This window comes from Balaenoptera acutorostrata, chromosome X, assembly GCF_949987535.1.
Source record: "Balaenoptera acutorostrata chromosome X, mBalAcu1.1, whole genome shotgun sequence".
NCBI classification, from domain to species: domain Eukaryota; kingdom Metazoa; phylum Chordata; class Mammalia; order Artiodactyla; family Balaenopteridae; genus Balaenoptera; species Balaenoptera acutorostrata.
The window spans coordinates 102,209,041-102,281,129 of NC_080085.1; positions in this window are offsets into that span (position 1 = coordinate 102,209,041).

Here is a 72,089-nt window from a genome sequence, read left to right on the forward strand (position 1 = left end):
TTGACTGGGGGGAGTACACAATTCAGGCCATAACAGGTGGATAATAACAAAATAAAAATGAATGAGAGTAATGGCACAAAAAATGTCAAAGTAGGGCCATGCCCTACTACAGAGCTCTGTCCCTCCAAAGACAACAACTAAAATGCTAGTAAAAACTAACAAAATCAACTTTCGCAGAATCTGGAATCTAGTCAAAAACTTACAACCACCAAGGGAAACCTTAGTGAAGGAAGAATCTGCTGCACTGTGGCATTTTAAGTCGCCTACCTTCCATCTCCCATTCCCCAGATCTGCTATGGCTGTAAAGGGGGGAACCTGCCTGCCTGGGTCAGATTGTTAGTGCAGAGAGGCAATGCGGACCATAGTCTCAAAGAATTGTGGTTAGGCTGCTCTATCTCATGGCTCTCTGAGGAACCAGCACAAGGACTTATTTTTTTCTTTTTTCTTTTCTCTCTCTCTCTTTTTTCTTTAAACAAGTAAAGAGGATTCCCAGGACTGTGGTGACTTCCCAGGTGGTGTTTGCTGTCAGGTGGTGTTAGCTGAAAGAACTTAAAGCAAAATATTGGCCACAACAACTTGGGGCAAGGGAATAAAAGCCAGGATAAGCAACAGAGAGTCTAGAAAGCCCGAGGAGAAGAGGTCGAGAAAGGAGATACATGGGAGAATATGGTTGTTAAAAGCTCTCACATATATCGGGGAATAGAAAAGGCCAACAGCATGCTCAGGGCTGGATGCATGCACAGAAAAGGCCTGAGAAACCCTAGTTTTCACCTCCAGCTGACCTCTAGCATCCGACAAGCATAAAATGAAGGCCAAGGTGGAGTTGTAAATGGCCTGGCTAAGCATTGAAAGAGTTCCCCCAAACAGAACCAATCTGTAATACCTCAGAAAATACTTTTTTTTGGTTTTGTTTCTCTTTTATTCTTTATGTTTCTTTTCATTTTTTTTCCTTTTTATTTGCTCAAGGAATTTAAGAAAACTTTGTCAAAATGCTAGATGACCAATAGTTAATAGAACATAGACTCCAGTGGCACATAGGACAAACAATAAAGATTTTACAAAAATGGTTTAGAAAAGCCACTAAGCAAACAAACAACAAAAACCCTCAACAAACACATGGAATTGTGAGTGACCCCAAATAACCAAGACAGTCTTGAAAAAGAAAAAGTTGTAGGACTCACAGTTCCGCATTTCAAAACTTACTACAATCCTACTCTATAGTACTAGCATTCAGACATATAGAACAGTGGAATAGAACTGAGTCCACAAATAAACTCATACGTCTATGTCCAGCTAATTTTCTACAAACGTGACAAAACCAATTAATGGGGAAATCATGGACTCTTCAACAATGATGCTGGATATCCACATGCAAAAGTATGAGGCTGGACCATACCATATACCATATACAAAAATTAACAAAAAACGAACCAAAGGCCTAAACTTAAGAGCTAATCTATATAAAACTCTTAGAAAGAAACACACCAAGGAATCTTTATGCTGTTAGACTTAGCAAGTCTTAAATATGACAACAAAAGTACAAGCAGCAAAAGAAAAATATAGATAAATTGGACTTCATCAAAACTAAAAACTTCTTTGCGTCAAAAGACGCTATTGAGAGATTAACCAAGATGGCGGAGTAGAAGGACGTGCTCTCACTCCCTCTTGCGAGAGCACCAGAATCACAACTGGCTGCTGGACAATCATTGACAGGAAGATCCTGGACTTCACCAAGGAGGATACCCCACGTCCAAGGACAGAGGAGAAGCCACAGTGAGACGGTAGGAGGGGCGCAATCAGAGTAAAATCAAATCCCATAACTGCTGGGTGGGTGACTCACAGACTGGCGAACACTTATACCACAGAAGTCCACCCACTGGAGTGAAGCTTCTGAGCCCCACCTCAGGCTTCCCAACCTGGGGGTCCGGCAAAGGGAGGAGGAATTCCTAGAGAATCAGACTTTGAAGTCTAGTGGGAATTGATTGCAGGACTGTGACAGGACTGGGGGAAACAGAGACCCCACTCTTGGAGGGCACACACAAAGTAATGTGTGCATCGGGACCCAGGGGAAGGAGCAGTGACCCTGGGGGAGACTGAACCAGACGTACCTGCTGGTGTTGGGGGGTCTCCTGCAGAGGCAAGTGGTGGCTCTGTTTCACCGTGGGGATAAGGACACTGGCAGCAGAGGTCCTGGGAAGTTCTCCTTGGCGTGAGCCCTCCCAGAGTCTGCCATTAACCCCACCAAAGAGCACGGGTAGGCTCCAGTGTTGGGTTGCCTCAGGCAAAACAACCAACAGGGAGGGAACCCAGCCCCACCCATCAACAGTCAAGTGGATTAAGGTTTTACTGAGCTCTGATTGCCACAGCAACAGGGAGGGAACCCAGCCCCACCCATCAACAGTCAAGTGGATTAAGGTTTTACTGAGCTCTGACCGCCACAGCAACAGTCAGCTCTACCCACCACCAGAGCCTCCCATCAAGCCTCTTAGATAGCCTCAACCACCAGAGGGCAGACAACAGAAGCAAGAAAAACTACAATCCTGCAGCCTATGGTCCAAAAACCACAGTTACAGAAAGACAGAGAAGATGAAAAGGCAGAGGGCTATGTACCAGATGAAGGAACAAGAAAAAACCCCAGAAAAACAACTAAATGAAGTGGAGATAGGCAACCTTCCAGAAAAAGAATTCAGAATAATGATAGTGAAGATGATCCAGGACCTCGGAATAAGAATGGAGGCAAAGATTGAGAAGATGCAAGAAATGATTAACAAAGACCTAGAAGAATTAAAGAACAAACAAACAGAGATGACCAATACAATAACTGAAATGAAAACTACACTAGAAGGAATCAATAGCAGAATAACTGAGGCAGAAGAACGGATAAGTGACCTGGAAGACAGAATGGTGGAATTCACTGCTGCGGAACAGACTAAAGAAAAAAGAATGAAAAGAAATGAAGACAGCCTAAGAGACCTCTGGGACAACATTAAACGCAACAACATTCGCATTATAGGGGTTCCAGAAGGAGAAGAGAGAGAGAAAGGACCAGAGAAAATATTTGAAGAGATTATAGTCGAAAACTTCCCTAACATGGGAAAGGAAATAGCCACCCAAGTCCAGGAAGCGCAGAGAGTCCCATACAGAATAAACCCAAGGAGAAACACGCCGAGACACATAGTAATCAAAGTGGCAAAAATTAAAGACAAAGAAAAATTATTGAAAGCAGCAAGGGAAAAACCACAAATAACATACAAGGGAACTCCCATAAGGTTAACAGCTGATTTCTCAGCAGAAACTCTGCAAGCCAGGAGGGAGTGGCATGATATACTTAAAGTGATGAAAGGGAAGAACCTACAACCAAGATTACTCTACCCAGCAAGGATCTCATTTAGATTTGATGGAGAAATCAAAAGCTTTACAGACAAGCAAAAGCTAAGAGAATTCAGCACCACCAAACCAGCTCTACAACAAATGCTAAAGGAACTTCTCTAAGTGGGAAACACAAGAGAAGAAAAGGACCTACAAAAACAAACCCAAAACAATTAAGAAAATGGTCATAGGAACATACATATTGATAATTACCTTAAACGTGAATGGATTAAATGCCCCAACCAAAAGACATAGACTGGCTGAATGGATACAAAAACAAGACCCATATATATGCTGTCTACAAGAGACCCACTTCAGACCTAGGGACACATACAGACTGAAAGTGAGGGGATGGAAAAAGATATTCCATGCAAATGGAAATCAAAAGAAAGCTGGAGTAGCTATACTCATATCAGATAAAATAGACTTTAAAATAAAGAATGTTACAAGAGACAAGGAAGGACACTACATAATGATCCAGGGATCAATCCAAGAAGAAGATATAACAATTATAAATATATATGCACCCAACATAGGAGCACCTCAATACATAAGGCAACTGCTAACAGCTATAAAAGAGGAAATCGACAGTAACACAATAATAGTGGGGGACTTTAACACCTCACTTACACCAATGGACAGATCATCCAAAATGAAAATAAATAAGGAAACAGAAGCTTTAAATGACACAATAGACCAGATAGATTTAATTGATATATATAGGACATTCCATCCAAAAACGGCAGATTACACGTTCTTCTCAAGTGCACACGGAACATTCTCCAGGATAGATCACATCTTGGGTCACAAATCAAGCCTCAGTAAATTTAAGAAAATTGAAATCATATCAAGCATCTTTTCTGACCACAACGCTATGAGATTAGAAATGAATTACAGGGAAAAAAACGTAAAAAAGACAAACACATGGAGGCTAAACAATACGTTACTAAATAACCAAGAGATCACTGAAGAAATCAAACAGGAAATAAAAAAATACCTAGAGACAAATGACAATGAAAACACGACGACCCAAAACCTATGGGATGCAGCAAAAGCGGTTCTAAGAGGGAAGTTTATAGCTATACAAGCCTACCTAAAGAAACAAGAAAAATCTCAAGTAAACAATCTAACCTTACACCTAAAGAAACTAGAGAAAGAAGAACAAACAAAACCCAAAGTTAGCAGAAGGAAAGAAATAAAGATCAGAGCAGAAATAAATGAAATAGAAACAAAGAAAACAATAGCAAAGATCAATAAAACTAAAAGTTGGTTCTTTGAGAAGATAAACAAAATTGATAAGCCATTAGCCAGACTCATCAAGAAAAAGAGGGAGAGGACTCAAATCAATAAAATCAGAAATGAAAAAGGAGAAGTTACAACAGACACCGCAGAAATACAAAACATCCTAAGAGACTACTACAAGCAACTTTATGCCAATAAAATGGACAACCTGGAAGAAATGGACAAATTCTTAGAAAGGTATAACCTTCCAAGACTGAATCAGGAAGAAACAGAAAATATGAACAGACCAATCACAAGTAATGAAATTGAAACTGTGATTAAAAATCTTCCAACAAACAAAAGTCCAGGACCAGATGGCTTCACAGGTGAATTCTATCAAACATTTAGAGAAGAGCTAACACCCATCCTTCTCAAACTCTTCCAAAAAATTGCAGAGGAAGGAACTCTCCCAAACTCATTCTATGAGGCCACCATCACCCTGATACCAAAACCAGACAAAGACACTACAAAAAAAGAAAATTACAGACCAATATCACTGATGAATATAGATGCAAAAATCCTCAACAAAATACTAGCAAACAGAATCCAACAACACATTAAAAGGATCATACACCACGATCAAGTGGGATTTATCCCAGGGATGCAAGGATTCTTCAATATATGCAAATCATTCAATGTGATACACCATATTAACAAATTGAAGAATAAAAACCATATGATCATCTCAATAGATGCAGAAAAAGCTTTTGACAAAATTCAACACCCATTTATGATAAAAACTCTCCAGAAAGTGGGCATAGAGGGAACCTACCTCAACATAATAAAGGCCATATATGACAAACCCACAGCAAACATCATTCTCAATGGTGAAAAACTGAAAGCATTTCCTCTAAGATCAGGAACGAGACAAGGATGTCCACTCTCACCACTATTATTCAACATAGTTTTGGAAGTCCTAGCCACGGAAATCAGAGAAGAAAAAGAAATAAAAGGAATACAAATTGGAAAAGAAGAAGTAAAACTGTCACTGTTTGCGGATGACATGATACTATACATAGAGAATCCTAAAACTGCCACCAGAAAACTGCTAGAGCTAATTAACGAATATGGTAAAGTTGCAGGTTACAAAATTAATGCACAGAAATCTCTTGCATTCCTATACACTAATGATGAAAAATCTGAAAGAGAAATTATGGAAACACTCCCATTTACCATTGCAACAAAAAGAATAAAATACCTAGGAATAAACCTACCTAGGGAGACAAAAGACCTGTATGCAGAAAACTATAAGACACTGATGAAAGAAATTAAAGATGATACCAACAGATGGAGAGATATACCATGTTCTTGGATTGGAAGAATCAACATTGTGAAAATGAGTATACTACCCAAAGCAATCTACAGATTCAATGCAATCCCTATCAAATTACCAATGGCATTTTTTACGGAGCTAGAACAAATCATCTTAAAATTTGTATGGAGACACAAAAGACCCCGAATAGCCAAAGCAGTCTTGAGGCAAAAAAATGGAGCTGGAGGAATCAGACTCCCTGACTTCAGACTATACTACAAAGCTACAGTAATCAAGACAATATGGTACTGGCACAAAAACAGAAACATAGATCAATGGAACAAGATAGAAAGCCCAGAGATTAACCCACGCACCTATGGTCAACTAATCTATGACAAAGGAGGCAAAGATATACAATGGAGAAAAGACAGTCTCTTCAATAAGTGGTGCTGGGAAAACTGGACAGCCACATGTAAAAGAATGAAATTAGAATACTCCCTAACACCATACACAAAAATAAACTCAAAATGGATTAGAGACCTAAATATAAGACTGGCCACTATAAAACTCTTAGAGGAAAACATAGGAAGAACACTCTTTGACATAAATCACAGCAAGATCTTTTTCGATCCACCTCCTAGAGTAATGGAAATAAAAACAAAAATAAACAAGTGGGACCTAATGAAACTTCAAAGCTTTTGCACAGCAAAGGAAACCATAAACAAGACGAAAAGACAACCCTCAGAATGGGAGAAAATATTTGCAAATGAATCAACGGACAAAGGATTAATCTCCAAAATATATAAACAGCTCATTCAGCTCAATATCAAAGAAACAAACACCCCAATCCAAAAAAGGGCAGAAGACCTAAATAGACATTTCTCCAAAGAAGACATACAGACAGCCACGAAGCACATGAAAAGATGCTCAACATCACTAATTATTAGAGAAATGCAAATCAAAACTACAATGAGGTATCACCTCACTCCTGTTAGAATGGGCATCATCAGAAAATCTACAAACAACAAATGCTGGAGAGGGTGTGGAGAAAAGGGAACCCTCTTGCACTGTTGGTGGGAATGTAAATTGATACAGCCACTATGGAGAACAATATGGAGGTTCCTTAAAAAACTAAAAATAGAATTACCATATGACCCAGCAATCCCACTACTGGGCATATACCCAGAGAAAACCGTAATTCAAAAAGACACGTGCACCCGAATGTTCATTGCAACACTATTTACAATAGCCAGGTCATGGAAGCAACCTAAATGCCCATCGACAGACGAATGGATAAAGAAGTAGTGGTACATATATACAATGGAATATTACTCAGCCATAAAAAGGAACGAAATTGAGTCATTTGTTGAGAAGTGGATGGATCTAGAGACTGTCATACAGAGTGAAGTAAGTCAGAAAGAGAAAAACAAATATCGTATATTAATGCATGTATGTGGAACCTAGAAAAATGGTACAGATGAGCCAGTTTGCAGGGCAGAAGTTGAGACACAGATGTAGAGAATGGACATATGGACACCAAGGGGGGAAAACTGCGATGAGGTGGGGATGGTGGTGTGCTGAATTGGGCGATTGGGATTGACATGTATACACTGATGTGTATAAAACTGATGCCTAATAAGAACCTGCAGTATAAAAAAACAAACAAAACAACTAATACTAAACTTTCATTGGGTTATTTGTATGGAAATATGTTAATATAAATGTTTCAGACATTACATGAAATTTCTAAAAATCTTATATTTGTATTTGTATGGAAATATGTATGGAAATATGTTAATATAAATGTTTCAGACATTACATGAAATTTCTAAAAATCTTATATTTGCATTTGTATGGAAATATGTATGGAAATATGTTAATATAAATGTTTCAGACATTACATGAAATTTCTAAAAATCTTATATTTGTATTTGTATGGAAATATGTATGGAAATATGTTAATATAAATGTTTCAGACATTACAGGAAACATCTAAAAATCTTATATGTTCTGGTATAATGTTATAAGTAATAATCCTAGTTACTACTTTAAAATGTATATCTCAGAAATAACTAATTTTCTTGTCAACTGCATTATTATGAACTTTCATCAAATCTTTAACCATGGTCATTTTTAAGTCTTTTGTCATTTACAGACAGTTCTGGGTGTACTCTGATGATTTTGCAAATATGTTCCTATAAAAGGGTTTCATCTTCAAGAAATTCATGGAAAAGACTCTGACAAGTACAGGTTTCTGGTAACTGACTGTACTGCTGAACTGAATGAATAAGCATTTTCAGAACTCTAATGAAAAACTGATGAACTCATAAAAGTGCTAACAAAAGATCAAGATGAAAAAAAAGAAATTAATTACATGGGACTGAGTGAACTGATGAGGATGAGTATAATTTTTGTGACTTTCTGTCTGAATTAAAAAAAAAAAATCCCACAAGGACTCAGAGGAAAAGAATATACAAATCAATTTTCACTGCAAAGTAAAGGAGCTGTTACAGTGGAGGATTACTGGACTGAATGTCAATATTATGACATAGTATAAGTGTGTTTCATGTTTGGTAATTGCAATCATTGTTGCTTTTGTTGTGGTCATCCATGTACAATGCTTGGTGTCAGTCTATTTATCTCTTGTAAAAATAAAATACAGTGTGTGTGTGTGGAAAAAAAAAAAAAAAAGAAAGCAATGCGGGTGCAGCCATTGAGGAATCCTAAAGGTGCAATAGATGGTGTCAGTAATAATGACCCTGCCCCCTGATCTAGGTCTTTGTTATGGAACAAAAACACTGGGAGTTCATTTGGTTGAGCAACATGCTTCTGGAAACCAAAAAAAAAAAAAAAAAAAGACGCTATTGAGGAAGTGAATGTCGACTTACAGAAAGGAAGAAAGTATTTGCTAATCATGTATCTGGTAAGGACCAAGTATCCAAAATACATACCAAACTCTTACAGTTCAACAATACAAAGACAAACATCCCAATTTAAAAAATGGGCAAAAATTCTGAATATACATTTGTCCAAAGGAGATATGCAAATCCTCAAAAATACACGAAAAGTTACTCAAAACATCATTAGCCGTCAGAGACATGCAAATCAAAACCAGAAGATATTGCTTCTTACCCACTAGGATGGCTATAATAATAATATTTTTAAAAAATGGAAAACAACAAAAATTAACAAAGGAGGTGCAGATATTGGACTCCTCATATTAGTGGCAGGAATATAAAATGTACAAATTTCCATAATTAGTGGCAGAAATGTAAAACAGCACAGCAACTGTGAAAAAGAGTTTGGCAGTTCCTCACAAAGTTAGACAGAATTGTATGACCCAGAAATTCCATTCCTGGTATATACCAAAAGAATTGAAAATGTGTATTCAAAATTTGTACACAAATGTTCGTAGAAGCACTAGTCACAATAGCCAATAGGTGGATAAGACCCAAATGTTCACTAATGAATGGATAGACAAATTATGTTATATCCATGCAATAGAATATTTTTATGTTATAAAAAAGAATAAAGTACTAATACATGCTACAACATGGAGGAAACTTTAAAACCTTATGCTAAGAGAAAGAAGCCAGACACAAAATGTCACAAATTGTATAATTACACCTGCATGAAATTTCCATAATAGGCAAAACCATAGAGACAGAAAGAAGATTAGTGGTTTGCAGGGGCTGGGGGTAGGGGGAAACAGGGAATGACTGCTTCATGGGTATGAGAATTTCCCTTTGGGGTGATGAAAAAGATTTGGAACCAGCTAGAGGTGATGGTTGCTCAACATTGTGAATGTTCTGAATGTTACTAAACTGTGCCCTTTAAAATGGTTGATTTTATGTTCTGTGAATTTTTCCATAAAAGAAAAAGTTAGTTGAAAAAATGAACAAAAATTAGAGGAAAATCAAAGAAATCAAAGATAGTTATTTTAAAAGATCAGTAAAGATGATAAACCTCTAAGTTATCTGATGAGAGAGAGAGAGATAACACAAATTACCCATATGAGCAATGCAAAAGGGTACATCACAACAAATCCCACATACACAAAAGCAAATTAAAGGAACATTATGAACAACTTTATGCCAATAGTGTTGACAATCAGATTAAATTAACAAATTCCTTGAAAGACCCAAGAACAAACAGAAAATCTGAATAAGATTATATCTATTAAAAATGGCGGGCTTCCCTGGTGGCGCAGTGGTTGAGAGTCTGCCTGCTAATTCAGGGGACATGGGTTCGAGCCCTGGTCTGGGGAGACCCCATGTGCTGCAGAGCAACTGGGCCCGTGAGCCACAGCTACTGAGCCTGTGCGTCTGGAGCCTGTGCTCCGCAACAAGAGAGGCTGCGATAGTGAGAGGCCCATGCACTGCGATGAAGAGTGGCCCCCGCTTGCCACAACTGGAGAAAGCCCTTGCACAGAAATGAAGACCCAACACAGCCCCCCCCAAAAAAAAAATTAAAAAAAAAATTAAAAAACCAGTTAAAAAAAAAAAAAAAGAAGTTACCGGGTGACATCATGTGTAAATTCTTGGGCCATCTTTAAAAAAAAAAAAAAAAAAAAATGGCATCACTACTTCTCCAAAATAGTGCAACCACTTTGGAGGACCATTTAGCTGTTTGACTGTTTCTTATAAAGCTAAGCATATACCTGTCCTATGACCTAGCAATTTCACCCCTAAGTATTTACCCAAAAGAAATTAAAACATAAGTACTCCAAAAGATTTATACAATATTGTTCATTGAATGTCTAGTCATAAAAGCAAGAAATTGAAAACAATGCACACGTCTATCAACAGGAGAATGGTTTAAGAAAAGGTATTATAGGGGGCTTCCCTGGTGGCGCAGTGGTTGAGAATCTGCCTGCCAATGCAGGGGATACGGGTTCGAGCCCTGGTCTGGGAAGATCCCACATGTCGTGGAGCAACTAAGCCTGTGAGCCACAACTACTGAGCCTGCGCTCCACAACAAGAGAGGTCGTGACAGTGAGAGGCCCACGCACCACAATGAAGAGTGGCCCCTGCTCGCCACAACTAGAGAAAGCCCTTGCACAGAAACGAAGACCCAACACAGCCAAAAAAAAAAAAAAAAAGGTATAATATTCAAATAACAGAATATTACTCTGCAATCAAAAGGACCAAACTACTGATACAAACAACAACAGCATACATCTCACAGATACAATGTTGAGCAAAATAAGCCAGTCATAAAAGAGTATAGACTGTATTATTCAAAGTATATGAAATTCTATAGCAAACAAAATTATGTGGTGATGACAGAAACCAGATCAACTGTTCCCTCTGGAAAGTGCTGACTAGAAAAAGGCATGAGGAACTGTCTGGGATTCTGGAAATATTTTACATCTCATTTCAGGTGATGGCTGTATCTGTGTATACTTTTGTAAATTATACCCATCCTTATACTCTGTTTTTAACTGCTTTTAACTCCGCGTCATAACCCAACATTTTCCCATCAATATCCAGAAATAGGGAAGTTCAGGAATCTTTTCTAAAGAACTAGCTGGGAATTAAAATGTATACCTAGCCTTGGCATTTACCTAGGGAAAAATATCTCAGGCAACTAGGACAATGGTTTTTTCTCTGTCCTGCATAATTGCAAGGCTTTTATTAGATTATAAAATGTCTACCAGTTAACTGTACACTTATAGGTCCCTTTTTATGATATAATCATGCAGCCATTAATGTGAATATTTCAATTTTTTTAACTCAGAAAAGTAGTGAACTGGAAATCAAAACAACTGAAGTTAAAGAATGTGTTAATTTAAATAGATTTTTAAAAATTCTTCCAAATTAAAGAAATGCACCAAAGCTATAAAGTTAGTTTATTGGCTTAATCTAAATCTCATAAAGTAAAATTCAGGAATATAATGTAAAGTAAGCAAAATTGCCTTCTGAAATAAGAACAATGTTTCCTTTATCTCCCCATCCCTACAAAAAAAAAAAAAAGTTAAGGATATTTCATGTGTTGAAAGTATATGCATCTACATGCACTTTCCACTGAGCAGTCCCATTCCACTATTAGATTCAAAACACCAACACTGACAGTGAAGGAATAAAGAGAACTTACGTTTTATTGTTACTGAATTAGATGTGACACCCGCCTCTTGGGGCCCTATCTGAACTGAAGCCCCCTGGCTCTGTCAGTGAGTTCTTTTCTGCTCAGGTACTTGCTGCCTATAAGAAAACAATTTGGTGCAAGAGAGACAGGCTTTTATCCAGTGGCCAGAGAATGGAGAAAGGGAGCTCTTGCTCTAAAAGTATCTTCTCCCCAACCAAAGGTCAGGGGAAAGTTTTTACAGGAAAGGGGTTAAGGGTAGGAAGCCAGGTGGAATCTGACATCATCTTAATTCTCAGAAAAGGCAGGGAGTTTCAAGAATGGGGTCCACTCCTTCTTTCTATCATTACATGGTCAGGACCACCCGGCAGTGGTGTAGGAGGTGAGCAGATCTTAGCATGATAATGTGTTATAATGTGTGTATAATGAGAAAAGCGGTGAACTTTAGCCTACTTTGTCGGCCATTTTGGATCAAGCTGGTTTGGTCTGGTTTTGCTGCGGGCTTTTGTGGCTTCCTGTTTTCCTGTTGATAAAACACATCTAGCCTATAACGTTAAAGATGGTTTCTGCATCTGGGCCTGGGGCTGCCTAGTGTGGATGACATTATGAATTTGGATGCTTTAGGAAAAAATGGCAAAATCACAAATGTCAGGATGTATATTTTCAAATGGTTGTTGAAATGAAGGTGCAGTTAGGACTAGTTGATCAATCCATTCTGTCAAGCACTAGACTTGATTGATCTTTGTTCAGTTTGGGGGTGTGTGTGTGTGTGTGTATGTGTGTGCATGCTTAGATTTTTTCAAATGACTGAATGAACTGATTATCATGGTGTTATGCTAGACACACACTTATTTCTGTGATTAAAAATAAAACAAAACACTATACTTGTATTATGCAACAGCAGATAAGTTAGTCCATAAAAGCATTCACTTGAATAGGTTTTCACTTGATTAATAATGGATGTGTAAGGATCAATTGTTTTATATGTTGTCTTCTTGAAATGATTTGAAACAATAAGCAGACTATGATATATTCCCTCAGAGATTCTTTGCCCTCTAGCCAAAGACTGCCAAGGAACACACCTGTAGTTGAACCAGTTGGATTTACTACTCATTGTAGTGAGGGAGGTTGCACACCCTGGGGAACCACGGTGCCTCTTAGTAAGAGAGTGTTAGAAAGAACTTATTAAGGGATTTCAGCTTTGATTAGGTGATTTGGAAGATTGGATGTTGTCAAAAATCAGGGGCAATCCTATGATTGTGTGTTGCAATAAATCTTCTTTAAAGGGAGGCCAAGGATGAAACTATATTTGGTAAAGAAGTAACATTTTGTCTGAGAGCATATATATGATATCTTATAGGTGGCACAGTGACCTTGTTTTGGTCTGTGCTTAAACAAAATTATGAGTGGCCTTCTTTTGTCTCACTCTGTCGTGGTCTCAGAGTGACCTTGTCTGATGTTGGTGTTCTATGAGATTGTTTATGTCCAACAGAAGAACAACATGGACAAGCTGTGAGTGCCGGGCCAGCTTCCAAAATGCCCTCAGGCCTAGCTTTAAGCATCAGACCAGTACCCAGAGGTCAGGGACTACTTTTTTCTTTCTCACACTTTTACTTGACCATAAAAAATACAGAATTGAAGATACTGCTCTTAAAATAATTTTTAAGGATATATGATGAGAATAAAGACTAACAGAGAATCTAAAAAAGAATGAATATATGTATATGTATAATTGAATCACTTTCCTGTACACCTGAAACTAACACAACATTGTAAATCAACTATACTCCGATAAAATTAAAAACAGAAAAGACTCACAGAGAAAGGAGTAAACAAGCAGCATGGAAGAATTAAACATGAAGCTGCATACTGGTTGTTACAGTTTTTGATGAGTATATGAGTCTTGTGGAATCCCCATCTCCAAACATCATATGTATGTAAGAGTGGAAAAATTTTCTCTTCTTCCCTTCTAGTTTCTTTGGCTGGTCTAATAATTAAATGGATATAAAACAGATTAACAGATTTATGTATATGTATATATATAGTTATATATAATTAATAAATAGAAACCTGAATTAAATAGACTCAGGACACCAGAAGGGAGAGCTCACATGCCCTGTGATGATAGCAGATCCCAACAGGAAGAAGGAAGACTCCTCTTCTTTCCTGCCAAGGACTCAGCCAATGAAAAGCCATGGATTCTTTGTTTACTATAGCCCTCCCAACTTCCTTTTCCTCTCTATAAAGGTGTTCTTCCCTTGCTGTGCAGGGACTTGCACATGGTTCACCATGGTTGCAGACCCTGAATTGCAATTCTTTGCTGATCCCATCTTTGCTGGAGAAATATCAGGTAGTTAATTTTTTTAGGTCAAAAATATATAAAGAGATTTATTATATTTACCATAAGGAATTGGCTCATGGGATTATGGAGGCTGGTGAATACAAAATCTGCAGTGTGGGCCAGCCAACTGGAGACCCAGGAGAGCTGATAGTGCAGATGAAGTCTGAAGGCAGTCTGCTGGATAATTCACAAGTTGGAAAGATTAAGTTTATCGGTAGTTTTAGGTTCTTCTATGGTTGTATTTAGCCTGAGAGAAGGAGAAATGCTGATAAAGAGCAGACTAGGAAAAAAAGAGAAAGTAAGACTTCAAATTAAAAATAGTCATTAGTAAACTCTTATCTCTATCATTTGGAATCTATTTAAGCTTCTTTGAGCACTGTGTTTTTCCTCCTGCGATAAAATCTCACCGATAGGCGAACGGGAGCAAAATACACTACCCCAAAATATTCCTCTTGGGCATAAGGATTATCTTGAGCTGGTTATTTTTAAGAAACAGCAGACACAGGAGAAGCTCTGAAAACTGAATAGAAGTTATCTTTTTGCAAGACACATTTACATTTATAAGGGAAATCTCCATTTTAAGGGTGTCTCCCTCTGTGTACCAGGAAGAGGAGGATGACTAAATCTCTAGAAAATTTTATCAATGGAAAAGGCAAAAATTTAAATCTGTATAACAATCATACTCTTGTTTACTGTATTTTTCCTGGTAACCTCCCATAACTGATACCACACCCACCTCCAAATCTTCTTTTGTCTTTAGCTGGAAATGGTATTTAAGGTGATGCTTGGGCTATTTCACAGAGTTACTCAGTTTTCCTGAGTATCTCTCATGTATACAGGAGGTATGCATGTGTTGACTGAAAGGAAAACGAACAATGTAAGAGCTGTGTGTTGAGTTTTATTCAGGGTCTTACCGAGGACTATAGACAAGAAGACAGCCTCTCAGTTGCTCTGAGAAACTTCTCTGAGGAAATAGGGAGAGAAGCCAGTTTATATATGATTTTGGCTAGGGAATATGTGCAGTCAAGCATACATCTCAGTAAAAAGGTTAGTCACAAGGATCAGCTATCTGTGCTTTTCTATGTATGGAAAAATGCAAGAATATGGGTTAATTAAATTTTTTCCAGAGATATACCTAACTATCCAAGGGTCTGTTTTTCCAAAGCACAGAGTGCTTTATCCTGTTTTTTTCATCCTGAAATCTTTTCAGGGTGCACAGTCGGTCAGTGACTGCAGTGGCTAATAATCCTTGTAGAACCAGATGGTGAGTAACATTCTTTGTTTTACACATGTTGTTAAACTTACGTTTATTTTTCTCCTGTTAATGTCTTCAATTACAGAGGGGACCTCAGCTAAGATGGTAGAGGGAAAATTATTTTTCTGCCCCTACCTAGGGATGACGTAAAACTGCCCACGGTCTGAAGACTTGCCTTAAGGATCCTCATTGACAAACCCAAAAAGATGAATGTGAATGTGCAGTACTATGCGTTCTCTCCAAATTTCTAAATTTACACTCTCAGATTTTACCAAGTCACTTTCCTCAAGATAAACCAACAGACTCACACTTGTTTGCACACCTAATTTAGAGTCAAACAGACCTAGTTTCAAATTCCAGTCTTACACTATTAAGGGCAAATTACTCAACCACAATGAGCCTCAGCTCTCTTGTTTATAAAACTGGAATTATATTAATAATTCATAGATACATTTCAAGTTCTACATGAGATTAAAAAATGCAAAACATGTTGGACACAGCCCAAGAAAAGACAGCTGCTATTATCATTACTGTTCCTATTATTGTTAGTATTATTAAATTGTTATGCCCACAGTCTACATTCTGATTATACAATAGAGTTGGTATGCTTCATGTCCTTCAGACAATAGCAGACAGTTCCCTAAAAGCCATGTGGGCAAGGACTGTATGTTGCTAAATATAGATAGGTTTCATAAACTTTAAACACTAAAGTTGTGGCTGTATCCTTTTGCTTAAGAAGAATTCTATTCTACCTGTCTATGAAGGTGAGCCAATGAAATATTTGTGTATAGGAACAGTGTTTTCTATACAGTATCATTCTGCATAATTTTTCTTACACAAAAATAAATAAAATATTAAGACTACCAACACTTTATAATAGTTTATGGCTAAGATTTAGTCGTTGGAAAACAGACAAGTAGGCAGCCTAAATGGTGGTCCATTAAGATGATAAAAGTATCTAAATAATTCTGCAATAAACATCTGATTTTAAACAATTTGTTTTCCCAGGGAACTCATCAGTATGATATGGGTGCATAATGCATCTTTAATGATAACGTAGTAATTTGGTACAATTGATTAAAAGAAAAACTTTTTACACCAATGGCATCACCTTGTTACTGAACTCAGGTTTGGCTGTTCTCTGTTCAAAAGCCAATAACGGAGAGGCAAGTGTCAATAGAAAGGAAAGATTCTTTAATCAGAAAAGCTGGCAATCTGGGGAGACCAACTCCTAGAATTCTGCTCAGCCATGGCAGTTTTTAAAGGGAAAAAGGGGGAGGGGTAGAATCTCAGTGAATCATCAAGGCAGGAGTTTGGATTCTGCATCATTCTCCACTGCGTGCAGGCTGACCGACTCTCTCTTTAGATGTTGTCTTGCTCACGTGATCTGCCTGCAAGATTGCTAAAGGGGTTGTTGGGGGTAGAGAGCTAGTCATTCTTTACTTAATTCTTCTGAATCAACAGGTTAATTACGTTCTTTCAAGGTTAGAGGGGAACAGAAACGGGCAAACAGGAAAGAGGTAAAAGAGCTGCCTTCAATTCCCCACTGTCAAACATCATTCCATTTCTATGGGATTAGGAGTGAAGGTCTATCTTCTGTAACTTCTTCATGCTGACATAGGGTACCATATTCTTAGAGTGGAAGATGTCAACACGGGTCTGTAGCATCTTTGCTGACAGTTTTAGTTGCCTGATTATTTATATGGGCAGAGCAAGCTACAATTACTTTGATGCCCACAAAGATATAGATTATTATGAGCAATAATGTTAATCCCATTCTCTTGTGGCCAGTGCTTGGAATTGTGCTAGCCATAGATTCAGTACTGCTCAAGAAGGATCAGCTTATGTCATGTCTATAGTCTGGTCATCATGCAGTGAGCTTGTTTTCTCCTCTGGTTGCAGTTATAGTATCTATAAAACAACTCAGGAATGTGCATCAGACACTGAGTCTGTGACTCTATTTTCCTAATCATTAACTGCTCAGTTTTGTACTTGGGGGGCCCTGTAGGGTTCTGCTGCGTTCCAATTTGACCTTTTGTTTTGTTTTGAAGTATAAAAGACAGATATAGGAGTAAAGAAAATAAAAAATAATTTGGTTTTGGAAATTTTATGATACTCTCCCACACTCCTCAACCTCGGCATCCCTCCACCCACCTACCACTCCTGAGAATACCAGAGAACAAAATACTAATCTTGCATGAAATCATAGTCAGTTTGCACTTGGCATTCTATGCAAATTTCTGGTTACAACACATAAGAGTGAGCTTTCAGAAGTAGAGAAAGTTCAGGATAGGGCAATTCAATCAGGTTGGCACCAGACTTCCTCAAAGCAGCTCTGTCTGGAAGCAAGTTCTTCAATATTTTGAGGAAAAATTATTTCCAACCTTGAATTCTTTATCAACTAATTGAAAGTATAGAATTTCCAGATGTACAATATCTCAAATAATTTGCTTCCATTACATCCCTTTTAAGTAAGTGATAGATGCATTCCACCAGAATAAGGGAGGAAAGCAAGAAACAGAAATAAATGGGATCCAGAAAGAGGGAACTGATGAAAGAAATGAAGGCTTAGATAACAAATGGTCCAAATTGAAGTAGAATGATGGAGGGCTCTAGGAAAGCTATCTCCAAGAAAGAGATAAAAGTAATAGATTACCAATGGTATTTGTATGTATTGAGAGGAAATTTATACTTTTGGAGAATTAGTCATAAGTATACACATTTTTAAAAGGGAGACAAAAGGAATTTAGGGAAATAAAAATTGTAACAGGAAGGATGTGAAATTATTCTCAATTAATGGATCAGTTGTGAATCTAATTTAATTATATTTATACCCCGAATTTCGTAATTAGCCTTGTAGAAGTATTTACTTTTTAATTATGACTTAATAATTAATAAAAAAATGTAAAATGTCACCCAAAGAGTTTAGTTCAGAATTTCTAGATTTCTACCGATGAGTCAAATTCATTTACAGTAGAAGTCAAAATTGCAGAATCTTCTGGTCAGTCTGGCTTGGGTTGATTCTGCCTTTTTAACTAAATGCATTCCATATCGTTTCTAAATGATACACAGATTTATTTGTGCTTTTATTTGCTTAAGGAAGCAGAAATTAATTTTAGGGTAGTTTTTGTCTCCCATCAGGGCCGCTTGGCTTTGCCTTTGTTCTGTTCCTTTCTATATATATTTGGTACAATTTCATGTAGAGTACTCCATGTGATTTTTTTTACTTTTGAATTCTAAAAGGCATCAATGGAATTGTTAAAGCATATGTAAACAGAAAGTTCATTTGCATGTTTAAGCACCACAGAACCAGGATATACAAACACACATTCTTTTGTCAATATCAACTTGCATAAAATCAGAGACACAGATAAGCTGGTTATTTAGAAGCACAACTGGTAATACTGGGGACACTCTGAGTGCTTGCCGTTTGGTACAAGTAAAGAAATTAGTAAAAATGCCCACACTTGAGGTTTTATGATTTTTACATTGAAATATGAAAGTTTAGCCATGGATAAATTTCATATTCTAGCATTAACATAGGAGGCAAAGAACAGAGAAAAATCTTGTCATTTACACGATGGAACAAGTCACAACTCTGTTGCATGAACAGGGCTAGCCTCAAAGGTAGATATAGTCAATAATTAATTACCCACATGGTGTGATTCATACAATTCACCCAAAATAGTCTCCATCTAGCAGTGCAGAAAAAGAATCCACACTAGCAATTCAGTATTGAATGTTATCTTGTCACTTACATAAAAATCTTCTTAAAAATGAAAGGAGTTCCATAATTATTCCTAATAGTGTGTGGTTTGATAAGATTTATTTCCTCTCTGACATGAAATATGGGTTGGGCAACATGAGAGTACCAAGAAGAGGCTATGATATGTAGGGTGGAGTAAGGGGATTGGTGAAATGGGTGAAAGAAAAGTAAGACTAGGGCATTAATAATATATTTTCCCTAATTTCATAATTTTAGTTCCAGTTATGTTAAAAAATGATCCCAAAATAAGATGATAGTATAAGTCATCCCAAGATAGATCATAAGGCTGGTTGCATTATGATACAAACCTATAATCTAAAAAAAAAAAAAAAAGCCATCTAAAGTCTAGATAGTTGTAAAGTGGCTGCAAATAGTGTCAACAATTAGGAAAATTCTTAGTTGGGTTGTATTTTCTAACCATGTTCCTCTATTCTACCTCCCCTCGTAATATACACCCTACAAACATTTTCTGAGTTCTATTTCCCACACCCTGAAATTAGTACTCTGCTAGACTGTAATCCCTTAAAATACATTGTCTCTTCTTCCTTTTCTTCCTCATTCAAATCCTACACAGTCTTTGAAGTTCAGGTCAGTTTCAATTTTCTTTGAGATGCAAAATTTATTCCAGAGAATTAAGCAGTGTCTTGTATTGTACACTGCTAATTTCACTTGTGTTAATTCTGTAGAAGAGCAAAGTTTGCCTAAATTATTCAACATTCTTTTAGGCAGTTAGGAGGAAGGTCAAGGGTTCTTCCTCATCTTTTGGACTTTGATTGTTTTCAGCTCAAAATAATCCTCATGCCAAAGAAAATTTAGGGTGGCAAATTTTGCTCCCCAACACAGATAATGTAACTTGAGTTTCACACTAACCAAAGCTTTCAGATGGCCTCTGGAGTGGTGAAATTAACTTATTAACTTAACTTATTAGAATGTGGTTATTGATATAAATCAAAAAGGATAACTGCATGGTACAGAATGGGTATAATCTTCAGTTTTTCAACTAAAATATCAGATGTGTGTATAGTTTCAACTTGAAGGTACTATCCTAAATTAGGAATTATATAATTAAATAGAAGTTAGAAAGATGGTTAATTGAAATATTAATAACACAATACACTTCCCATTGCAGTTTGCAAAGTTCAAAAGAACAGTTTAATTAAAACTAAATTTAATTTATTTTCAATAAAATTACATTATGACCATTTCAGTGATGTTTAACAGATGAGACAAAATTATATTAATATATTTAAGAAACTAATTCCATTTGAATAATTATGTTTTAATAAATGAATAAGCACCATCTATGTGCCTGAAAAATTTGATCAAAACTTGTATCATTCTGAATATCCTAGAACTATGGCTCATTATCTCTCTGCAGTCCTCCTTGCAGATACATTCTATTGGAATTACTCATTTCATAAGAAAAAATGTCCCCTAAATCCTCCTGAATTTCATAGAATTTTTAAAGAAATCTCTGTCCTAGTTTGAGATCCCACAGAAGCAGTCTCATGGATTAGTATGCAGTAGTTTATTAGAGAAGTGATCCCGGGAAGTAACAGTAAAGGAGATGAGATGTGAGATGGGGGAAGGAAGAAACCCAATATATTGTTTTAATTAGCAGGTCAGGGTGTGGGTAACTGGTGCTCAGTGTTGCTAGGGACCTCTGGGAACAGCGCGTTTCAGTTGTTCCACTCAAGGGAGAGGAAGCTGGGGTGTTCATCTTCCAATTCCTGTCCCTCACTGGCTATGGCTCTATTAGTTTTCCATGGCTAATTTAACAAATCACCACTAATTTAGTGGCTTAAAACAACACAAATGTATTGTTATTGTTGTTATTATTATTGTTGTTGTTGTTATTAATCATCTTACGATTCTGTAGGTCAGAAGTCCACGGTGGCTCTCAGTGAGCTAAAAAAATAAACTGTCAGCCTGGCTGCATTTCCATCTGGAGGCTCCCGAGAACATTTCCTTTCATTTTCCAGTTCGAAAGGCTTTCCTTTGCTCAGAGTGCACTTCCTCCACCTTCAAAACCAGCAACGTTGGCTAAATCCTTTTCATGCTGCCATCTCTCTGTTTCTCTCTCTTCTGCTTCTCTCTTCCACTTATAAGAACTCTTGTGTGATTACCTTATCCAGATAATCCAGGATAATCTTCCCATCTCAAGGTTAGCTGATTAGAAGTCTTATTTTTCCTTATTTGTGTTACCTATCATATTCACAGGTTCCTAGAATTAAGACATGGGCATCTTTGGTGGGGAGGGGGTATTATCTTGCCTACCAAAAGGTTTGTTCTCCAGTCATTAAATCCCCATGCTCCTGGCCACAGAAAGTCCTAAGGAAGAGAGTTACAGCTACTTGCAGGAGAAGTCTCTTGGCATATAAGGGAATGGTGAGTACCCAATGGATATGGGTGGGGCACCAACCTTCTCTGATACAAATTCCTTGCCTTCGTTGAAACCCAGATCTTTTCGAAGAACACTATTTTACTTGCAGCCTTCTCAAGCAGATGCTATTAATCCCATGGCCACAGGCTTTATGTCTTATATTGTTAGTAACCTATTTATCCCACCCTCTCTCCCTCTTCAACCAATGTCCGGGTACCATGGTGTAGTAGTAAAGAATATGGACTCCGGAACCAAACCGTACTTCAATCCCAGTTCTTTTACCTATTTAACAGTGCAACTAGGCAAGTTACTTAATATCCCTGTGTCTCAGTTTTCTCATCTGTAAAGTATCAATAATATCTTCCTAAAAGGGAGGTTGTGAGGATTATATAGCATAATATATGTCAAGTGGTTAGAAAAGTCCCTATTTAGTAAGAGTTACATTAATGTTTGCCAGATGATGATGATATCTGTCAATCTAAAGAATATTCTTTCTCATTTACCAACTTTCTATTCCATTCCTAATCCTTTCATTTTCTTGGATGACTTTAAAATCCATAAACCAACTTGCAGACCCTTGACTCTCCAAACATTCACATGTACTGGATTTCATTCCCATGGCTACATTAACGCTTCTGATCCTACTAAGTGACCAAAACTTTTTATTTTTCCAGCTCATTCTCTTCCTTTACACCTGCTCTTTGAAGCTATTGTGATTTTCTGTCAAATGATTCTTCAACTTTCTCTTAGTTAATCAGCTCTGAACTCAGTGTATATACTCTCTCTCAGCCTGGATCCAATGGTCAATCACTGAAGTATTTTCCGGCTAGCACCCTTAGTTCCTTATCACCTTTTCCTCTTTTTTTTTTTTTTCACCTTTTCCTTTTTATTGTGCCTACATTACCGATCGCTAAATTTGGAATTTGGAACAATCTTAAAAGTAGCCCTCTTTGCTCATATATCGAAGCTTATTTGTTGATAGATGTGTGAATGTCCAGATTAGTTTTGCTGCAAAATATTATTGGCAATAATAGCTGAGATATCAGAGCTGCTTATCAATCTCCTTACGTTTTGTTAATTTCCTCTTTTAGTTAACCCCCACAATTATTATAACCTTTGTTACTTTCTTTCAGCTTCCTACCCAATATCCTTTCTCCTCACTCTCAGTAGAGGACTTTAACTCCTACTTATTACAGAAAAATATCCATTAAGAATGAATTTCAATTTCCAACAGAGAGCCATATGCCACTTTTTATACCCTGTGTATTCTATTGTCCTTTCTTCCAATTTTAGAGGAATCACTGTCTCTTCCCTAACCCAAAGCTAACCTTGTCAGTACCATGCTATATCCCATCTCCTTCCACAACTTTTTCTTGGAACATCTTTGCCTGATTATGTATTTTCCTTGACTCTCTGTGTTGGTGTCTGCACAGTAGACAAAGTAGGCTTTGCATACTGGCCTCATAGAGGAGAAGTTCCCCACCAATCAGCCCAGTCAGAGATTCTGGGGACCTCTACCAATTCTTCCCCACCCCCCACTCAGGGAGAAACAGGCAACTGCCCACTCTGGGCTGAGCTAGCGGGTGGGGGAGAGCTATGACATTTACCCGCTCTAGCTGCCACCTCTATTCTCCCCAAGTGACTAGACTGTGTTGGACCTCTCAGAGCTCCAGGACTGGCCAGACAGATGTTACTTCTTTTGGAAGCACCAGAAAAGTTAGAGCACTGATAGTGGATTTACTCTTTCCCTCCCCAGGGGGAAGCTGAGAGCTGAAATTTTTCATCCATTTGCTCTACATTGAATAGAGGGGCAAATCAATGGCACCTACCAGCCCAAGACATTGACTCCATACTCTTCCAGGTGGCTAGACTGCACTGGACCCATCAGAGCTCCAAGTCTGGCAGGACAGAAGCCAGTCCTCTGGGAAGCCTCCTTGGAAAAGTTGGGGCACAAGACCCATGAGCCAACACCTTCCCTCCCCTGGATGAAGCTGGGGGTTACATGGCACTATACGAGGGACAAGGTCTCCAGTAAGAGAGTGTCCTGCATTTCCCTACTGGCTTTGGTGAGTCTGGTTTTGTGTTCTCCAGGGTGCAGGAGCCGTTCAATTAGTTTCTGATTTCTCATATAGGGAATTTATCCATGAATTGTTGCTGAATCAGTGTGTTTGTTATGGGAAAGAGGGTCCAGGGATCCTTAGTCTGCCATCTTACTCAAAAGTTTTTAATTAGATGAAGTCCGACTTATGTATATTTTTACTTTACTTGATCTTTTTTTAACTTACTCTTTATTGTGATAAAATATAAATATCATGATATTTATCATTTTAACCCTTTGTAAGTGTACAGTTCAGTGTTATTGATTACATTCACAGTGTTATGTCCCTTAGCAGCACTGTCTATACCCAAAACTTTTTCATTGAACAATAACTCTGTGCCCATTAAACAATAACTCCCTCTTCTTTCCTTCCCCCACCCCCTGGCACCCCTTATTGTACTTTTTGTCTCTATAAATTTGCCTATTCTAGGTACCTCATATACATGGAATCATACAACATTTGTCCTCCCCACTTGGTCATGGTAAATATTCTTTTAAATATACCATTGGGTTCAATACGTTAATATTTTGTTTAGAATTTTTGCATCTATATTCATAGGAATGTTAAACTGTTATTTTATTTTCTTGTGATATTTTTATTTGGCTTTGTTATCAGGATAATGCTGACCTTATAAAATGATTTAGAAAATGTTCCTTCCTTGTCAATTTTGAGGAAGATTTTGAGAAGGATTGGTAAGCATACCTCAGCTGTAACTCTTTTCCATTCACCTACGTCTCTGGATTTTGAGGTGGCAGTATGCCCTACTACTTCAGTTCTCTGATGGTTCCAAGAAAAGTAATTGGCCTTCAGTTTCTTTAGTTGTTGTTTTCTTTTTTTATTGTAACAGCGGGAATGAATACTTCCAAGCTCTGTTCCTGTCAAAGTTGATGGATTTTTTTAAATTGTTACATTTTGAGAATTACTCTGATATTTTAGATACAAATTATTTGTCAGATAGGTTATTTGCAAATATTTTCTCCCAATCTTATTTTGCTTTTTCATTCTCTTAACAGGGTCTTTCAAAGAGCAAAAGTTTTAAATTTTGATGAGGTTCGATTTTATTAGTTTTCCTTTTTATGAACAACTTTTAAATTTCAATTCCAAGAATTATTTGTGTAGTGTTAGGTCATGAATATTTTCTTTTTTTTTTTTCTTAGAAGTTTTCTAGTGTTAGGTTTTTCTCTAGAGTAGTTCTATCAGTTACTTATAGGAAGGTGGTGATGTCTCCAACTATAATTGTGGATTTGTCTATTTCTTCTTTCAGTTCTTTCATTTTTTGCTTGATGTATTTTGAGGCTCTGTTCTTTGGTTCATACATTTTTGAGATAATTATGTCTTCCTGGTAGATTGAGCCAAATTTTCTTTATACCAAATTCTACCTTATCTGATATTAATATAGCCACTCCTACTTTTTAAATTAATGTTTGCAATATATAGTTGGAGTGTATTTTTAATCCGCTCAGCCAATCTCTGCCTTTAATTGGTATATCTAGACTATTTCCATTTTAGGTGATATGCTAAAACTTAAGTCTGCCATATTGTTATTTTTTTCTCTTTGTCATTTCTCTGTTGCTCTTTTCTTGTTTTCATGTGGAGTTTTGACCATTTTTTTTAAGGCTTCAGTCTTGATTTATTTACAGTGTTTTAGGGATGCATCGCTTTGCATAGTTTTCTTATTGGTTGTTGTTTATTTACATGTAAAATGCAAAACTATAAATCTCTGAGAAGGCAACATAGGAGAAAATCTAGACAATCTTGAGTTTGGTGATGATATTCTAGATAAACACCAAAGGCGTGACCTATAAAAGAAAATATTGATAAGCTGGACTTCCTAAACATTAAGTGTTTCTGCTCTGCAAAAGACACTGTCAAGAGAATCAAAAGATAAGCCACAGACTGGGGGAAAATATTTGCAAAAGACATGTCTGATAAAAGACTGTTATCCAAAACATACAAAGAACTATTAACACTCAACAAAAAGAAAGCAACCCAATTAAAAAATGGAACAAAGACCTTAACAGACACCTAACCCAAAAGATAGACAATGGTAAATAAGCATATGAAAACATGTTCCACGTTATCTTTTAAATTTTATTAAGTAATATTTTATCCGTAACGTTATTAGGGAATTGCAAATTAAAATAACAATGAGATACCATCGCACACCTATTAGAATGGTCAAAATCCAGAACACTGACAACACCAAATGTTGGCAAGGATGTGGAGCAACAGGAATTCTCATTCATCACTGGTGGAATTGCAAAATAGCACAACCACTTTGGAAGACAGTTTGGGAGTTTCTGAAAAAAAACTAAACATACCCTTACCATATGTATGATCCAGCAATCACACTTCTTGGTATCTATCCAAAGGAGCTGAGAACCTATGTCTGCACAAAAACCTGCTCATAAATGTTTACAGCAGCTTTATTCAAAATGTCCAAAAGTTGGAAGCACCCAAGATGTCCTTCAGTAGGTGAATGGATAAACAAACTGTGGCATATCCAGACAAAGAAATAGTATTCAGTGCTAAAAAGAAATAAGGTATCAAGCCCTGAAAAGACATGGAGGAATCTTAAATGTATATTACTAAGTGAAAGAAGCCAATCTGAAAAGGCTACATACTGTATGATTCCAATTACATGGCATTCTGGAAAAGGCAAAATTATGGAGACAGCAAAAAGATCAGTGATTACCAAGGGCTAGGGGGGAGAAAAGGATAAATAGGCAGAGCACAGAATATTTTTAAGGAAGCAAAACTACTGTGTATGATACTATAATGGTAAATACATGTCATTATACATTTGTCCAAACTCATAGAATTTAGAACACCAAGAATGACTGCTAATGTCAGTTATGGACTATGGGTGATAATGATGTGCCAGTGTAGGTTCATCAGTTGTAACAAGTGAACCACTCTGGTGTGGGATGTTGATAATGGATGAAGCTGTGCATATGCAGGGGTAAAATGTACACAGGAAATCTCTGTACATTCTGCTCAATACTTTTGTGAACCTAAAACTGTTCTAAAAAATAAAGTCTACTGAAAAATCACTGTTTGTTGAAACATTTTTATAATGGGGGCTTTGAAATTCTTGTCAGAAAATTCCTACATCTAATTCATCTCAGTGTTGGTGTCTATTTATTGGCTTTACTCATTCATATTGTTGTTCTCCTGGATCTTTGCATTACATGTGATTTTCGATTGTATCCTGGATATTTTGCAAATTATATTATGAGACTCTAGATCTTATTTATTTGATTTTATATCTATTTTAGCAGGTAGTTACTTTGTTGAGGTATAGCTGAGGGCCAAGCGAATGTGTATGTTTCAGCTTCCTACTTGGCTTCCTACTTGGGAAAAGTAGATCACTGACTCACACTTCCAGATTGAAAATAAGTAAAGTGGAAGTTTAGCTCCCCCTTAAACCCTAGTAAAGTGGGACATCAACTTGCACTGTCATATTGCCTCAGAGTGAAGGTGTAAGCTCAGCTTCCCACTGGACCTTGCTGAAAACAGGGGTTGTGGCATGGCGGGGTGGGGGGTGGAGGCAGAATTTCAACTCCCCCGGCTCGCACCACTTTGTTCTGCCTTGCTGATGTCTGGTAGGTATGGAGGCTCAGCTCCTGCCTGGGCTTAGCTGACATGGGGATGGAGGGGGGATAGGAATCCCTATTAGCCTCTACTCACACAGTCTTGTTCTGGCTTACTGATTCCAGTTGGGGGTGGAGGTTCAGCTTGCTTCTGGGCCCTGCTGATATGAGAGTGGAGGGGGTGAAGTATAGTGGTGACTACCCCACTTCGCGTTACCTTATTAAGTCTCTTTGTTGCCCATTGAGACTGTTGAAACTATGGGGCTTGGGAATTAGAGCACCGCTATCTCTGCCAGATGGGAGATGCAAGTTTAGCTCCTTGCTTGACTCTGCAGTTACCACTGGTTGGGGAATGAGAATACTGCTACCTACTTCTGTCAGGATTGGGAGTAGGGTGGAAAATCAACTGCTGCCCACCCAGCCCTGCTGAAAACACAGGGGAGTAGTATGTGAGTTTTCTGTTGATGTTTGGCTGGAATACTGTGAGCATTCCAAAAACTTTTCTGTTATTAGTCCATACGTTTTCTGGTCCTTTTGCTAAAAGGAGCAGGTGTTTCTTGGATCATTTTTTTGTCTGTGCCTGATGGCAGTTCCAGGTTGGAGGATTCTATAGGACCTTGTCCTTGATATATGGAAGGGAATAAGGAAACCCAGAGAACTAACAACCATGTCATTCTTCAAACCCCAATGTCCCTAAGCAGCCCATCTACATTTTCCACCTTTCAGAATCTCCCTATGGTTGTTTACTGTCCTATATCCAAAGTTTTTAATAGTAAGATGTGGGACATGGGAGGAATAAGGATACTCCACTTTAGCAGAAACAGAAGTTCCATTCTATATTATTTTAATTAACAAAATTATCTACTGAGTGACTACTGAATGCAAAGCAGCACACTAGGCGATATGAAGAAATTCAAGAATGCTGAGTCATGTCCAGTCCCTCTAGATGTTTACAATATATTTAGCTAGATTGAACATAGTGGCATAAAATGGAATACAAAGTTCATATAAGTGTAACTATATGGTGTAAAGTATTAAGGCTATCGAAGTAGAAAGAGTTCAGTGTGGGCTGATGTAGACAGGAGAGAAAGTGCAACTTAAGCTAAGGATCATTGTATTAAAAGCAATTCCATAACACAAAGTTACTGATGTTTTGAAAGGGAATGTTGGTTTGCCACTATCTGTTCATTGTATTCTTTGATCACTTGCCTGTTTGTTGAATGGCAAAAGTGGCAGATGTTGGAGACCAAAAAAATCTAGGAAAGTGAAATAATTTCATCTTGCACCTTCAGTTTATGCTTTTATTTGGAGGACTTCATATTATATAAAGCATTCTATCTCCATGTAGTGATACCTGCCATTTCCTTGCATAGCCTCCCTACCTACCTTCCTCCTTCTCTTTCTGCCTCCTTTTCTCTTTCCCTTCTTTCCTTTCTCCCATCTTTCTATATTCATTCAACAAACATTTGCTGAGCTTCTTTTTTTGTGCTGGATAATATTGTAGGTACAGTGTATGAGAGCCTTCTTTCTTGGAATTCGTTGACTAGTGGAGAGATTAGCAAAGTACACAATTAGCGACAATACCAAACAATATATATTTAAAATACCATATAAGTGGTATTAAATACATACAGTAGGAATTTGGGGGACAATTATGATTTTCTATTATGCTTTCTGAAAGATCATATATTTTACCCAGAATATATCCCACTTTCCTCTTCTCCCTGCCATCTCTCCTAACCTCTTGGCCCCAAATGTCATATCCATATTTAAATTTGCATTCCAAATGGAGATTAGTAATCAAGCAAGGCTTATAAATTTAACCCCACATTTCAGTAGCCAAGCTAAACATTTTTGGGAACACTAAAGAAGGACCATGGAATACTGAAGGCAAGGTCATTGAAGCTTTTTTCCAAGAAAAGATGGGAGAAATGAAGTGATACATTTTAGCATCATCCCAAATTAATTTAGAATTTCTCATTTTATAGTCCAATCACTCAAGTATTAAAATATCCTTCTATAAAAATTTGGTATGAAATATTCCATTCAGCCCAGGAGTGAAATTTTTCCTGTATTTGAGAAAAAGTGAAAAGAAAAAAAAACAGATATTGAATTATAGGAGTAAGAATCTCAGATGGTTTATTTTCTTTGGATTTCATGTAACTTTAGGACAGATCCATTTATTTAAATTACATTTTACAGATGGATTGTCTGAGATGGGAGTGGAGCAAAATGAAAAAAAAGAGAGAGAAAGAGAGAAAGAAAGAAAGAGAGAAAGAGAAAAAGAAAAAGAAAGAAAGAAAGAAAGAAAGAAAGGAAGGAAGAAAATCTGAGTTCTTTTCTGCTATTACTTTTCATGTCTTTGGGCAAGATCCTCCTTATGAATAGATTGTTTTCTTTAGCCCATCCTTCTACCAAACATAGGAGGGCCTTACTTTCAATCTGAAAGCACATCACCTATCTAACCCCCAGCAGAATCAAATCCACTGTACTCTTGGCAATCAAGTTTCCTTCTAGGCAGTTGAATGCACTGTCAATTTCTGTATGAGCTGCTCCTTCCATGAGGGTCAAGCTCATTTTAGGAAGAAAACACCCTGTGTGTCTTCTATACCAAAGAAACCTTTTCTTATCCATTTTTTCTAAAGTAAAGAATTTTGTGAAGATCCTACTTTCAAGATAGAGTTTGCTGGAGACAACTGTATAAATTGTATAAAGTCCAACCATAGTTCCTTATGCTTGTTCCCTCTAACTCTTATTCTTCTTGTATGTTCTGGTATTCTTATTTGTCTTCTTTGGCCTATCTCTCTCGCTCTCTCACTGTTCTCTGTCTCTGTCTCTCTGTTTACTTCTCTCTCTCTCTCTCTCCATCTCTCTCATCCTCTCTCTCTCTCTTAATTCTACTTTCTGATTCTCATTCCTTTCTACCAACATATTGCTCTCTGTGGTAATTAGTCTTACATGTGATATATACTTCCACTTAATAACTGAGATTTTTAGGTTCATCATCCAAAAGACTGTGTTGGTCTTTTTCTGCAACTTAAAAGGACTAGGGATAGGTAGCCCCTTTCAGGAATCTCTGACCTTAGCAACAAAACTGTATTTTAACCAATCTGTCTCTGTCTTGAAAAGTTCATTCAGGCTCACAGATTTGCTTATTTTCTCTACAGAGTGTATCCTTAAGTTATATTTCTAACCAGTATTTGTTCCTTAATTTCATTCTTCTTTTTTCCCCTTCTTTAAGTCCATTACATGTTTATTTACAAAATATTAAAACTTTTCACTAAAATATGATAGACTGACTCTACAAATGGGCAATAGCCAGACCATATATAGAAACAGAACTCTGACCCACAGTCTGCAGCAACCAGCCCAGGAAACCAACACATCCTCTACGGTAATCAGCCCAGGAGCCAGCATGCCATCTAAAAGTCAGACTTGTAGGAAGTCAGGCCATGATCTCTAGCAACCAGTTCAGGAAGCCAAATAATTCCTGTAACAATTGGCCCCAAACAGCCAGGATTTGATTAATAACCGATAGCTCCCTTAATTTTTGTCCCCACTTCCAAGTTAGAACCAACCAGAGAAAGCCAAATATACATTCCTAAGCAATCACGTATGATGCCCAGCTTCTAGTTTAGCCCGCCTCCAGCCTCCCCGTGCCACAGCCTTCAATCAGGGCATAACTGGAGCCTTTCCTTTTTTCTACTGTAAAGCTGTCCCACTCCTCTGCCTGACTTTGAGTCTCTACCAAAACGAAAGCAATGATAGCTGATTCTGTTGCTATAACAAGCTTTGAACAAACAGCATTTACTTGTTCTCATTTGGTTGCTCTTCATTTACTTTCACAAAATTTTGCAGGGCCCCAAGTTCAGCCAGAGGTAAGGTTTTAGGGTCCTCTCAGCACTTTCTAAGGCACATGCCTAATCTTACATATGTATGCAGCCTTTTAGCTTTCCGAGAATGCACCTAAGCTTTTCAAAGGTCTTTATGGATGTGTCATTCCTCAGATCTTCCTTTTAGGGTTCTGGTTAGGCTTTTGTTTGTCCCAGGTGCAGGCTTACTAATTGCCTGGTTGTTTTCACCAAATCCCTATGATAAGGCTTTTCCCAAGAAGTGAACACTGAGTCAGCTCAAATAATGACACGGCCCTGTGACTGGGGCTTTTCCAGGGAGATGTGAGACAGGTCAAATAACAACAATTCTCTGTGGATGGGGCTTTTCAAGGGACTCCAAATCAAGTCAGCCCCCCTTAATGGCTGCAAGGCTGCTGGTTTTCATAGCAACTGTGGAATGATAGATGGGAGGCTGTTTCTTTGAAGGTTGTCATTGAGCTGAGGAGAAATTTTTGGTATAGTTTGTCAAAACATCCCAAATTTTACTGTTTTTCCGGAGGTTCAGGAGTTTTCTTGAAAAAATGGTTTTTGGATTTTTGAAAGCCTTTTGTTAATTTCTAGAGTTCTGAAAAAGTTGATTTAGACAATTTTTTTGTTAGTGTTTTCATTGCTTTTATTTTTAAATTTTTGTTTATTTATTTTTTAACATCTTTATTGGAGTACAATTGCTTTACAGTGGTGTGTTAGTTTCTGCTTTATAACAAAGTGAATCAGCTATACATATACATATATCCCCATATCTCCTCCCTCTTGAGCCTCCCTCCCACTCTCCCTATCCCACCCCTCTAGGTGGTCACAAAGCACCAAGCTGATCTCCCTGTGCTAGGCAGCTGCTTCCCACTAGCTATCTATTTTACATTTGGTAGTGTATATATAAGTCCATGCCACTCTTTCACTTCGTCCCAGCTTACCCTTCCCCCTCCCCATGTCCTCAAGTCCATTCTTTATGGCTGCCTCTTTATTCCTGTCCTGCCCCTAGGTTCTTCAGAACCTTATTTTTTTTTTTAGATTCATTGCTTTTATAGAGGAGCAACTTTACAGAAGTCCTCACTCTACCATTCCAGATATCCTCACATTATTTTTCCTGTACACTGATAGAACTGATGTTCAACATCACTAATTATTAGAGAAATGCAAATCAAAACTACAAGGAGGTATCACCTCACACCGGTTAGAATGGGCATCATCAGAACATCTACAAACAATAAATGTTGGAGAGGGTGTGGAGAAAGGGGAACCCTCTTGCACTGTTGGTGGGAATGTAAATTGATACAGCCACTATGGAGAACAGTACGGAGGTTCCTTAAAAAACTAAAAATAGAATTACCATATGACCCAGCAATCCCACTACTGGGCATATACCCAGAGAAAACCATAATTCAAAAAGACACATGCACCCCAATGTTCATTGCATCACTATTTACAATAGCCAGGACATGGAAGCAACCTAAATGTCCATTGACAGAAGAATGGTAAAGAAGATGTGGCACATATATACAATGGAATATTACTCAGCCATATAAAGGAATGAAATTGGGTCATATGTAGAGACATGGATGGACCTAGAGACTGTCATACAGAGTGAAGTAAGTCAGAAAGAGAAAAACAAATATGGTATATTAACACTTATATGTGGAATCTAGAAAAATGGTATAGATGATTTTATTTGCAAAGCAGAAATAGAGACACAGATGTAGAGAACAAATGTATGGATACCAAAGAGGATGAGGGGGTGGGAGGAATTGGGAGATTGGGATTGACACATATACACTATTGATACTATGTATAAAATAGACAACAAATGAGAGCATACTGTATAGCACAGGGAACTCTACTTAATGCACTGTGCTGACTTAAATGGGAAGGAAATCCAAAAGAGAGGGGATATATGTATACGTATAGATGATTCATTTTGCTGTACAGTAGAAACTAACACATTGTAAAGCAACTATACTCCAATAAAAATTAATTCAAAAAATAATAAAATAAAATTTAGAAAACTGTCCATATCCAATTTTGAAATTGTTTCTTATGGGAAAATCTTTCTCCAGGCAGGATTTTCTTTAGGTTCTAGCAAGCAGCTAGAAAAGGATCAGATTATCTTAATCCAAAAGGGATTGAGGTAATTTGAGGAGGAGTTTAGTTATAAGGCCTGATGTATTTCCAGCCCACCCCACTCCTCTATATAGTCCTCTGGGGTCCCACCTGATAGCCTGGAGTATTTTCCAAAGCCCATGAACCTTCATGCTGCTTAATTACCATTTTGTTTTCTCTTAAGCCTTGTGAAGGCTGTCAACAGTTCTGCTTACCTTCTCAGTTTGTTAGCAGCTGCTTTCTGATTGGTTTTTCTCTTTCTTGTCCTATGCCACTTATAAATTGTTGACTGCCTGGAGGAGAAAAGCAGTTCAGAATGTCTGGCTCACTTCATTGTGCACTTTTTCTCTTCTCAATTTTGGCCTTATAAATCCTAACATTTGATAACCTGAAACTCCTATTTTTGTCTGCCTAGCTCTGTTTGACTGCTTTTTGCCACTTTCTGCCCCTATTGTTTATTAATCAACAAATGAACAGGGAGAAAGCAGCACAGGATGTTGGATTAAGAACAAAGAGACAAAGAGAAAACAAGATGTCTGGGTATCTTTTTATAAGGGCACTTATCCCATCGTGAGAGCTCCACCCTGTTGATCTCAACTAAACTTAATAACTTGGCAAAGGCCCCCTCTCCAAATACTGTACCATTACATTGGGCATTAGAGCTTCACATATGAATTTTGCAGGGATACAGTTCAGTCCATAATCCCATACTTTCCTCCCATGCCCAGTTACCACCCATTCTGGCCTGAGGCTTTCTGTCATAATACTTTAATCTGCATTTTCTAGAATTTTATATAAATTTAATTATATTGTATGTACTCTTTTATGGTTTTTTTTCACTCAGCATAATTATTTTGAGATTAAACCATGTTGTTGTATCAATAGTTCATTACTTTGTATTGCTTAGTAGTACTCCGTTATGTAACTGTACCATGGATTGTTTATTGATTCACCAATTGATGAACATTTGGATTATTTCCAATCTGGGGCTATTATAAATGAACCTGCTATAAACATTTACGTATCAGTTTTTGTATGGACATATGCCTTTATTTCTCTTGGGCAAATACCTGAGAAAAAAAGACTGGATCATATGGTAGGTGTAAATCTAACCAAAAACAGTTCTGCAAAACTGTTTTCTAATGTGGTTGTATCATTTTTCATTCACACCAGCAGTCTATAAAACTAACTCTAGTCAGTCATTTTAGTTTTAGCAGTTCTAATATGTTTGTAATGGTATTGCATTGTGGGTTTTTTTTAATGCATTCCTTAATGACTATTGATGTTGATCAATTTACATGTACTTGTCATTCAAAAAGTTTTTTTGTAAAGTGTCTGTAAAATATTTTACTTATTTTAAAATTATTTTCTTATTATTGAGTTTTGAGAGTACACAGTGTATTCTGAATATGTCCTGTGTCAAATACATGATTCAGAAATATTTTATCTTAGTCTGTGGTTTGTGTTTTCATTCTCTTAACAGTGTCTTTTGGAGACAAGAGTTTTTAATTTTGAGGAAGTAAAATGTATCAATTCATTTTATTATGGATGTGCTATTGGTGTTGAATCTAAAAAAATCTTTGTCTTAATGCAAGATCACACACAAAAATCTTCCCGTATGCATTCTTCTGTAATTTGTATAGTTTTAGGCTTTACATTAAGGTCTATGATCCATATTGGATTAATGGTTTGAGGTATGAATTGAAGTTCCTTTTATTAAACAAATGAATATCTAATTTTCCAACATCATTTGTGGAACTATTCTTCCTCTATTGAAGTACATTTGCACCTGTATCAAAAATCAGTTGTCAATATACAAGGGAGTCTACTTCTGGATAATCAGTTATCTTCTATTGGCCTATTTGTCTATGTTTGTATCAATACCACACTGCTTTGATTACTGTAGCTTTACAATATGTCTGGAAATTATGTAGCATTAGGCCTCAAAATTTGTTATTTTCCAAAGTTGCTTTGGCTAGTCCAGCTTCTTTGCACTTTCATATAAATTTTAAAATGTTTGTCACTTTCCAGAAAAAAAAGAATGGGATTTTGATTGGGATTATGTTAAATCTATAAATTAATTTGAGAATTGACATTGAATACTAAGTTTTCCAATCAATGAACAAACTATATCTCTCCATTTATGTATGCCTTCCTTAACTTCCCTCAGCAAAATTTTATGGTTTATAGTGTATAGTTTTCAAGTCTTTTGTCAAGTTTATCACTAAGTATTTCATATTCTTGATGCTATTTTAAATGGTATTGGTTTTTATTTCAACTTATGATTGTTCATTGCTAGTATGTAGAAATAAAATTGGGTTTTGTATGTTAATTTTATATCCTACAACCTTGCTAAACTCACTCATTATTTCTATCAGCTTTGTTGTAGATCTTATAAAATAATCTACATAGATGATCCTTATAGACATTATTTCTTGAAACATTTTTTTCTGTGCCTTCCCTCTTTTGGAAACTCCAATTCCATGTATACTAGGCTGCTTGAAGTTGTCCCTCATCTTACTGAGACCATTTTCATTGTTTGGAATTCTTTTTTCTGTGTTTTGTTTTGAATTTTTTCTTCTATCACTGTGTCTTCTAGTTTACTAATCTATTCTTCTCCAATATCTAATTAGTCATTAATCTATTCAGTATATTTTTCATCTCATACATTGTCATTTTTATTTCTGGAGCTTTGATTTGGGTCTTTAAAAAAAATCTTCCATATCTTATTTTTTGAAAATATGAAAAATAGTTGTAACAACTTTTTAAATGTCTTTCTATGTTAATTCTAACATCTGTGTCAGTTCTGGAGTGGTTTTAACTGACTATTTTCCTCATTATCATTGAAATTTTCTTGCCTTTTTGTACGCCTGGTAATCTTTGATTGAAAACCAGGCATTGTGGATTTTACCTTGTCAGGGGCTGGATAATTTGTATTCCTATAAATATTCTTAAGCTTTTTCTGGGACACAGTGAATTTACTGGGAATTTGCTTTATCATTTTGCATCTTACTGTTAGGCTTTGTTAGGTGGGACTACAGAAGTATTCAGTCTAGGGTTAATTATTCCCAGTTACTGAGTCAAGATCTTCATGTACACTCTACCTAAGGTCTCATGAATCATGAGGTTTTCTCATCTTTTTGGTGGGAACAAATTATTCCTGTCCTTGTCTGAATACCAGGCACTGTTATTGCTAATCCTTTAGGAAAATTATTTTCCCAGTCTCAGGTAGTTTTCTCACATGCATAAACTTACCAGTTCTCAGCTAAATGCTAGCAAGGGGTCCCTTGAGATCTTCTGAGTTTTCTCTCTGTGTAGCTGTCTCCACTCTGGTATGTTGTCTTGTCTAGCTGCTTTGGTCTCCCCACACTCTCAGCTCCATCTCCTCATCTCAGAGAACCCTCTGGGCTCTGCTTGGCTTCTGAAATGGCATACGGAAGTCAAAGGATCTTACTCTCTAAATACAAGGCATCAGAACAAAATTATTTCTCTTTAGGGTCACCAGGAGACAGCAAGAACTTTCAAAGAAGTTCAATCATGGGCAGGGGGTTGGTTTGCAGTGCTGTGCAGCTGAGAATCAAGGCAGAACATTCTAAGGTAATTGTTGCAAAGTTTCCCATTTGATAAATACAAAGTTTTTAGGACAGTGGTTAATATATTTTCTCCTTGATTCATAGTCATACTAAATATGTGCCTTGAATCTATGTGCCAAAGAGTGTGTGAGAAGATTGTCCTTTTGAACAACCTACTGCAGAAAACAAAATGCCTCTGACAAAGACATATTGCTCCCTGAACTGAATGTCAGAATTTTGTATTATGATTTTGATTAAATATAGACTCAATATTTATTTCTGTCAGGACTCATCTCTGAAATTATGATGGAAGTCCAAGGGACACCATTCAATGTACAAAATATTTGTTTTCTATACACCTCATTTAAAGGGTATATTCAAATGTGTAAAAAGCTTACAAATTGTATTCTGGTTTGGAGGGTACGTGAGTGATTCAGGTGTAATAAATGCATCTGCTCAGTAATTCCCCATTGTCAGATAAAGGAGTATTAAAAAAATACTCATGGTCTACAGAATCTAATCCAAATAATTGAAACAGTATCATCATTTAAGTAAATCTTAAAGCTTAGTACTAGGGAAATAGAAGTCTTAGGAGAAATAGGATGGCAGCTTTCAGATATTGAATGGCTGCCATGTGAAAAAGAGATTAAAATTATTCTGTTTGGCTCAGGAGAGCACAGTTCATACTAGTGGTTCAAAATTTTAGTATGTTAAATTTGGTTTTGTTGGAGACAGAATTTTCTAACAAGATTCTCCCATCTTGTAATAAGTTTCTTCATGTAATAATTATCACTTCTTTGGTTCACAGATACTTTACATTTTCAAAGCATTTTTTCATTTTGATTCTTAAAACAATCCAGTGAAGTAGGTAAGGGAAATGGTGCCAGTGCACTGATTTACATCAGCTTGCAGGAGCCAATTTTGTGCATCTTTTCCCAAATCGGTGTTCAGAGATGTCGTGTTATTAGCTTGAAACTGACCATAATAGGAGTATTAAAACCACGCAAATTGACAAACACTACAAATACTTACCAGTCTCCACCTCCCAGCCAGTTATTAAATATTTACCAACACATCATTGGGGAAAGACAAATAAGGAGTCTGAGGTTTAGGTAAGTTCAGTGACTTCTCCAACGTCTAACAGCAAATAGGTGACTGAGCAACTGAATCAGCTATACCTTAGGGCAGGGGCCAGAAAGTTATTGATTGTGAGCTTCCACCCTGTGTTTGTGTGACCCTCAAACTACGAATGTTTTTCACATTTTGAAAGGTTGTAAAAAAAAAAAAAAGAGTATGCAACAGAAGATATATGTCATAGGAAAACTTGTCGTAGTCAAGCAGACTAAAATATTTATTATTTGACCCAATACAGAAGATGTTTGCTGGTCTAGAGCCTCAGCTCTATGATACTCCCTGTGGCAAAGACTGCTTCTTGTCCATCAAATTCCATTTTCTACATCTTCTACAGCAATTGAGCTGTAGCTGGACACTTGATTGCCTAGCTAAGCTATATTACTCAGCATCCCTCATGGCTAGGAGTGACTAAATGACTAAGCTCTCCTCAGAGGGATAGGCATGGAAGTGATAAGTGCAATTTGAGTGTCACTTTTCTAAAATGAAGATTGCTCTTGGGATTGCTATCACTTTTCCTTCCTGCTGAATGGAAAATTTGAAGGTTGGAGTAATAATGTTAAAAAACACTTATTGAGGATGGCAAAACTTCCCTGCTGATATGGACTACTAGAATCAGTTTATGAAGCAGAGTCCATTTACCTACCCAGGATTTCTTTCATGGGAAAAATTTATGTGAGAAAGAAATTTCTATCTTATATTAGCCATTGTATTTTTGGATCTCTTTGTTATAGCAGCTTAGCCTTTATCCTATACCTCCCTTTTCCCTGCCCAAGGCTCTTGGCTGTGACCCCCCTACAAAGTCCCCCTTGTTTCCTCTAATCTCTCTTCAATGATTATTTAAGCTTAATTACTTTAGCTTAAGGCTAGCAAATGGTGAAGCTAATACTTGAAACCAAGTTTTGTGACTTCATTATGATATAAAATAAGTATGTATGCACTGGAACTTAAATAAAAGGCTCAGTATTTTCCTGGAGAAGAAAACATGGAAAATAACTTCAGCTAGCCTTTGATACAGTGCTTTTTTTTTTTTTTAACATCTTTATTGGAGTATAATTGCTTTACAATGGTGTGTTCGTTTCTGCTGTATAACAAAGTGAATCAGCTATACATATACCTATATCCCCATATCTCCTCCCTCTTGCGTCTCCCTCCCACCCTCCCTATCCCACCTCTCTAGGTGGTCACAAAGCACCGAGCTGATCTCCCTGTGCTATGCGGCTGCTTCCCACTAGCTATCTATTTTACATTTGGTAGTGTATATATGTCCATGCCACTCTCTCACTTCGTCCCAGCTTACCCTTCCCCCTCCCCGTGTCCTCAAGTCCATTCTCTATGTCTGCGTCTTTATTCCTGTCCTACCCCTAGGTTCTTCAGAACCATTTATTTATTTAGATTCCATATACATGTGTTAGCATACGGTATTTGTTTTTCTCTTTCTGACTTACTTCAGAGATAGTGCTTTCTTGATATCTGTGTTGATGAGTAGAAAGGACATGCAAAATACATTACTATTCCTTACTGCCATATTGGGTTTCTCTGAGAAAATGTGTAATTAAACTAGTTTCTATGAGTTATCTTAAAAAGTAAAGCCAATTCAGTGTACCAGGGTTCTCTTTTTCCACATCCTCGCTAACACTTCTTATTTCTTGTGTTTTTGATGATAGCCATCCTAACAGGTGTGCGATGATATCTCACTGTGGTTTTGATTTGCATTTCCCTGATGATTAGTGATGGCAGGAACCTCTTCATGTACATGTTCACCATTTGCATGCCTTCTTTGGAACAGTGTCTATTCAGGTCCTTTCCCCTTTTTAAAATTGTGTTACTTTGGTTTTTTGTTTGTTTGTTTTTTGCTATTGAGTTGAATGAGTTCCTTGTATATTCCTTGAATTGCTCCTCTAATGATGAATATGAAAAGGATCTTTGATCTCAAATGAAATATTCAAATGCCTTAAAATAGTTCACCATTCCAATCCTGCTCTCTGAGACCAATCTGTAAATTACATTACACCAACCTATAATGGATAAAACGTATTTAAAATAAGGTCATGCTTGTTTGGATAAATGGAAAAAGACTTTTTGAAATGAGAAATGCAATTTTGATTTAATTTATTGAGACACTAAATCAATAGATCGTCCAAGTTGAAAGTGCACTTAGGCCAAACTTATAAATTCACATCTTCTAATATTTCTAAGCCCTGCTCTGTATCTTCTCTCTGGTTCTTGAAAATTGTCTTTGTTTTGCTCCCTAGTCTCTAGTTTGGTGGAGCTTGTCTCTCTCCTATGTGTTTTGTTTAGGTGTTTAATAGCACAGAGGATAGAACCAATGACTCTCTCTCTCTCTCACACACACACACACACACACACACACACACACACACACATACACACACACACTTTTAAAAAGGGCTTGGACTGGTCACAAAGGCATTTGAAATCCTTTTAGCTTTTATGCTCCTCCCACAAACTAGTTATTAAAAGGTATAATTTCTGTGATATGGTGGAAGATTACCTTATTTAATCTTGGATCAGGGCTGTTATCAGTAGTACATAAGGGTACAAAACCAGCTCCATAGACTTGGTCCTCTGGGGTAGCTACCATCAAATAAGGCTTATCTGGACAGCAAAGAGCTAAACATCAGGCTTGCTTTAAACCAAGATCACTAGGAAAAGCAGGGATAAAACACTCATTTATTCCTTTATTTATTAAAAAATATTTATTTTGGATTTACTCAGTGACATAGATTAAGCTAGTCCTGGGAAGACAGCAGTGAAAAGAACAGACACGGTTTCTGCCCTCATAGAACTTATCATCTACTGCAGAAAATAACACTGAACAAATAATGACAAATGAGTTGAGTGTTATGAAAAACAAAGCACAGGGAGCAGTGGGGTGCATAGCAGAAATGTCTTCCTTTCTTTAGGTTGCCTCTTTAAAAGTGAAAATACTCTGGGATAGCTGACTACTAATTGGTTGTAAATTATTCATTCCTTTATTTAAATTGCTAGAATCAATTGTATTTTCTCATGAGAGTAGGGATCAGGAGAGAATGAACAATAGGGTGTTTTGGGGTCAGGGAGACTGAAAATGAGGAAAATATTATATATGCTAAATTTCTTACTGGGAATTGTGGTCACCAGCTCAAATGCCAACAGTGAAGAAATAGATACAACAAGTGAAGGAAGCTGGCTGAAGGTTAGACAAGATGGTGCAGGAGTATGTGCGGTCAATATTACTAGATCTTCCAACTTGAAGAGAAGTCAGAAGTCCAGATCGTTATGTAAAATTTCCCAATTTCAAAATGTTGGCAGTTAATTCAGAATATGTTTAACCATTTTAAAAATTTTGTACTAAGTAAAATATATATGTAGCCAGGATGTGAGCTGGGGTCACCACTTTGCAACTTCTGTTCTATATTATAGTTGAGAGATTTGTGAAATGAAAGAAGTAAGGAATGGGAATGAAAGGATGGTTTTGAAGATAGCAAGGAAAAAAAAAATGATGAGTTGGCAATGGTCTACGAAGCTTCCAAAGTCACATAGAAGAACATTAACTGAACAGTTTTCTTGAGCAAAGACCTCTCAGGAAATGCAGATTTGCTAAAGAGATGCTAAAGGAAATATTATCTCCCATAGTCACTACTATTCTTATTTGTGTGTTTACAATTTCATTGCTTCTTATTATGGTGTTATTGTATGTGTAGATATATCAGGAAAACAGGAGCACACAGATATTATGGTTGTTATGGACTGAACTGTAAGAAAACATCTCTCAGTTGTTTAAGCCACCCGGTATGTGGTATTTTGTTATGGCAGCTGTAGCAAACTAATACAATAACAAAAAGCCATTTGTTATAGTGATCAAATCTTACATCCACCTGAACCACTAATGAGGGTGAACAAGTCAGAGAATGTGGGAAAATCTGAGAAACTGAGCACAAGTGACTGCCAAGGTTGTACCATGAAAGATTTAATGGAGATTGTTGTGGAAATTGCCATCCCTGCAAAAGCTGTTCCCTTAAGTGGAAACTGCTACTTCTACTAAGCACTTAGTGATGGGCTTGAGCCTGCCGTTGATTGGTAAGGGCATTAGTTGGAAAGATGAACTAGGAATGGAACAGAAGAGCAGGGACAAGGTAGGGCTCTCTAAACTTGTCTATATCTGTCCATCACTATATCTCACTTTGACAAACTTCCTAGTGTTTCACTTCTGCCTCCCAAATATTATACAGCCAACTCAAATACAGAACCATAGAGAGGAGAGGATTCTTGAAAACACAGCTCCCAATTTCATTTGGGAGGATTGGCGCCAAGTGGCTAATACACTTAAATGCACAGAACATATCATTAACAATATATTATTTAGTTTCATTTTTCAACGTATAAGCAGTAACATACTGTATGCACTCATCTATGACTTGGTCTTTTCATTGAACATTAGGAATCTGAAATCATCCATGTTTATGAGTGCTGCCAGAGTTGCTTTCTTTTCATTCATATGTATTTAGTATGCCATAATTTACCCATTCTCCTGCTGATGTATATTTGGGTTGTTTCTCATCTCTGGCTATTGCAAAGAGTAGTTAAACAATCCTGCACCTGTCTCCTGGCACTCATATTCAAGAATCTTTCTATGGTATAGACATAGGAGTGGGATTCCTAGGTATGTGCATTTTTGAATTTGCAAGATAATGCCAAATTAATTTTCTAAAGTAGCTTTCCCGTTTTGAATCGCAACAGAAGTATATGAGTTCCCATTACTTCATATCTTGAAAACCACTTGGAAGACTCAGGCTTTTAATTTTTGAAATTTGGAAGGCATAAAACTGCATTTCATAGGGCTTTAATTTTCAATTCCTTGATTACTAATGAAAATTAGTATCTATTAATACGATTTTCGAGCTTTGTTTTATGTGAAATTCAATTCCTATAGTTAGTCCATTTTTCTATTGAGTCATTCGTGTTTTTCTCTATATTAAATCATAGGGGTTATTTATTTTGCCTATCAATCCTTTTGCAGTTATATGTGTTGCAAATATATTCCTTAAATGTTTGACTTGACTTTAAACATTCTGTTTTTTGATGAACAGATATCTTAAGTTTAATGCAATCAAATGCATCTGTCTTTTCCTTTACTGAATTTGCATTTTGTATATTTGTAAAGCAATTCATTTTTATCTGAGATCATGAAGATAGTCTTCCATACATTCTCCTAAGAAAGAAGCAGGCTCATCCAATTTAGGCCTAACATCTTGTTCCTCAAAACACTGCCATATTAGGTTTTTGTTTTATGGCAGTATCCCATGTCCATGTTACAAATATCTTCCAGTTAGTATGACTGTGTGACAAATGAGCCCAACATTTATGATGTAAAACAATCATTTATCATGACTCATCGATTTCATGGGTCAGGAATTCGGACAGGGGAAAAGTGGGGATGTCTTTTCTCTGCTCCATTGTACTTGAGGCCTCAGCTGGAAGACAACACCACTGGATCTAGAATTTTCTACACTCTGCTCCAAATAACATTAGCCACTCATTGCCTGGGGAAGTATTTCTGCAACATGGAGGTAGGGGAATGGTTGTGAGGGGAGCACCTCCAGATTAAAACACCATAAACTTCCACTGTTCTTATCAAGATGCAATAAATTTTCTTGAATAAACACTTCTCAAATTGTTTAAAGCCTGAGTCTTTGAATTTTTTAAAAATAATTTTGCCCATTTTCATTGTTGCTTTTTCAGGACTGGATTTGCCAAGCTCCTCACTCAGCCATTCTGGAAGTTTCTTTCCCCTCTAGTTTCTTCACCTTCATTTCTGAAAGATATTTTTGCTGAGTAAAGAAATTATGCTCCACGGTGTTCTAGCTTCATTATTTTCCATAAGAAATGTACTGTATTCTTATGTTTGTTCAGGTATAGGTAAGAAGATTTGTCTTTCCTCTAAAAGCTTTTAAGATTTTCTATTTATTGATGGTTTTAAGTAATTGGATTATAACATATCTTAGAGTCATTTTCTTCATTTTTCTTGTGCTTAGAGTTCATTGAGTTTCTTTAAACTGTAAAGTGAATTATTTTCATCAAATTTTGAAAATAGCCATTGCTTCCTCAAATACTCTTTATATTTTCTCATTTTTTCCTCTCCTTCAGGGACTCCCCACAGAGCTTGATTTTCTTTTTTACAGTGTACTTGTGCCCTATTCACTTTTCCTCTCTGTGCTTCATTTCAGATAGTTTCTACTGTAGCATTCACATTCACTAATCACTTATTCTGCAATGTCTGCTCTGCTGTAAATACCATTCAGTGTATTTTTTATCTTAGATATTGGGATTTTTATCTGTAGGAATTCTATTAGGGCCTATTTATATCTTCCATGTCTTTGTGTAATACAGTATATTCAATTTTCCCCTAGCTTCTTGCAAATATGGAATACTGTAATAATGACTATGTTAATGTCCTTGAGTACTAAATCTATAATATTTCAGTTCAGGGTCATTTATGACTGATAAATGTTTCTTGTCATTATGTTACTATGTTCCTTATTCTTTGCATGCCTCTTAATTTTGATTAGATAACAGGCATTGTGAATTTTATCTTGTTTACTGATGGATATGTTCACATTATTAAAAATATTCTTGAGCTTTGTTCTGGGACATACTGAGTTACATGGAAAAAGTTTGATCCTTTTGGATATTAGTTTTATCTTTGTTAGGTGATACTAGGGCAGTGTTTAATTTTTCCTGCTAATGAGGTAAAAACTTCTGAGTATGCTACCCAGTGCTCTATATTATGAGATTATTCACTTTGTACGCTGGGAACAGGCTTTATGCCTAGACTTCTATAAGCTCTAGGAATTGTTTCCTGTAATTCTTCTGTGTGATTCTTTCCATAGCCTCAGGTAGATATCTCAGACATATGCACTCATCAGTACTCAGCTAAATACTCTAGGATATTGCTTTACAGATCTCCAAGTTCTTTGTGCAGTTCTCTCTTCATCACTATGTTTCACTTTGAACTCTAGTGACTCTGACCTCCCAGACTTCCAGCTCTATCTCCTCAACTCAGGGAGACTGTGATATTCCACCTGAGCCCCACCTCCCCATCCTATGCTGTAGCCTGGGGATTTATTCCAGGAAGTACTTACGTTACCGAGTCCGAGCTCCTACTGCTTGCCACATGACAGGCCAATAAATTGAGAGACAAGTTGTTGGAGCAAGGAACAGCAACTTTATTTGGAAAGGCAGCAGACCAAGAATATGGTGGACTAGTGTCCCAAAGAACCATTTTCCCAGGTTTGGATGCTGGTTTCTTTTATAGAGCAAAGAGCGGGGAGGTGAGGAGGTAAAGTAAAAAAGGTGGTAAGTTGTTGTAAATATTTCTTGATTCTGGCCACACTCCATAGGGGATGTGTTAATTTCTTCTTTCCTCCAGCCATTCACAGGTGGGCTTGGTCAGGATGTTTCCTGTGAGCTTAAACAAAGGTATTTTAACTTAACACTCAGGCATGGGAGGCAGGGTTCCTGGAGATGGACCATTATGTATACTTTAAGCTATAGGCAACATCATTTTAGTGATTAATTTGTAGCAAAAGCAATAGAATACAAAGGTTAAAGTAAAAGGAACAGGTCCAATATGGAGTCAGATTTGTTCTTCCCTATTACACTTAGGCAATATTATAGAACAAATTATTTGTTCCCTGAATCTTGAGGATCACTGTTCACCATTGCCCAATATCCAGTGTTTGGAAAACTAATTTTAATATACTTTGGGTGGTTTATTTGTTGTTTCAGATAGTAAGTTAATGATAAAAGTAACTCTTATGTTTGCCCATATATTCTCCATGTTTATTGCTCTGTATTCTTTTATTGAGTTTTAAATTTTGATCTGGTGTAATTTTTTTCCTTTGACTTGAAGAACTTCCTTAAACTATTTTTTGTAATGAATGAACATTTATACTGAATTATCTCTGCTTTTTTTTTTTGACTTCTTTTTTCTTTTAGTTTTATTTGCCTGTTTTTTTGAGAGTATTTTCAGTGGCATAGAATTCTAGGCTAACATATTTGTTTTTTCTTTCAGCACTTATACCAAAAGTCTCACTGTCTTCTGGCATGTATTTTTTTCCTAATCAAATATCTGCAGTCTTTTAAAAATTTTTCTTTCTGTATTGTGCATCTTTGGTTGATTAAATGATTTTCTCTTTGCTACTGGTTTTCAGTTTTTTGATCAGGATATGTTTCTTTTGTTTGTTTTCTGTTTTTTTCTACTTGATACTTGCTGAGATTCTTAGATGTGTGTTTTTACTTTTCATCAAACTTGGAAAATTGCAGCCATTCTAACTTTTTTTTTTGCTCTCTTTCACTTCTGATATTCCAGTTATACATATGTTAGCCAGATTCCCTGATACTCTGCTAACTTTGTTCATTATTATCTCTCACTGTAGCTAAGTTTGGATAGTTTCTATTTCTGGGTATTAAAGAGTCTATCCTTTATTCCTCAGTATTTAGCTTGCTGCTTTTCTCAACCAGTGAATTTTTTATTCTAAATAATATGTCGTTCAGCTCTAGAAAATCTCTTCATAGCACTGAGTTCTCTCCTAATTATTTTCATGTGTTTCTTTAATTCCTTGGACGTATTTATAACATCCGTTTAAAATGTTTGTCTGTAAATTCTATCATCTCTCTAATTTCTGGGTCTTTTCTGACTGACTTATTTCCTTTCAAGTTATAGGTCACATTTTCCTTCTTCTTCACATGTCTATTAATATGGATTGGATGCTTGAACAGGGTGAAGTTTACATCACCAAGTACTGGAATTTGTTATCTTGCCTTAGTCAGTGTTGGATTGTGTTATGACTGGCATTAAATGTACTTTTGGATCAGCTTGATTCTTTTGAAGCCTGTTTTAGGCTTTGTGGCATGGGTCTAGAGTGACATTTACTCTAGGGCTAGTTTAGTTGTATTGCTAAGGTGTGACACTTATGGGATTCTACTGCGTTATTTAGGTGCACGACAACACTTCATCCTGGTTGCTTAGAATTAGAATCTCTCACAGCCCTGGGAAAGCTCTGGAAATTGTTCGTTTTAGAGCTATCTTATTTTCCTTTACCAAGGTTTTCACCTTCCTCATGGATGTCTTGATATTCTGCAACAAACTCAAGGGGTCACCTATGAATATTCTAGAACTTCTTTTTGAATAGTTTTCTCTTGTTCACCAATTTTAGACACCTCAGCCTTTCCAAATGCCAGTATCTATCTTCTCAAATTAATAAGATCTCTGTTCTCTGCTCAGTTTTCCCTCCTCATACTTTTGGTCCAGAAAGTGTCTCCAGGAAGGGAGCCAAGGGGATTACAGAAATCATCTCATTGTTTTCCCTTCTCTCTAGGACCACAGTCATTCACTTTCTATTGTCTAATATCTGTGAACAGTTTTATAATGTTTTGCCCAATTTTCTATTTTTTTAGGAGGGACTACTCCATGTTATTTCATCATGCTAGAAGCAGAAAATGAAACTTAATCTTTAAAGTTTCTCTTATGAGTTGTTTCATTTTAAATTGTATTTTCTAATTTTTTTATGTTGGCATATAGAAATGAAATTTAATGTTTTACTATTACATCCAGCAACCTTATTTTCCTAAAATAGTTCTGATAATTTATCTGTGGTTACTTCAGTTTTCTACATAGACCATTTTTATCACGTGTAAATAAATTTTTGTTTCAAGCTTTCCAAAACTTACACTTTTTGGGTTTTTTATTGTTTCCTCACTGCTAGGATCTCTGGCCCACAGTTAATAGAAATTCTGGTAGTGAGTTATACTATCCTGTTCCTGATCTTAAAGCAAATGCTACCAGCATTTCACCATAATGTCTGACCTGTTGTATAGGTTTTTCTTAAATACTTTATATTAGATTGAGGAAATTTGCTTTTATTCCTTTGTATTTCTCAAGTGTGAATAATATGGCTCCCCAAATCACCAGGGGTCAGAAATAAGCTAAAAACCATTGATCAGCATGTAAAGACTGAGGTAAGAACTCTTAATTATGCTTATGGTTAACCAAGGCAAGAAAGTTTCAATGAATCAATGGTAGATGTACCTAACATCAGTGTTCCTAATTCATCAAAGCTTGAGCCTGATACTGAATTTAGTTCCCAGCAGAGTTATTTATGTACCTCCAGCTTAGATGGGAAGTAGTATCAGTATAGGGGTGTTGCTAACTCCCAAGAAGTAGTCATTGTTGCCTAAGAGAGTAGTGTCTGTAGGTGAGTTGTGATATAATCAAATAAAATCTTTCCATTTTAGATTGCTAGAGAGAATGAGTTCAATTATTGACTTTATTTGCCAGCTGGACAAACTGAACTATTGTGGTAATGCTAGAAGTTGATTTCATTCATTGTTCTTTCAGAAAATATTTGCCCTGCCAGATAATATACTAGGAACCGAGAAGCCACAGGAGAATTAGATTCACATGGTCCCTATCCTCAGAGTTTTATGTCTAACAGACTCATGGGGTATTTGTATCTACAGTTTTCTTTCAGAATGGCTCCATGTCCTTTTGGTAATACTTTCCTCCCATTCAGATGCCCAGTACTTTTGTGTTGCACTGCCTGCCAGCCTAAATATAAGGCTTTCCCGCTTTCTACCCCCTACCCAAAAAATAAATATATGATATAATCTTTTTTGCAGAGGTTCCCCAAATTTCTCTGTTCACAGATCTTTTAATGTCTCAGTAATAGTATTCATTGTGCCCCCAGTCCAAAAGACTATTTCAGTATATTAAATAGTTAATTGCAAACAAATTAGTAAGTATGTATGTCCTAACAACCTAGTGGCTAATTAAAAAATTATACACATAAATTGGAAGAAAAAATATTTTAATTTTATTCTCAAATAATCATAATTACTTACTAATGGGATACATGTGCCTGTACAACTTCTTAAATTTTTAGAATCAAATTGGACATCACCATTTCCTGTTCCACAATGGTTTTTACATGGCATTCGCTTTTTAAATACAGGAACTGCCCAAATTCCAATTTAGCAAATGCATGATGTTGTCAAAAATAATGTAGTACAGTCTAGTGTTGAGACTGTGAAATATCTTGAGCTAATAGTCCATGTGGTGTCTGACATATGTCAAATATCATACTCTTCCCCTTTAAATTTTAAAATATCCCACAGCACCCCTGTGAAGTTCACTGTGTCTTCCTGGGGTACCTTGGTGCACAGTTTGGGAACCATATTGTGTCCTTTGCTCTCTGTTAGATTAGTGTTTATATGAATGTTCCTTAATTCGATGAATAAATTTGATGAACACCAACTTGGTAATGGATGGCAATGGCTTAATATACTACCATTCCTGGTAAAATCCTGGCTTTAAAAGCAGTTTTACTCACCGTATTCAAAGTTAAAAAATCATATATACATCCAAGAATTGTACTTCGGTGGTGAGGAGACAATTTTAGACTTGGAGGGAACATTTCTGGACTCCCTCATTTACACTAACTAGAAGGCTGCCTATTTCATCCTTCAAAAGGACCAATTCTGTCCAGACTCCTATAAGCACCAGAGAACATCCATATTTCCTGTAAGGATATGTTTAATGTTAGGGCCAGACTGCTGTGTTCAAATCATGAGTCTGTCAGTTGCTAACTCTGTGACCTTGCAAGTTACTTAACTTCCTTGTACTTTAATTTCCCCATTTTTAATATAAAGACAAAAATAGCACTTATTGAATAGTCCAGGGAAAGAGATTAAATCAGATAATGCGTGTAGAGCATTTAAAACAGTGCTTGTCCTATTTACAAGAGCCAAAACTTGGAAGCAACCTAAATGTCCATCAATAGATGAATGGATAAAGAAGATATGGTACATATACACAATGGAATACTATTCAGCCATAAAAGAGAATGAAATAATGACATTTGCAGCAACATGGATGGACCTAGAGATTATCATACTAAGTGAAGTAAGTCAGAATGAGAAAGACAAATACCATATGAGATCACTTATATGTGGAATCTAAAATATGACACAAATGAACTTATTTACCAAACAGAAACACTCATGGACATAGAAAACAAACTTATGGTTACCAAAGGGGAAAAGGGGGTGGGGAAGAATAGGAGTTTGGGATTAGCAGATACAAACTACTATATATAAAATAGATAAACAACAAGGTCCTACTATATAGCACAGGGAACTATATTCAATGGAAAAGAATATGAAAAAAATATATATATATGTATAAATGAATCACTTTGCTGTACACTGGAAATTAACACAACATTGTAAATCACCTATACTTCAATTAAAAAAAATTAAAACAGTGCTTGTTGCAGATTAAGTGCTTGATAAGTGTCAATCATTATTATAGGCAGAAATAATAGGTATCAGTGGTCTCCTATGAATGAAAGCATATGAATGAGTGGATCTATGTCCTCTCTCTATCATTTGCCTAGACCCACTAAGAGAGTTATAGGACAGTGGGGAAGCCATAGTCTTCACCTATAATACAGTGATCCTAGCAAGTGGTTATGGTTATGTGGGTTGTCCTGATTTTTCTGGCTATATATACTGACCAAATTGTTGACAATATCAATTCCTTTGGAGTTAAGGAGATGGTACTATAAGGCATAGACACCAGTGCTTGAAAAGCAGCAGTATTTGGTTTCAAATTTAAAGCTGGGGTGGGGGAAGAGAAAGGGCTTATTAAGGGCTGATTATCATTCAGTGGAAAATAATGGTTGAGGAGAAGGTAAAAATCTAATTGCTCTATCTTTAGGTCTTTCTCCCAAGTTACATTAAAACTACAAACCGAAGGGAAGCAAAAAAATAAGAGCAACTTTGTAACTTGAAAGTCTTGAGTGACATGATATTTCTATTTTATAATACCCTGGAGTACAGAGAATCATAAAATTTCCATCCACTGATATTGGTTTATTCAAAATAACACACCACTCAAGACAACTGATAATCCCCAGCCTCCTGGATATTTCATTGCATTTTTTAAAGAAAATGCCAACAATACAGCCAATTCAAAGTCTTTTTCTCTAGGAGCCTCTAGAGAAGGATTCACATCTTGTTGAAAAAGAGGTAAGACACCAAAAGAAGGATTCATAACGAAAGAGCTTAGTAAAGATCTTTCGTAGTTCCCCCCCAAGTATATTTTGAATGTAATCCTTTTGCTGTCAATAGGATCCATCCTATACAAGTCATGTGTGCAAGTTTATGGTTGTACGTAGTTATGACTAAGAAGCAAGATAATAATTGAACAGGAGCAAAGTAGAGGGGGAAAATATAATAGGAATCCGATGTGTGGGACAAAACCAGTGAGTCAGGAGATGGTGGGAAACCAGGATAAAGTGGGTTAAGCCTTCTTCAAAGCTTATTTGGAAAGAGGTGAAGCATAACTAGGAAAATAACACCAACTGAGCCTGGACAGCAGAGGAAACCAGTTTGGCAGCTGAAAGAGATGGAAGCCTAATAGTTATTTCAAGGAGATTTCTATGAGGGTAGAGGAAATCACTGCTGTTGTCAAGAAGCTGACTGGGGCATGACCTTGAGTATGCAACCAAAATAAACTGGATTCTTCAGGATTCAGAAACTAAGCATAATCACGGGCAGTAATAGTTACCATCATGAAATTTCAAAACTGGTAGAAAACTGAAGTAAGTCAGACAGCGAAAGACAAATATCATATGATATCACTTATATGTGGAATCTAAAAAGAATGGTACAAATGAACTTATTTATAAAGCACAAATACAGTCACAGATGTAGAAAACAAACTTATGGTTACTGGGGGGAAGGATAAGTCGGGAGATTGGGATTGACATGTACACACTACTATAAATAAAATAGATAACTAATAAGGACCTACTCTATAGCACAGGGAATTCTACTCAATACTCTGTAATGATCTTTATAGGAAAAGAATCTAAAAAATAGTAGATATATGTATATGTATAACTGATTCACTTTGCGGTATACCTGAAACTAAACCAACATTGTAAATCAACTACACTCCAATAAAAATTGTTAAAAAAAAAAAAAAAGAACGCTTTCGTTACTACCTCATTTTGTAGATAAGGGAATGGATGCTCAGGGGGTGGAAAAGACTTGCTCCAGGATCACATGGTGAGTTAGTGTAAGAGTCAGGTCTCCTAACGTCTGCTTTATGCTGTTTCTTATCATAGAACCATCTTCAGAAGCAGGGAATTGAACAGGCACTATCACAGACACTGTAGCCAACTTTCTCTCTGTTGTCTATTTAGCATGTTTTTATCCTAGGCTTGTAATCTTTATGTAGAAATGCAGTTGGCTAAATGCTTTCTACAAGCTATACAGATCATCACTCATAAGGAATATTTCCAGAACTCAACCAGAAGAGTAAATGTCTTATTTTTCTTTAATCCTTTAATATTACCAGAGAATATTTCAGGGAAACTATTAGGGGAAAGAAAAAGTTATCTTCAGAACATTCCAGTTTCAATCATCTCTGTCAAGAAAAAATAAGCACAGGTAAATGTCCCCAGCCTTCTTAAAGTTTTGCCCTACTGCCAAAAATTGTTATATCATTTTGGGTTAAGGCATTTTGAGAGCAATATATTGGCAAAAATGCACTTAGAAAAATCTTTGAGGAAAAGGTGAATTGCAAGAGTGGTCAGTTTGGGGAAGAGAGGGGCCAAAAACAGAGGCAATCAAAGAAAACAAATGTCTGAGGTGTGGTTAAGCTCTCTGGATGCATCCTGAAGGCAATGAGGACTTCATGGTGATAGAAGGGTGACAGAAGTGCAGAGGCATCGATAATTTCACACCTTTGTTTCTGGGGAAAGAGAAAAACGTTCCTCATTGTCTCTGAAATGGCTTTGTTGTTGTTTTTTTAAAAGATCTTTATTGGCGTATAATTGCTTTACAATGGTGTGTTAGTTTCTGCTTTATAACAAAGTGAATCAGCTATACATATACATACATCCCCATATCTCCTCCCTCTTGCTGTCTCCCTCCCACCCTCCCTATCCCATCCCTCTAGGTGGTCACAAAGCACCGAGCTGATCTCCCTGTGCTATGTGGCTGCTTCCCACTAGCTATCTATTTTACATTTGATAGTGCATTTATATACATGCCACTCTCTCACCTCATCCCAGCTTACCCTTTTCCCTACCCGTGTCCTCAGATCCATTCTCTATGCCTGTATCTTTATTCCTATCCTGCCCCTAGGTTCTTCAGAACCTTTTTTTTTTTTTTAGATTCCATATATATGTGTTAGCATATGGTATTTGTTTTTCTCTTTCTGACTTACTTCACTCTGTATGACAGTCTCTAGGTCCATCCACCTCACTACAGATAACTCAATTTTGTTTCTTTTTATGGCTGAGGAATATTCCATTGTATATATGTGCCACATCTTCTTTATCCATTCATCTGTTGATGGACACTTAGGTTGCTTCCATGTCCTGGCTATCGTAAATAGAGCTGCAATGAACATTGTGGTACATGACACTTTTTGAATTATGGTTTTCTCAGGGTATATGCCCAGTAGAGGGATTGCTGGGTTGTATGGTAGTTCTATTTTTAGTTTTTCAAGGAAGCTCCATACTGTTCTCCATAGTGTCTGTATCAATTTACATTCCCACCAACAGTGCAGGAGTGTCCCTTTTTCACCACACCCTTTCCAGCATTTATTGTTTCTAGATTTTTTGATAATGGCCATTCTGACCAGTGTGAGGTAATACCTCACTGTAGTTTTGATTTGCATTTCTCTAATGATTAGTGATGTTGAGCATCCTTTCATGTGTTTGTTGGCAATCTGTCTATCTTCTTTGGAGAAATGTCTATTTAGGTCTTCTGCCCATTTTTGGATTGGGTTGTTTGTTTTTTGATGTTGAGCTGCATGAGCTGCTTGTAAATTTTGGAGATTAAGCCTTTTTCAGTTGCTTCATTTGCAAATATTTTCTCCCATTCTGAGGGTTGTCTTTTCATCTTGTTTATGGTTTCCTTTGCTGTGCAAAAGCTTTTCAGTTTCATTAGGTCCCATTTGTTTATTTTTGTTTTTATTTCCATTTCTCTAGGAGGTGGGTCAAAAAGGATCTTGCTGTGATGTATGTCATAGAGTGTTCTGCCTGTGTTTTCCTCTAAGAGTTTTATATGTCTGGTCTTACATTTAAGTCTTTAATCCATTTGGATTTATTTTTGTGTATGGTGTTAGGGAGTGTTGTAATTTCATTCTTTTACATGTAGCTGTCCAGTTTTCCCAGCACCACTTATTGAAGAGGCTGTCTTTTCTCCATTGTATGTTCTTGCCTCCTTTGTCATAAATTAGGTGACCGTATGTGCGAAGGTTTATCTCTAAGGTTTCTATCCTGCACCATTGATCTATATTTCTGTTTTTGTGCCAGTACCATACTGTCTTGATTACTGTAGCTTTGTAGTATAGTCTGAAGTCAGGGAACCTGATTCCTTAGGCTCAACAGAACAGAAGGGGCCCAGGCATGCCTCCACCTCTGGTCTCAGAGGGCAGGGAACTCCACCTGGGACCCCAGAAGGCTTCCTGGGCTCGAGTGGGTGGGGCAAACGTCCTCCGCTCCTCCAGTTCCAGAGGGTCCCTCTCGCCTGCCTCTCCTGATCTCCCCAGCCTCCCTTCTATGCCCCCAGGACCCACGTGGCCTGGAGAGGGCTTTGGAGGGCAGGAGATCAGCCTGGGAGGGCAGGAGATCAGCCTGGGAGTGCAGCAGACACCCTGTGCCCAAGTGGGCAGGGCAAAAGCCCTCTGCTCCTTTCCCGCTCCTCTGGTCCTGGAGGGCCCCTCCCGCCTGCCTCTCCTGTTCTCTCCTGGTCTCTTTCCTATGCCCCCAGGACCAACACAGCCCAGAGGGGACCTCTGAGGATGGAGGACCCATCCCAAGAGCTGGGCAGACTTCCCCAGACAATTGGGCAGGGGAAAAGCTGGGCCTGCTGCCCCCTGATCTGAGCACCCGAGGGTCCCTCCAAGCATGGGAACACCCCATCCCCCAGCCACCCCTCAGGGGCACTGGTCCTGTCCGGCCTCCACTTCTCCTCTCCCCTTAGTCCCCACACGTCCTACCTGTTCACTTGGGAGTTCTTCCCGTCTCCTTGGGTGTCCGGGTCCCCCCACCAGCATCCGGCAGGTGCCCTAATTTGGGGAGATGCGAACTCTGCATCTTCCCACACCACCATCTTGACTCCACCCTCTTGGCTTTGTTTTAAGGCTATTGTATCTAGGACTTGATTAATGAATCCAGGACAAATAATTTTAAATCAGATTTTTTCTTAAACAAAAGAATTTTTTCTTAGTCAACATTTTGGGAAAAAATGCCCAATATTTCCAAGAAACATTAAAAATACCACAGTTTGTATATTATAGACATAACTGACAACCATTTCTCCCTCAATGCCTTGAACAACCTATCATTATTTTTTGTGAAGAAAGCTGAGAAGATGCCATGCTAAAAAGCATCAGCAGAAAATTACAAGCCAACAGCAAAGTTATATGTTCTATTGACCTACTTGTGTTCCAGATCATTAAATGACTCTCCTGACGACCACACAATGGAGTGTTTTCAATTCTCCATGTGAGCATCAACTAGCTCCATTAAAATGAAAGCCATTTTATGGAAGATGCCTGACCCCCCTAATAAGGACATCACTGAAAGGGAGGCAGAGCAGAGAATGGAAAAGAATCTCTTATATAAATTAGATAACTAATAAGGGCTTACTCTATAGCACAGGGAACTCTACTCAATACTCTGTAATGTCCTATATGGGAAAAGAATCTAAAAAAGAGTGGATATATGTATATGTATAACTGCTTCACTTTGCTGTACAGCAGAAACTAACACAACATTGTAAATCAACTATACTCCAATAAAAATTTTAAAAAAAAGAATCTTTGACAAAAAGGGAACTATTCACCTAGACTGCCTTCTTATAAATGTTTAAAGACGATATAAGTTTGTGTATATTGTTCTATAGTTGGACCAAACTGATGGTGGTCTCAGGGACCGTCCTTTGTGACTAGACCTTCTTTGAGTATTTATAATAAGGTGTGGCACTAGAGTCACAAAGCCTACCATCTGACTGACTGCATGATACCAAGAGTTTGTTGAGGACTGTCCAGTGTGCCAAGCACAATGCTAAGCATTTTACACACATCTTCTCATTTCATCAGCCCTACAGCAATGGGATACAGCTGTGTGATACTTTATATTTGACTCTGTATTACTGATAAAGAAACTAAGGTGAAGTAATTTTTTCCAGGTCACACAACAAAACAGTGGCAGGGCAGGGATTCATACCCAGCAAGTCTGATTCCAGAGCGTATTCCCTTGGGTTCTAATCTAACTGTAGTAGAATATATAACCAAATAAGTCAATTTGTTTGATTGGATTTGAATGTATACACCGTTTTTTTAGACATATAAAATGTAGAAGCATAGAACTTAGAAATGATTGAGTCCACCTCTACACTCTGATCTTTTACAAGTAGGGAAACTGAGACATGGAGAGGAAAAACGGTTAAATTCAAGCGAGAAAATATTTGATGTTTGCTATGGTCTGAATGTTTGTGTCCCCCAGAATTCATATGTTGAAATCCTAATACCCCATATGATGGTATGGGAAAATGGGGCCTCTGGGAGGTGCCTAAGTCATGAAGGTGGAGTCTTCATGAATAGAATTAATGCTCATATAAAAGAGAACCCACAGAACACCCTAGCCCCTTCTACCATGTGACAATACAATGAGGAGTTTGCGACCTGGAAGAGGGCCCTCATCCAATCATGCTGGTATCCTGATCTCAGACTTATAGCCACCAGAATTGTGAGAAATAAATTTTTGTTGCTTATAAGCTACCTAGTCTGTGGTATTTTGTTATAACAGCCCACCAAACAGACTAAGACAATTGTGGAGCCAGGATTAGATCAGAGACTTATGACTCCTGAAGTTCTCTGCTTTCTACCATGATTTCTTCCTTCTTCCTTTCCTCCTTTATTCCTTCCTTCCTTATTTCATGTGCTTTTTGAATTTGTGTAAACCTGCAGCATGCCTAAATGGCTGTGCTGTATATGTTAAAATTCCTTTTCTAAATATTGTCATTGTTTCAGATTGTCTCGTTCTGGGTAAAGTCATGTGATCCAACGTAAATGGAGGAGCAGGAATAATCAGTGTTCCTCAAAGAGCAGAAAATATATAGATCATTCTTATTAATGGGAAAAGCCACAATATTACAGAGAACAATAAAATACTGTTTTATTTTTCATTTTTAAGAAACCATCTTTTTCTTAATCAGTATTATTAAGAGATTATTTATTTACAAATTATGTACCCATTTTAAGATTACAGTTTGAGGTATATATATATATATATATATATATATATATATATATATATCCACAATCAACATATACAGTGTTTCCATAATCACAGATTGCCTTGTGCCCCTTCCCAGTCATTACCCTTCTCTGACTCCCAGCCCAGGTAATCACTGTTCTTTCTGTGACTGTAGATTAAATTTGGACTTTCCCAGTGTTTTATATAATATAGAATCATAGAATATATATTAGTTTTTATCTGGTTCCTTTCCCTTAGCATAATGCTTTCAAGATCCATTCATATTATTTTGTGTGTCAGTCACTCCTTTTTTTTTCTCAGTAGTATTCCATGTCATCTAGATCATTACTTGCCAATCCATTCACCAGTTGATGGATATTTGGCTGGTTCACAGATTTTGGCTGGGATGAGCAAAGATTCCATGAACATTCATGTTCAGGTCTTTGTGTGAATACATAGTTCATTGCTTTGGGGTAGATTCCTTAAGAGTAGAATTGCTGGGATGTACTTGTAAGGAGCTGTCGAACTGTTTTCAAAAGTGGTTGTATTATTTTATGCTCCCACCATCAGCATGGGAGTTCCATTTGCTCCATATTCTTCAGCACTTGTCATTGCCATTCCTTTTTTTATTTTAGCTGTTATCATGAGTTTGTCTTCCTATTATTGAGGTATAAGATTATATGTGTTAGATACAGGTCTTTTGTCAGATGTAAGTATTGTGTTTTAGGGTTTATCTTTTCAATATGTGTTTTTTGAAAACTGAAAGTTTTCCATTTTGATGAAGTCCAATTTATCAAGTTATCTTTCAAAGTTCCTACATTTTGAATCCTGTTTAAGAAAAATTTTCCTACCCTAATAAGATTTTCTCCTATGTTTTCATCCAGAAGTTTTATAATTTGAGCTTTTACATTAAGGTTTAGGATACATTTGAGATAACTTTAGCATATGGTGTTAGGTAATCATTAAAGTTATTTTATTTCCATATGGATAGCCAATTATTTCAGCACCAGTTATTAAAAAGACTTTCCTTCCCCTATTGATTTACCTTGGCACCTTTGTCAAAAATAAATTGACCATAAATGTGCTGGACTCTGTAGTCTATTACATTTATCCATATTTCTATTTTTATGCCAGTATCATTACTGTAACTTTCAGTAAATGCTGAAATTAAGTAGTGTAAGTTTTCCAACATTGCTTTTGATTCATCTCTTCTTTATTCCCTTTTCTATTTTCAGCCTTCATTTGGAATAACTAACTTACTTAGGATTCTATTCATCTCCACATTTGGCTTATTAACTAACCATCTGTGTTTTACTCTTAGTCGTTGCTCTAAGTTTTACAACATATATCTTTCCCTTACCATTGTCTAACTTCAAATAATACTATATTACTTCATGTCAAATATAAGAGCCTTTCAAAAGTAGGCTTCCATTTGCCCTCTTCCTTCCTCTGTACTAGTGTGTGATTGCTGTCATACATTTCATTTCTTTATTTGTGATAAACCTCTCAATGTATTGTTAATTGTTATTATTTTTAAGGAATTATCTCTTAAAGCAGTCAAAAATGAAAAAAAAACCGCCTCTCATATTTACTCACATACTTCTTTTTAATGCTTTGCATTTTCTTCTGTATATCTGTGCTTCCATCTGGGATCATTTTCCTTCTGTGTGAAAAAGTTCCTTTAGCATATCTTATACTGCCAGTCCACTGAGACCAAATTTTGTCATTTTTGTTTTTATTTCACATTAGAAATATATTTTCTTTGTATATAGAATTTTAGATATCCTTTTTTCCCTCATAGCATTTTAAAGGTGTGATTCTATTGTCTTACAGAGTTTCTGAAAAAAAAGTATGTTCAAAGTTTGATCATTGTTTTCTGTATGAAACATGCTTTTTACCTTTGGTTGATTATAAGATTTTCTCTTTAACATCGGTTTTCAGCAATTTGAATATGATGTACCTTTGACTGGTTTTGTTTATGTTTAATCTTCTTGGTAGCTGTTTATTAGTCTTAGTAGATTTGTGGGTTCCTATTTCTCAAAAATTTGGAAAATTTTCAGCCATGATTTCTTCAAATATATTTCTACCCCACTCCTTCTGGCAATCCAATTATGTGTCTGTTAGAATATTTGATATTGTGTCATTTTTCACTGATGTTGCCTTGCTTTATAAGTTTTTTTCTTACTGTGCTTGGTATTGGATAATTTCTATTGCTAGATCTCCAAGTTCACAGATCTGTTTTTCTACGGTGTCTAATTTCCTGTTAATCTTATTTAGTAAACTATTAATTTCCAATATTGCATTTTCACCTGTAGATTTTTTTTCTTTTTATAATTTGCTGTTCTCTCATATTTTTCTTTAAATCTTTGGACATATTAAGCATATGGTAAGCATTTCAGTTGCTTACAGTAATCTTCTTCCTTTGTATGCTTGTTCTATAGCTTGTTGTGGTGAGTCTAGAGTAGCCTTTATACTAGGGCTAATTTAGCCCCACTAATAAGTCATAAGCCTTCTAGGGTCTATACTGAATGATCTGCATACTCAGTGAGGTCTCTTCATTCTGGCTAATAGGGATTCAAATGATCCCTTGCCCTGCATGAGCTCTGGGATGGCTTGGCTTACAGATCCTGTAATCATTTTTTCTCAGGAAGTTGTACCTTGCCAGACATAAGGGGCTTTTACCTTATATGCATACAAATGGACTTTCAGCCACTCACGCAGATTAGTGGATGTATTTTTCTGTATTTTTTTCAGTATTCTGCCCCTCAAATTCTAGTTGTCTCGCTCTCTTAAAACTGATATATCACTTTACTTAACTCAGCAAGAACACCAAGCTCTGTTTTAATTTACCCTCCCTGCTCAGTGGTCCAGAAATTTACTCCAGACAGAAATTCAGGTAATTATAAGGCTCAACTAAGTCCTTTTTCTTTTCTCAAGGATCATAATCCTTTGTTGCCCATTGTCCAGTAACTGAAAACAGACATTTCATATATTTGGCCCAGTTTTCTATTTTTTTTAATGTGGCTGGAACTTAATTCTATACACCTTTACTTCCTTATGGCCAGAAGCAGAAACTGACATCATCTTTTGGGGAAAGAAATGGAACACCCCAATATAGGAAGTATATAGTGGTTTTAAAAGATGTCTTCTGGAAATTGATGGAGTAAGAAACTCCAGGATTCCATCTCACCACAAAAGCAGCTAATGTGCTGGCAAAAACTGTCAGGATTAACTTTTACAGAACTCTGGACTCTAGTTAAAACCTTACAACAATCAGGAGAAGGCATGATGAAGCAAGAGTAATGCAGCATTTTAGATTGACTACCTACAGTCCACCAATCCTTACACTGGGAGTGGCTATGAGGTAATGGTGAAGGTTGCTACTGTCAGAGTGAGCAATATGGACCTTATTCTTAAAGAACTTTGTGTCCCTTTTGAACTGCTTATTGGTTGATGAGAAACAAGTACATGAACTTGCCCTTGTTTTGCCTGATGAGGAATGTTCCCAGAGCAGGGTTGGCTTCCTGGTGACATTTTCCAAAAGCATTTAAAAGCACAGGTTTTAGCCATAGCAGACTGTGGCAAGGAACAAGAGTTGGAACAAGGAATAGGCATATCAGAAAACCTGGGAAGGAAGAGATTAGGAAAGAAGATGTAAAAGGAGCTAAGGGATTCTAAAAGGTCCCATATGTATCAGGGATTCAAGAAGGCCATGTTCATGATCAGGACTGCCAACACACTCAGAAAAGTCCAGAGAAAACCTAAACTTCACCTGCGGCTGATCTAAAGACTCAGTGCAAGCAGGGAGTAAAGGCTAAGGCAGAGTAATAAATGGCCTAGCTAAACACTGAAAAAGAGTTCTAATACAAATCCAGTCTGAAAAGACTGGGAGACACTTTCTTTCTTCCTCCGTTCCTTTTTTTTCTTTTCTCCAGGTATTTTTTTTAACTGTCAAAACAATGGCTGACCACTTAACTAACAGAAGACAGACTTCAGTGGACACATATGACAAAGAACACAGACTTTACAAAGCAGTTTTTAAAAGTTACTAAACAAGCAAACAAGAACAAACCAGAAGAAACAGCAAAGCAAACCCCATGTAGGGGGAGAATATGATTTCTATTGTTGCCCCATTATAATATTCAAAATGATCTATTTTCAACAAAAATAATGGGACATGCAAAGAAATGAGGAAGTATGGCCCATTTGCATGAAAAAAAATAATGCAATAAAAACTGTCAATGAAAAAGCCCTGGCACTGGATATATTAGGATAAATTAAATCGACTGAATTAAATATACCCAAATAGATAAAAGAAACTGTGTACAAAGAACAAACAAACAAACAAACAAAAACAGGAGGGTAAAGTCTTACCAAATAGAGAATAAAATATGGAGATAGATGTTATTAAAAGTAACGAAGTAGAAATTCTGGAGCTGAAAGGTAAAATAACTGAAATTAACAATTCACTCTAGGGGCTCAACAGCAGATTTGAGCAGGCTGAAGCAAGAATCAGCAAACTTGAAGGTAAGTTCATTGCGATTACCTGCTGAGGAGCAGAAAGGAAAAAAATGACGAAAAGTGAATAAATCCTAAGAGACCTGTGAAACACCATCAGGCACATGAACATCCACTCCCATCCACATCATGGGAGTCCCAAAGGGACAGGAGAGAGAGAAAGGGGCAGAAAGAATATTTGGAGAAACAATGGCTAAAAACCTACCAGATTTGGGGGGAAGGGCAAGATGGCCGCCTAGGAAGACTGTGAGCTCACTTCCTCTACAGACACACCGAATCTACACCTACATATAGAGCAATTCCTCCTGAAGAAGACCTGAGGGCTGATTGACCAACTACTGCACACAGAAGGACCACATAGAAATGGGTAGGAAAGACGGAGACACGGTATCCATGGGAACCCCACTCCTGACTCAGAGACCCGCAGTAAGAAGGGATAGTGCTGAGGGGCCTGAATGCAGACTCACCCACCCTGGGACACAGTGAAGAAACAGCAAAGGACACCTAGACTCTAAGGGAAGAAAATCCATTTACTAACCGTAGAGCTTCTGCCAAAGAGCAGGCAACTGCTGAAGCCCCCTCTGGGGTCAGAGGCACAGCGAGTGTCATTGAATCCCTGTGGGACTCCCTTCATCCCAGGCCCACTCCAGCTTCAGCCCGGGGCATCCAGCCAACACAGCCTTGGATGTAGCACTGTCCAGGGACTGTCCCTCACCCAGACCCCCTCTAGCCCCAACAGTCCCTTCAAGGTGGCCTGGGCAGCAGCACCCCCCAGAGACTGGCCCCTGCCCTGGCTGATCCAGTTTCAGCCACCTAGCCAAGCTGTTCCACTCACCTTTAACATCTCTACAACCAAAGGGAGCAGTGCTTAATTAGTATTGTTAATGATGAGGCATCATGGAATCAGTGGTAGTGTACAATTTTTAAAATTCATATTTTCCTGATGCCTCAACATCTTCACAGTCTGTGAACACCTTGCCTGGGCAAGGTGCACCAGTGTGATAAGGCTGGTCCCCGTCTCCGGTCACCAGTCTTGCCTTCCCCTGACTGTGACATAATGGCATTCAAAGGCGTTCTCCTACATCTTTTAGTTGTGTATTCCACCCTGACCCTCAATAAAGGCATTTGCTCATGGGCACTCTCTCTTGGCTCCCCACCTGCTTGGTTGAGCCTGCTCCCTTGGAGCTCCTCTCAGATGGCCACCTGTTTGGCATACCGTGCCTCTCTCCTTTAGGAGTTGTGTGTATAATAAATCTCTCTCAGTTGCATGCACCTCTCCATGGTGTTATGCTGTGTCTGCCTCTGACTGATCATCAACAATTCCTATTTTAAGTAACAAAAACAAAACTAAACCAGAAATGGACCAATTCTTAGAAAGACACAAGCTCCTGCAACTGACTCAAGAAGATATAGGATGCTGCTTCAATCTGCATCTACTAGAATGATCTATTGATACATGCTATAACAAGGGTTTAAACAAAGTGCTTGGGGGGGGTATTTACAAAAGCGTAATTAATTTCAGCTGAGAGAATCGGTGTGAGTTTAATAATGTGGAGTTGAGGGGAGCTGCAGTGAATAAAATGAATTTTGTTAGGTGGAAAATGTATTTCAGGTACTGCGAGTAGCCATGAGTAAAGCCATGGAGATATGAGCATATATTGCATGCTTGTTAAACTTTGAGGGCAGTGTGGCTGGGGCTTGAGTGTGTAGAGGGCTGCAGTTGGAGATGAGATTTTTTAAAAAGTACATCAAGACTAGTGGATTAAGGGATATAAATACTGTCTTCAGAATCTAATCTGAATGATATAGTTAACAAACCACATTTTTTTGTTCAGGGAATGAAGTGATATGATTTGTATTTGTAGACAACTCCCTCTGTATGTAGTGTAGAGGATGGATTTAAGGGGTTAAGACCTATTAAGAGATATTCAATTAGCATCAGTGAGGAATGATGAGTACTTGACATAAGATAATGGCAGGAAGAATAAAAATGATCTTTTTCTTTATTTTTTATAGTTTTACCTCATAAAATGATCCTTGACAAATTGCTTTCTCTGAGGATAAAACTATCTCTATGTCATCTACAGTGATTATATCCAATGAGTTTGGGCTTCTGTACTACAAGTATCTGGAGGAAGTTTCATTCCTGTCTATTCAGAATTTAGCTTATAAGAAACAATAAGATAGAATGGAGATCCATTCATATCCTGTTATTTTCAGCTTCAGGACCTCAACTATGATGCTTTTGAACATGACTAAAAGATTAAAAATAAAAGCCCTATGAATACCTTGCAGATAGAGCCTGTATTTTATACCAACAGTTTAATACAAAGCTTGTCTAATAATAGGGGTATAGTAATTATGTTTTTCTTAATGAATAATTAAAAATTATAAACTTCTCTAATGGCTGTCGATAGTTTATAATTATAGTAACTGTATGTCATAGATTTTCTGGAGCAGTTACAAGTGAGGCAGCCAAAGTTCAAAACAACTTTTGCAATTTGCTCAGGACTCCTTCATGTCTGAACCTTCCTTCTGATTTTTATTCTTTGTCAATTACACTTCTGAGCACAGAATCAGAGCAGAAATATTCCCCCCCCCCCATTGTGAACAGAGGACCCACAGGTGCATCTAAAACTGATCAAAATGTATAAATTAATTAATGTTACAAGTATTTGATCTCTACTAGGTGAAAAAAACAAGTGCCCTAAATCACCAGAATTACCCACTTAAGCCCAATAGAACTCAATGATGATAAATTGAATTTAGAGTCAATAAATCTCAAGAAAGAAAAACACGCAACTACCTAGAGATTTATTGGGCAATCATGGTTGTTTTGTTGGTTGCTTTAGTTGTTTTTTATGACCTGAAAGCCCTAAAAATGATTGTTACTAGAGAAAGAAATAGGACATCATAAGTACTATATGTTCATTTTCCTTCAGCCTTACATTTGACAATTCTTTTGATTGAAATCAACTGAAGATAAGAAAATAAATGCCTCTACTTTGGTCCTGAATAATCTTATTGTTCTTTAAAGCATAAAAATTATGTCCTTTGTAATACCATCTCCAGGCAGCTCAAAATAAAAAAAGGAAAACAGACTTTGATTGGTATATATGCTGAAGGTTTGTGTTTGGAGCTGTGTGGAAGAAAGAATTATATAAAGAGGAGGGGAAAATGAGATCAAGAGGTATCCACCGATGACATTTAAATAATAGCAAAGTTATTTCTGAAACAACAGGATAAGAGGGTGTGTTACAGATCTGCGGAATAGAATGAAAACCGTTGTGAAAATTCTAACTCCTGCATTTCCAGAAAGAAGTGCAAGAATTAATTAACTCAATGAAGAGTTCACTCTTCTGAATACTAACTGAGACTTCTCATTTTCTGTTGCTCTAGCTGACAGATTTCACATTTTTACTCAACTGGTATATTAATAAACAACGTGCTGTATGGTCTTACTTTCATGGGCTTTTTACTGACATGTTGACATGAATTTTCATTATTCTTTTTAATATGCAACCTGAACACACCTTTGATTCTTTTCCTGGAGTTCAAGCAGACAAGAAAGACTTCAACTGTCTGAATGTAGATTCCCAGAAAAACCTTTACCAATAGAGGTTATGAAGGTAAATTTAATGTTAATGTATAATTGGAAGGGAGAGGGGGTGAAGCTGCCTTATAGATGAAAAATGAGAGGAACTCAGAAAGAGAGACAGAGACATAGAGGAAGGGAGAGGGAGGGGGGAAAGACAGAAAGAAGAAAGGAAGGAAGGGAGGGAGGGAGGGAGAGAGGAAGAGAAGAAGGGAGATTGAGAGACAGAGAGAAAGGGAGAAAGAAAAAGAAAAAAGAAAGAAAGAAAAGAACTGTTAGAACTGTCAGGGGAAAAAGGAGAAGGCACTGACTATAGAACTTCAGGGTTTTGTCTGCCTTTGGCAGGAGAATCTAGTAGTCAGTGAGGAGGATTTCTCCACAGGAGGCAAATTGCTTGTGGATTCTGAAAATTACACAGTACTTATAAAACAGTGAACATATCCCTGGTTACAACTACTTAAGTATTCAATTTGGTACTTCTTAGGGAAAGTTTTGCATTACGTAAATTTGTGTTTCAGAGCCTTCTCCCATTCTGGGTACAGGCTGAATAGCCTAGTGGGAGGTGACATAGCTTTTATATCAATCATTATGCAAATCTGCCTTTGGGTCTGCCTCGGGTTTAAAATGTTCTCAAGTCTGGAAAAATGATCAAAGTTGGGGAAGTGATGTTTTGCCTAAATAAATGCTCTTCCTCTCAAATCAACCTACATTCTTCATTAATGACATGCATTTTTGAAAGTCAAAAGAGACAAAACGGGTGAGCAGTGATTTAAGTAACAGCTTTTATGAATATTTCCTTTAATATCAGAGCTAGAAGAAACCTGAGTCCTGCTAAGGTACAGAGCTTGAGACCACTTCTCTAGGAGCTCACATAAAATTAGTGACAGAGATGAAACTAGATCCCAGGTCTTACTGCTCCCAGACCATTTCTTTATACAAGAGCTGCCTCTGTAAAACCGCAAAGGAAAGGAAACCTTTAACTGCCCTCAAACAGCAGGCGTTCTCTCCCTCCTATTTACCTGTCTCCCTTCACTAATACAGCACCCTCACCACCTGCCCCTAGATCTGCCATGTCCTAAGCAAAAACGTACCTCTATTGTGAAACCTGACTAACTCCATTCTCCAGCCCACACTGATCACAGATTTCACCTCTAGCTCTAAGCACCACATTCAAGTTTTAATTTTTCTGTGTTTATGTCCTTAATCAGGTAGTACTTTGGAATTATTCTTGATTATTTCATGGTAGTTCTTTTGTCCCTTCAATTTAATTGCGAGCTCTTTAAGATCAGGGGCCATGTTTTCTACTTGCTTAATAACAACTCCCAATCCTTTGCCAACCACCCACGCACAACCTTCCACAGTAGAGACAATTGATATATGTTGTTGTTATAACTAGAGTTTTTCGTGAATCACAGGCATTTTCAGACACATTTTAAAAATGTGTTGTTTTCCTCTTTGTACATTTCTCTATTTTAAAAATTCTGTACAATGACTCTGCATTACCTTTTAAACAGAAAATTGTATACCATTAAAAAAATTGAGAGGCCCACATTTTGTTTTCTTTAATGATTCCTTTCCTCACAGCTTCAGCTCCCACCTTTTTTCTGATGCCTCCCCAAAGCTATAAACTCTCCCTGGACTTTTCACCCAAGCTGTATACATGTATATCTTACTGCTCATGACCTATAGGTCTCTCTTCAAACTCTGTGTCTTAAATCTATCCCATTGTAGTGTTTATTCAGTCAGCCAACAAACATTTATTAGGCACTGATAAGTGCCAGGGATAGCTTTAGGTCTTGCATATACATTGAAGTAAAACAGATAAGGTTACCCAGTGAAGCTTAGTTGTTAAAAATGCACAACAAACAGATAAACAAGTCAATAAATCTGTAATTTCTAATTGAGAAAAGTAAATTACAGATTCAGATTTAGAGTCTGAGAGCTAGAAGGGATGTGAATGAATTTCAAACCGTTCTATTTTCTATTTCTATTTTTAAGGTCCAGCGAAGATAAGTTAGTTTCCCAACATTACACAGCTGAACCTATACTTGTGTGGAGGCCCTGGCTCTCAGATTAGTGCTATTTTGTTTATACATCATTCTGTTACCCTTCCATTTAGATGGCAGCTCATCATTCAAATATGACATCTCTTAACATGTAGTATTCAAGAAAAAAGATGTTCCAAGATCTTTATTAGGTTCTAGGGATAGAGTGGTAAAAACTTGATCAACAACACCAAAAACAACAAATGCAATCACTCTTATCATGGAACTTATCCTAGAGAGTTTGAATCTTGACAGAGGTGTGTTGGTTTTATTAAACCTTTCAGAAAACCATCTTTTGATTTTGCTTATTCTCTCATTTTGTTACCATTTTTGGATTAAATTCTTTTCTTCTATCTATTTTGTATTTATTATTTCCTTTTTCCAGTTCTTTGAGTTGACTCTTTTGTACTTTTTCCACCTTCTTAATTTGGCTGTAATGTAATGTTTATCCTTAAAATTCCAAATTGGAAAAGAAGATTTTAAGAATATACATTTTCTTTCATGTGCCATTTTAGCTTCATCTCCAATCTGAAATATAGTGTTTTCATTATTGTTCAGTTACAAATATTTTCTTATTTCTATTGTGACTTCTTTTTTTTTACTTATTAGAGTATAATTGCTTTACAATGTTATGTTAATTTCTGCTGTACAACGAAGTGAATCAGCTAAATGTATACATGTATCCCCTCCCTCTTGGACCTCCCTCCCACCCCCTCATCCCACCCATCTAGGTCATCACAGAGCACTGAGCTGAGCTCGCATTGACATGTATACACTACCATGTGTAAAAGAGATAGCTAGTGACTTCTCCTTTGAACCACAAGTTATGTAGAATTTTTTTGTTTTTCATTTTCTTAATGCATGGAGGCTACTCTTGTTTTATTGATTTCTAACTTTATCACATATTCTTCAGCAGAAGTGGGATTTATATCCTATTTTTAGACTTGTTTTGTGGCCTATACATGGTCAATATCTGTGTTATGTGAATGTGTAATATCTAAATAATGGGAGAAGATATATCTTCTCCAGATAAAGCTTGTTAATTGTGTTTTTCACACATTTTGTATCCTTATTTGTGTTTTGTCTGTGTAATCTTATCAATTTCTGGGGGGAATACCTGTGATAAAATCTCCTGGTATAATTAGGGATGTGTTTATTTTCCTTTGTAATTCTATTTTCTTCTATATTTTAAGCCTAAACGACTACAGCAGTCTGTTGCCTCTTCCTGTATCTTGCCTTTCCTCATGCAACCTCTAATTCCCTAAAATGCAAACTTGAGCACATTGTTCTTCTGCACAGTACTCATTAATGGTGCATTTGTCAATGCATCAATCTTGAGTACTTCTGCATGATTTCCATGCTTGGGATCTACCCTATGTCCTCACTCCTATTTCCACCAATTCCTCATCATGAAATTTCTGCATGAATTCTTCTTCTCTTACATAAATCTCATTTCTACTTCCTTGTTGGTCGCAAATCTAGGAATATCCTCCCTCCTATCCTTTACTTATCTAATTCCTACCTATTCCTTAAGGACATTTCCTCCACAAGGCCTTCATATTCACCAGAACTTGTACTCATCACTCTTTTCTCAGACTTTCAGAGAACGCTGGGTCTAAAGGGCATTTGATAGTTTGGGGTTTTTAACTAGACTGGAAAATCTTTGAGTGAGAAGCTGAATCTTATAACATTACAAGGTATAGCATATGGTAGGAATTTAATCCACTTACGCTGCTTAAGATTTTTATTGATGTTGATTTTCTAAGTTAAAGGGAACTCAAGACTGAAGACAAAACTTGTTGAAAGACCTGGCATTGTGGCTTAGTTTGGTCTAACGATGAAAAAAAACCCTGTTAGTCTTATTTTCAGGGAATAAAATTCTTTCTTTTTATTGGTGTGTTAATTCCTATTTTTAAGACCAATAAAATGAAAGGTTTTACCCTTCTAATAAAAGAAACTGGAAAGAGAATAGAAAGACAATCCTAGTTACTAAACTGTAGGTGAAACACATTTATGTATGCTAGATATCACATTCTTATTACAATTCCTGCTTATATTTGACCTACATCCAAACCAAGAATAACATGCTAAGAAATAATTGTTTTTCACCTTTTTTTTAATGAAAAAAATCAAATAAATTTAGGAGGAATTTTCAAAAGGTTAGTTACTGGTTCAATTTATTTCCTGACAGTTTATTACATGCTTCAATACACAGGATGTTTTCTGCAGAGTGATTGCTAATCAATGTCTTTTTAAGAAATTGTATTTCTTGTAAATCACAGAAAGAGCATCCGTCTCAATACCCTAATTTCTTTTCTCATAGTTTCATTTTGGGGAGTTCAATTATATGGCACAGAGTTTCATCTATAAAAAAGACCACATGAGGGCTGTGACATTATCTGAGAGTAGATCTTCCACAGAAAAACTTACTTTCAATTACTTAAAAGATTTTAGTTGGTATAAATATGGTTTAAAGATTTTCTTTTCATGATCTCCTCTTCTTATTGAACTTGGAAACCTTAGGAAATGAGGTTTCAAATTCAACATGAACACTAGGCAATTCTTACCTGTCTATTCTTTTCAAGAACTGAATGATTTTTTTTGGAAGTGAGTGGTTACTTCTTCTTTACTCCACTTGTTCTATATGAAGCCCTTTCCCTAAAGTAATGCTCCTGGCCTTTCTCCTCACCAGAGGAAGAGTGGCTTAACTGATTGGAGAACCTGGGAGAATAAACCATGAGAGCATGATTAAACCCTTTTTTTCTCTTTTTCTCTCAACACTGGATTAACTGTCCAGCTGAGAACATGTGTTTTCACATTATCTCCATATCATGAGGTAAAGGGTATCCCCCTGCATAGTGAGGCCTGAGGTTCACCAGATATGCTTGTCACTTCAGAGCTTCTTAACCATTTATTTGTACTGTTCATCGACTCTGACATTATCTTAGGTTAAGTAGATTGCCCAAAGTCACAAAGAAGTTTAGGGTTGAAATTGGAATTCTAACATAAGTCTTTCTAACTCTAAAGATGTTTTTTTAAAAAGCGCTATACTATATTAGTCCAGATTAATGTTAAATTCAAATAATGGAGAGGTCTACTTCTGACCAATATAGAACGACAAGGACCAGATTTATCCTCCCTCCTGAAACAAAAATAAACAAAATAGACAAAATGTATGAAACAATAGATTTCAAAACACTGGCTATCAAACAATGAAGGAAAGTGATCCAAGACAGAAGGGAAAACGAATCAACTGAGCACTGTGAGTGCCCCAGATTATCTGCCTGAGTTTCCAGACTGCCGTGCAGAGCAGGATAATCCAGGTGAAGCACCCTCGGTATCCCTGATGTAAGGAAATGGAGCTGAAAGTCCAGGGAGAACAAGGTGACTAGAGTTCACAGGACAGAGTACCACAGAGGAGAGAGTTGCACAGAGTGAGAACCGTAGAGATATTTAGAGAATACCCCTATAGTATTTGGCTGAAAATTGATAAGCACATATGTATGAAAAAATTCACCTGAGGCCAGGGGGAAAATATAGTCCATAAGGATTTGAAAAGAGTGGCCCATGCTCATATAGGGCCAGTAATAATGCCTATTCTCACCAGCTAGATGGGAAAAACACATAATTCATGTGGCAGTGGGTGGAGTATTCCTGTCAGTAGACAGGAATAATTGGCACCAAACTGAACACTGCTCTGATCCTTCCTAATAATTTATAAAAGAAAGACTCAAAATGATCAAACTGATTCCAATTATTTTAACTACATCCCAAGATAAAGGTCAAGAATATTTACAGGAATACAAACATATCCAGCACCCAAAAAGTAAAAATACCAATGTCTGACATCTAATCAAAGATTACCAGATATACAAAGAAATAGGAAAACATACCATAATAAGGAGAATAATCAATCAATCAAAACTGACTCAAAATTGACACAGATGTTAGAATTAGCAGATAAAACATTAAATGTTCTTGTAACTATGTTGCATATGCTCAAAAAGTTGACTCACATGAAACATCTGGAGATGAAAACTAAAATATATAAGATGAAAAATATACTGAATGGGATTCACAATAAATTAGACATTACAGAAGATAAGATTATATTATGAAGATGTGACAATAAAAACTATTGAAAATTAAACACACGGAGGAAAAATAATCCAATAAAATTAAAAGAGCAGCTATGATCTGTGGGATTACTTCAAGTAACCTAATATACATGTAACTAGACTCCTTATTGGAGATGGTGGTGACACAAAATATATTTGAATAAATAATGGTCAATAACTTTCCCAGTTTTATGAAAATGATCAATCTGGAGAAGCTCAACAAATCTCATGTGCAAGAACATGCAGAATTCTATATCAAGTCACATCATAATCAAGTTACTCTAAACCAGTGATAAAAAGAAAAATTTAAAGCATTCAGAAAACTTGTGGCATACTACTAAAGCAGTATTAATG